Source organism: Haliotis cracherodii, unplaced genomic scaffold (assembly GCF_022045235.1).
Source record: "Haliotis cracherodii isolate W230 unplaced genomic scaffold, xgHalCrac1.p SCAF_21, whole genome shotgun sequence".
In the NCBI taxonomy this organism is placed as follows: Eukaryota; Metazoa; Mollusca; class Gastropoda; order Lepetellida; family Haliotidae; genus Haliotis; species Haliotis cracherodii.
The window spans coordinates 13,908,478-13,978,994 of NW_027266277.1; the positions used below are offsets into that span (position 1 = coordinate 13,908,478).

The following is a 70,517-nucleotide window of genomic DNA, read 5'->3' on the forward strand; positions in this document are numbered from 1 at the left end:
TTTATCAACGGGTATATTAGTGGCCTTTATTATTTTAGGGGGTGCTTTATTAATGCCCATGTGTTTAAAAAACGATTTTAAGCGACGAGGAGATATGGTAACGGCTGCTTGAATATTGCAATAAGACCTTCACCCACTGCCTGCCGAGAACACACCAATGGATTCCATGTATACCGTATTCGACGTAATAACCGCCCCGCTCTAATAAGCGCCCACGGCGATATTTGCCAATATATTGGCTAGTGAACAATCCCAATTAGCACCCTTCCGATTGATCAATGTACACAATTCGTGTACATTTATTCGTGTATAATACGCACTCGTGTGATATATGCACCCTTAATTACGGGCAATTAAGTTCTGGAAAAATATATCTGTCGTGTATAATACGCACAGACTTTTCTTTTGTATCATTTCAGGCAGTCAGCAGAAACCATAAAATGTACGATCTTTCGACTCTGTCACAAATATTATTTTTCTAATAAGAGCCCCTATTTGTAATTTTGAGAGCGTCCTGGGCGCTTATTACGTCGAATACGGTATATATATATATATATATATATATATATATATATATATATATATATATATATATATATATATATATATATATATGAAACTTAAGTTTAAATGCCGCCGTCATAAAGCTGGGATATTTGCGAGTGCGACGTTAACACCAACATAAATCAGTTAGAGTGTCCACAATGTCACCTTATGTATTATTGGTAATAACACTGAAGGTGCCTTCAATTGTTTACGCGGGGGACAGGCATTTATTGTGTGGAATAGGACAGAGGGTAAATACATACTACGAATATCAAGAACCTTTCTCTCTCGGAAATTGACTAAAGTGTTTTATTTCATGATTTTTTTATACTCCCAAAACGAAAAACAAAAAGACGAGTTACTGCTCTAAAATTTGACGCAGCGCATCAATAACCATGAACCAGTAAGAAGTGTGGACCAATCAACATTAAGAAACAGAGCGTGCCCGGTGCTGTTGTTAACATCACATGGACTTCCTGGTTTGTCGTGGTGGAAAGTGATCGGAGAAATAGTATTGGTATTTCCTGTTATATATTGTTCACATATTTGCCATATTCGCTACTACAATGAAAAGTTTGATCATATTAGTAATTTCAATTGTGCACATATTGTCATTTCTTGAACCCATTGGAGGAGACATTGCAGCCGCAGGATGTTCGTTTCCACACTACGCTGGATCTAAGAAGGATTATCCCAAACTAAAACCATTCATTGGAAAAAGGTGCCTTTTTCAATTAATATGAATGTTGTTTATTTTTAACTGGGAAATGTCGCAGTTTACTGGGCACCTAACGTTACTGACCCCATTCGCTGATACCGTTTGCTATCTTGCCATTCTTGGCTTCAGATGTCTGTCCTTGCTGGGAGTCTGACTCTCAGGGTTGTGCATCTTTTGGGGGAGTGGTGCCCAGACCTTAGGATCGTGAAAGGGTGTTTGATGGAGAAGAGGTACTTAACCCTAATGAACGTAGAGAGGTGCTTGATCGGAAAGGGATACTAGGGTTAAGGACAGAGTTGGGGGTAACCTACCTTAACCCTAACATTACTAACCTTAAGGGGCGGTCGGGTAGCCTAGTGGTTAAAGCGTTCGCTCGTCACGCCGAAGACCTGGGTTCGATTCCCGACATGGGTACAATATGTGAAGCCCATTTCTGGTGTCCCCTGCCATTATATATTGCTGGAATATCATTAAAAGTGGCGTAAAACCATACTCACTCACTAACCTTAAGGATCGAAGATATTGCAAGATCTGTGAAGCAAGAGCAAGTGGGCAGCCTGAGGCAGTTTGCAATATAGTAAGCTGTGCCCCGCTTTATCCTTTACCAGCCACACTTTTTTTCGGATTTCAGTTAGCACTTCATGGAGGATCAAACTCACTTTGCCAGCTTGAAGCGGAGATAATGATATAATCTGGCCTACCTTTAGAATACAGTACCACAAACTTTTCAAACACGTGACAATACCCTATGACGTAATTTGTAGTATTTTGTTGCCAGTCACGCTGGCGAAACAATGCCCTGTGACTTCAGGGCATAAGCTCCTCCCAGTGATCTATCATCTCTACACGCAATGTCATTGAATATGCCCAGTGGTGTTGAGAGTTTTGATTATGTGTTTACTAAATATAGCCGGCGGCAGCACATTTTAGAGCAAGCGCTAATTTATGAAAGTATTTTTATTTTTTATTTATTTTTTATTTCGTTTTTCTCGCAATTCAAGTGGCTAAAATGGTTAAAAATGGGAACTAATATACATTTATTATTTTTTTCGGTTCTTTAATTTTCATTATTATACACAAGAATGCAGTTTATTAGGGATATTATATTGGCGCTGAACACATCCAAATGTCGCCAGTGTTAATGTAGGTTACCCCGAACTCTATACTTAGCCCTTGGAACCCCTTTACGATCAATCACCCCTTTACGATCATTAGGGTTAGGTACCTGTTTAGTGGCTATTATAGATTCTATGGCGGCTCCTAATAATCTCCACACAAAAACATCGAGTAAAAAGTATGAAATGGTTTTGTGTCAAATATTTTGGCTACTGGAAACTGTCATGGAACATTCACACAAGCCACTTTCACCCGCTACATTTTTTCAGAACTGATTCAAAAGCGAATTCACCGTTGAGTCGTCACTATCCTTGCTCATGCCTCCCTCTTTCCTTACTATTATCCACATCATCCTTACAGTGTTCCCTACCACACTTTTCTGACACAAAAATCACCTGACGAATTGTTAAATACCACGTCATTCATGCCTACTCGCGAGTTTGACGTCTGACACCTGAAGCCGTTTTTAGTTTGTGCCATGTCGGCACATTCCTCGCCACTCGGTATCTTGTAGATTACGGAATGGGACGAGTGTGCCAAATGGCATCAGGATCATTCGTAAGTGTCCTTAGACTAAAGTCACGAGACACCATGCCTACCCGTAACCTTCGTAAGTGTCCATCACGTATTCGACCCTTTTCATTCAGTTCCGTAACGTCATGACTAGGTAAATTTGCACTTAGTACCACAGTGTGGACATAGCTCAGTCGGTTAGCTGTCGGGCTAACAATCCAAAGGTCGCGAGTTTGAGTCCGACGGATTCTCACAAAAACTGGTGGCTTGTCTTTGAGACCTGTGACCTACGGGAGAGATCGTCCTGTATTCTAAAGGTGCTCTGTTAATCTAATTTGCCAGTGCTATACCGCAAAACCACAGGTGCTATAAAATAATTAATGTTTGTTTTCCAAGTGATCAGAACCTGAATGTTTACCTTTAGGCACAGTTGCCTTGTTCTCTGTAAAACTTATTGCATTGGATTGTTTTGTTGAAGAGATAGCTAACCCATATACTACCTTACCCTATCCTGTGTGATTCATAATAGATCATGAATTCTAATCAATATTAGTAGTCTGTTTCAAAAAGTTTTGAGTCTGTAAGTTCTTAGCATTGTTTTCAATAGATTTGGGTATTACTATTTAGACGGTTATAAGCTGAGGTTACTAGACCAAACAGAAATTAACTAGACTTGGCCTTTGGACTTGTGTCTGTAGCTGCAGACTTTATTGGGATGATTTGTGCATATAACCGGGCTCCAGATAACTTTCTGAGCAATTGAGTTTTTACTCTAGAGTTTCTATTTTTATAGGTTTATTACATTTTTCATCCAATATTTTTTCACTCATTTATTCATCACTCTATTGGGTTTTCCCCAAATGAGTGAACATTTTAAGGTTGAACAAAATGAAATTATGTTTTAGATGTATGTACCTGTTCTAAATATATAGGCTCGACTCGGAAAGTAAATTATCTCGTAATTTTGTTTTGGAAATTAGCTCCTTTGTGCGCATGCTGAAAAATCTTCATTGGGTATTTACGCCAGCTGTTTTTATACATTTGAGTTTTTCATTTAATGCACGTGTTTCTGTATTGAAGTTAATTGAAAGTAATTGGGTTTGAATATTTTGGGGGAGTATTTTACGCAAATACACTGCTTATCTGTAGTTCTGATAACCGTAACTCACATTCTCATCCAAAGCACATACATGAAGACTTTCATATCACATTGTTAACACTATTAACACACAAGTTTGTAGGACCGCCTCCGTGGTCTAGTAGTAGACCGTCCCCCGGGAGAGCGGAAAGTCTGGGGTTTCGATCCCCGGCCTCGTCATACCAAAAGACGTTAAAAGATGGTACTTGTTGTTACCCTGTCTGGTGCTCGGCATTAAGGGGCTAAAACAAGGACTGGTCGGCTAGGAGTCAGTATACTGTGTCTGAATGGGGTATTCATGTTAAACTGCGGCATGGTATCTCAGTGAGCTAGCACTATAAATCAGCTTCAGTCCGGACTAGTACAAGCATCCACACAAACACACTCTCATACATGCACGTCACTATATAAGTGCATTAATCTTGTATGCGACGTTAAACCCCATTTCGGGGGCATGGGTGGCCCAGTCATTTAAGGCGCCGCGATTCGCTGTGCACAGTTGCGTCCCTTGGGCACGCCAGAAACCTATGATTGTGGGTTCGAATCCCGGTTCGCCCCGATTATGTTTCTAGGTTTGTCAGCACCATACCCGTGCTCGTGGGTTTCACCGAAGTGATAAACGTCTGAGACCTGCATCACTTTGGGCTTGCCTCCCACATTAAGCTGACATGCCGCGATATAACCGTAGTACTGTAAAAAGCAGCATTAAACACAACTCACTTACTCACTCCTGTGTTTCCAGCTACAAAGTAAATGATCCCAATGGAGAGTATAGGTATACTGTTGCCATCTGTGCTCCTGCTGGCGGGGTGGATAAGGCAGGTGCAGTGCAGGTCGATTTGAAGAATGGCAACAATGAGCCTGTTGTCCTGGGACTCTACAACAATGCAGACATTATATCTGGAAGTAAGTTGATTGAACAGGTCCCCAACATTTGGGCTTAACAATATTCATTGAAAACAAGATATACTGCAAAACATGAGAATACTATAAGGGTAATGCTATTTTTCAGGGCATTATCATTTCGAGGTCTTCCATTAACTGCTCGACGACGGAGTGCAGTTGAAAAGACGGGGGTCTTCTGCAAATGATAATGCCCTGAAAAATAGCGTTACTGTTATTATAGCTAAAATGGATGGAATTTGTTATCAAATAAAAAGAAACAACGATATCGGTTTTGAAACATTTACCGCAATCAACACGAATGTCACTGACCCACTTTTACAAATATGGAAACATCATAGAACTAACCAGATGAGGTCACGATTGAATGTGACGTCACCGATCCCTACCCTATGACGTCACCTAAAAAGGGGCGTGATAATAGCCCGTTGTTAAGCAATATGAGGGCATTATCGAGTTACAGTGGCCCGCTCATTTATGATAACATAAGGGTGGTTTAATTATAATTCTATCCATTTTGGCTGTAATGTTTTTTAATGGATTTTCATGATGTAGCAACAATGGAATTATTACCGTATACGACGTAATAAGCGCCCTGCTCTAATAAGCATCCACGGCGACATTTGCTAAGATATTGGCTGGTGAAAAATCCCAATAAGCACCCCTTCCGATTGATCAATGTACACAAGACTTATTTAATCCTGTATAATACGCACTCGTGTGTTATATGCACCCTTGATTTTGGGCAAATTCAGGAAAATTATATCTGTCGTACATAAACATTTCAGGCTGTCAGCATAAACCACGAAATTTATCTTTCAACTCTGTCTTTTTCACCCAAATAATATTCTTATACCAGCCCCCTATTTTTAATTTTGAGAGCGCCCTGGGCGCTTATTACGTCGAATAAGGTATATGCATTGTTTAGACAGAATTTGCATCAATGAATGTGTTTGTTCAAATTTAAGTACTGTTGCCAAATTAGTTTGCCAGGGTGCAAACTTGTTTCGACTTGTGCAACTAGGGTTACTTGTCAACAAGCACCTGGTGCAAGTTGAATCAAGTCCTGCCAGGGAATGCTCCTAACATACGACTCCCTCTGCTGTGAATTTGCTGGAATATCGCTAAAAGCAGTGTAAAACCCAACTCACTCATTCACTCTTACATAGGCCTGGGAAAGGGGCCCAGGTGGCCCAGTGGACTAAGGTACCCAATTGGCTGTGATTAGTTGTGTCTCCCAGGCGTGCCAGAATCATGGTTCGAATCTGATTGCCCTGATTATGTTTCTAGGTTTGTCAGAACTATACCCATTCTTGTGGGTTTCCCCAATGTGGACAGCCTCCGTGGTCTAGTGGTAGAGCGTCCGCCCGGAGAGCGGAAGGTCTGGGGTACGATCCCCGGCCGCATCATACCCAAAGGCGTTAAAAGATGGTACTTGTTGTTACCCTGTCTGGTGCTCGACATTAAGGAGCTAAAACAAGGACTGGTCAGCTCGGAGTCAGTACACTGTGCCTGAGTGGGGTATACATGTTAAACTGCGGCATGGTATCTCAGTGTGCTAGCACTATAAATCAGCATCAGTCCGGGCTAGTAAAAGCAGCCACACACATACATGCACCTCGCTATATAAGTGCAATAATCTTAGACGCAACATTAAGCCCCATTTCACCTCACCTCACCTCACCTCACCTCACCTCACCTCACCTCACCTCACCTCACCTCACCTTCTCCAAAGTGACAAACATTAAGGATCTTCCCACATCAATCTGACACACTGTGATATTGAGTGAAACTCTGTTTCAAGTGGCGTTGACCGCCTCTGTTGTCTAGTGGTAGAGCGTCTGCCCGGAGATCCGAAGGTCCGCGGTTCGAGCCACGGCCACGTCATACCAGACGTTAAAAGATGGTACTTGTTGTTACCCTGTCTAGAGCTCGGCATTAAGGGGCTGAACAAGGACTGGTCCCTAGGAGTCCGTATACTGTGTCTGATTGGGGTATTCATGTTAAACTGTGGCATGGTACCTCAGTGGGCTAGCAATACAAAATTGGCATTAATCAAGGCTAGAACAAGTAGTCACACACACACGCACACACACAGACACACACACACACACACACACACACACACACACACACTTTGTTAGTCAAAATCTCTTGATGTGAACTGACAGTAAAGATGCTTGTGCACACATCAAACACTGGAACCAAAAGAAGAAATGAAATTGGTGAAGATGACCCATAAATGGACAAATTCTTTTTTCTTAATGAACAACATTGTGTTTTCTGTTCTTGGGAATATTTTGTTTAAATGATAAAAAAATGAAATTGATGAAGATGAATATATAATGGACAAATATGTATTTCTTTCAACAACATTGCATATTCTGTCAGCTGATTGGCTGTACTTGGAGTACCTGGGAGGAAAAACCTACAACAGGCACTGCAGTGGGGAAGGGCGCCGCGCAGTCATCATGCTCACCTGTGATGAGTCCATTTCAGATGTAAGGCCAGTTTGGAATATACTGTTGTAACTGCTTGTCAATTCACATATACTATTGTACCCGTGAAGATCCGGTTTAGAATAGGTCTTCAGCAACCCATGCTTGCTGTAAAAGGCGACTTTGCTTGTCGTAAGAGGCGACTAACGGGATCAGGTTGTCAGGCTCGCTGACTTGGTTGATGCATGTCATCGAATCCAATTGCGTGGATCGATGCTCATGATGTCAATCACTGGAATGTCTGATCCAAACTCGATTATTTACAGATCGCCGTCACATAGTTGGAATATTGTCAAGTGCGATGTTAAACAACAAACCAACAAACAAACACTAATGAATATTGAGAGTAAGAAAAACTCCCGAGCTTGTCTCCATGGAATCTTCTGTGGGTAGAGTAGGTCTTCAGTACCCCAAGCTTGTCTCCATGGAATCTTCTGTGGGTAGAGTAGGTCTTCAGTACCCCAAGCTTGTCTCCATGGAATCTTCTGTGAGTAGAGTAGGTCTCCAGTACCCCGAGCTTGTCCCCATGGAATCTTCTGTGAGTAGAGTAGGTCTTCAGTACCCCAAGCTTGTCTCCATGGAATCTTCTGTGGGTAGAGTAGGTCTTCAGTACCCCAAGCCTGTCCCCATGGAATCTTCTGGTGTAGAATAGGTCTTCAGTACCCCATGCTTGTCTCCATGGAATCTTCTGGTGTAGAGTAGGTCTCCAGTACCCCAAGCTTGTCCACATGGAATCTTCTGGGGTAGAATAGGTCTCCAGTACCCCAAGCTTGTCTCCATGGAATCTTCTGGGGTAGAGTAGGTCTCCAGTACCCCAAGCTTGTCCCCATGGAATCTTCTGGGGTAGAGTAGGTCCCCAGTATCCCAAGCTTGTCTCCATGGAATCTTCTGGGGTAGAGTAGGTCTCCAGTACCCCAAGCTTGTCTCCATGGAATCTTCTGTGGGTAGAGTAGGTCTCCAGTACCCCAAGCTTGTCCCCATGGACTCTTTTGTGGGTAGAGTAGGTCTCCAGTACCCCAAGCTTGTCTCCATGGAATCTTCTGTGGGTAGAGTAGGTCTCCAGTACCCCAAGCTTATCTCCATGGAATCTTCTGGTTTAGAGTAGGTCTCCAGTACCCCAAGCTTGTCCCCATGGACTCTTCTGTGGGTAGAGTAGGTCTCCAGTACCCCAAGCTTATCTCCATGGAATCTTCTGGTGTAGAGTAGGTCTCCAGTACCCCATGCTTGTCCCCATGGAATCCTCTGGGGTAGAGTAGGTCTTAAGTACCTCAAGCTTGTCCCCACAAGGGAAGCCAGGGAAGAATAGGTGTACAATTTCAGACCTCTAACACCCTAATATTTTGTTTGAAGTGAAACAGATATAATATTCCAAATCTTCCGGAATAATTCATAGGCAATACTCACATGACTAGTAGGGATTAGTCATGCTTCCTGTGAATGTCCAAACATTTTGTTTGAGATTGACACTTGCGTTGTTTATTGTTTTTGAAGTTGCAAGCCCAGATGGTCATATTGGAAGAAAACAAAAACAAGTCTGCCGACTGCTACTATCTGTTTGAGCTGAGTCATCAGGATATCTGTCCAAATAAGCCAACCAGTAACCTCAGTCTGGGCTCCATCTTCATCATAGTGTGAGTTACACAGCAGTATATTGGGTTCCATGTACCTCGATACTATAGGGGGGTGGTTGGGTAGCCTAGTGGTTCGCTCGTCACGCCGAAGACCCGGGTTCGATTCCCGACATGGGTACAATTTCTGGTGTCCCCCGCCGTGATATTGCTGGAATATTGCTAAAAGCGGCGTAAAACCATACTCACTCACTCACTCGATACTATAGATGCACTTTGAGTGCGATACCATTTGTATCTCGATACTATGGGTTCGATACGATTCATATCTTGATACTATGGCTGCAATATGAATTGTATCCCGATCCTATGGGTGTGATACAATTTGTATCCCGATGCTATCGATGCAGTACAAATCGTATCCTGAAACTAAGGGGGCAGGACGAATTATATCCCGATAGTATAGGTGTGATACAATTTGTATCTGGATAATATGGTGATACAATTCATATCCCATTACTGTTGCAGTACAAATAGTATCCCAATACTGTGGGTGCAGTACGAATTGTATCCTGATAGATTGGGTGTGAGAAAATTTGTATCCCGATACTATTGCTGCAGTACGAATTGTTTCCAGATACTAAGGGTGCGATACAATTTGTATCCTGATACTATAGGTGCAATATGATTCAGTACTTTCATGTCATAAGTTGATATTCTTTCTTTTTGAGGTGAATTACACACTCCGAAGCATTTGTTTTTGAATTTCAGCAATCTCATTTAAATCGGATCTTAGTTCTCGCTATCACTGAACAAAGATCTGAGGACATCCCAATAAGGGTCACGTCAGAACGACCTTTCATCCAACCAATCAGAGCGTCGCTTACCAGATCATGAAAGTGACAGTCGGAATGTGTTTTCTAATCATGCAACCACTAAATATTTTACACGGGGTATTCCGAACGACAGTTACAGGTTTTATGATTATATCCATACAATCTAGGCCATCTATAAGGCATACCGGAATGTTATCAGTTTTAATTTTTTTTAATCGAGAATACGTCAAAATATGTTTCGAAGCGTACCCGCCAGTTTGAAACTAGTGTCGTAAAGCTCGAGAAAGCTGCCTTCTGATTGGCTAATGTCAATTTCTTGTCAGTCATTTCATTGGTTGGTCAAAATTCGCGAAAGGTCGTTCTGACGTGACCCTTAATGGGATGTCCTCAGATATATGTTTAGCGGTAGCGAAAACTAAGATCTGATTTTAATGAGATTGGAATATCAGAGATCGAAGATGGGAAATTGTAAGGAAGAAACATTAGTTAGAGGGCCCTGTGAATGTTATGCCATGTATAGCCAACCGCGAAATACTAGAGATTCAATATGTGCTGGTTATTGAACAGTTTAAGTTTTTGTTCACATGTTTTTACACCAATACAACTTGTAATGTCCTCTATGGTGTGTATTGGGATACAGGGGTTGTAAAATGCTGTATTGTTACAGGTCTATTGTAAAGTGACTCATCATCATGTATATTTCTTCCCTATTCTGTCTTTGCTGTCTTAGAATGGCCAAGTTGTCAAAGGCGCAAGAAGTCACTGTACAGAGTTGTGGCCCTTACGCATGCCCGGATCCTATGATGATTAGTTTGAATCCTAATTTGCCCTGATGATGTCTGAGTTTGTCAGCACCATACCTGTGCTCTTGGGTTTAACCAAAGTGGTAACCGTCTAAAATAAGGATCACTTTGGGCTTTCGTACCATACCAAACTGTCCCACCATTATACTCTGTCCAAAGTGAGGGGGCACGGGTGGCCCAGTCGTCTAAGGCGCCGCGATTTGCTGTGCAGAGTTGCGTCCCTTGGGCATGCCAGAAACCTGTGATTGTGGGTTCGAATCCCGGTTGGCCCCAATTAGGTTTCTAGGTTTGTCAGTACCATACCCGTGCTTGACGGTTTCACTGAAGTGGTAAACGTCTTAGACCTGCATCACTTCGGGCTTTTCTCCCACATTAAGCTGACATGCTGTGATATAACTGGAATAATGTTAAAAGCAGCGTTAAAACCAGCTCACTCATCAAATCATCTCAAATGCTCACTCGCTTACCCTGCAATCTAAGGGTAAGTTGTGCATGGGAATCTATTTCACGATTTTCCCAAAATACTGACTTTGGCCTTGGACCCCTTTTACCACACGTTCGCTATGTTAGAGTTATGACTGTTTTGGTGTTAATTGGGGGATGATTGCAATGCAGTGTCTGCAGGGAGCGCCTCGGTACTCCAGGGTGTTATCAGACACATGGGGATTCCAGGTTATGAGTGACCCCTAGCAACCTGTGCTGGTTATAACAGGCAACTTAATGGATTGGGTGGTCAGGCTTGGTGACTAGGTTGATGGATCGTTTGCTCATAATATCAATCACTGGATTGTCTGGTTCAGGCTCGATTGTTTACCGGCCGCCATCCTATTGCTGATTAAGGCATTAAACAATAAACACGTTTCTGTTACAGCATGTTCAGTTTGATAGCCGTGTACCTCTTCTTCGGCTTCCTGTATCAGCGGTTTGTTCTCGGCGCCAAGGGAATGGAACAAGTACCAAATTACGGTTTCTGGCTGGACTTTGGCAACTTACAAGCAGTGAGTAGCTCAGTTGGACATGTGAGCATGGTGAGACAGAATGAATCCCCTGAACCCCATGTTGGAGTTCCTCTGATGAATATATCCCCTGTACCCCATGTGGGAGTTCCTGGGAACAAATAGATCCCCTCTACCCCATGTGAGAATTCCTGTGATGAATAAATCCCCTGTACCCCATGTGGGAGTTCCTGGGAACAAATATATCCCCTGTACTTCATGTGGGAATTCCCCTAATCAGTAAAACCCCCTGTACCCCATGTGGGAATTCCTGTGATGAATATATCCCCAGTACTTCATGTGGGAATTCCCCGAATCAGTAAATCCCCTGTACTCCATGTGGGAATTCCTGTGATGAATATATCCCCTGTACCCCATGTGGGAATTCCTGTGATGAATATATCCCCTGTACCCCTTGTGAGTTGGTTGGTTGGTTGGTTTGTTGTTTAACGCCGCACTCAGCAATATTCCAGCTATATGACGGCGGTCTGTAAATAATCGAGTCTGGACCAGACAATCCAGTGATTAACATCATGTACCCCATGTGAGAATTCCGGAAGAGAATAGATTCCCAATATGCCAAGTAGGGATTACAAGGATGAATAAATCCTCACTGCCCCATGTGGGAATTTCTGTGATGAATATATTCCGTGGTAATTCGTATGATGAATATAACCCGAGTACCCCATATGAGAATTCCTGAGGAGCATAGATTGCTAGTATGCCAAGTAGGAGTTCCTGGGATGAGTAAGTCCACGAGACCCCATGTAGGAATTCCAGAGAAGAAATCTTCATTCCTTGCTCATGCTATTACATTCCTTCAGTCTTCTTGTACGAGTGTCCATTTGGTTAGGTAGTTGTGCACTGGTGTGACTCCATTAGGATCCACTGGTCATGGGCGTGGCTTCACAAACCACCTTGATTAGGAGTGGTTGTCAGCAGTATAGGCTCAGTTCAGGTTCCTTACCACGTGAGACCAAGATTGCAGGACCGCCTCCGTGGTCTAGTGGTAGAGCATCCGCCCGGAGAGCCGAAGGTCCGGGGTTCGATCCCCGGCCGCGTCATACCAAAAGACGTTGAAAGATGGTACTTGTTGTTACCCTGTCTGGTGCTCTGCATTAAGGGGCTAAAACAAGGACTGGTCAGCTCGGAGTCAGTATACTGTGTCTGAGTGGGGTATTCATGTTAAATTGCGGCATGGTATCGCAGTGTGCTAGCACTATAAATCGGCATCAGTCCAGACTAGTACAAGCAGCCACACACACACACATACACGTGCATGCATGTCGCTATATAAGTGCAATAATCTTGGACGCGACGTTAAACCCCATTTCACCTCACCTCACCTTACCACGTGAGGGGCAGTCAGGTAGCCTGGTGGTTAAAGCGTTCGCTCGTCTCGCCGAAGACCCAGGTTCGATTCCCAACATGGGTACAAAATGCGAAGCCCATTTCTGGTGTCCCCCGCCGTGATATTGCTGGAATATTGCTAAAAGCGGCGTAAAACCATACTCACTCACTCACTTACCGCCTGAAACTGACGTGAAACTGATGCAGCTGACAGCAGAGATGAACCCGACTCACTCACTCACTCTTTGTTGTAGGATGGCTGTAACTTTGTGTGCCGGACTGGAGAAAATCGTGGACCGCGCACGTACAAGGGGGTTGGGGATGATCAGTTGGACGATATGGAGGAGAGGGACGACCACCTGCTGCCCATGTAGAGGGGTCGGACGGGGAGTGGGGGTGGGGGGGGGGGGGCTGGGATGGGTGGGATGGGGGGGGGCTGGGATGGGTGGGATGGGGGGGTGTTTGGAGAAGCTAACATATTTGCCTTATCACATGGTCAGAAGAACCTTATGTTGGGGGGGCGGGGCAACATGGGGGAGGGAACAGTGTAGCTTATATAGACTTATTTGTCTTGTAGGTTGGGATTGTTTTTTTTATATTTTTCTACAGGTTAGAAATTAAGTGTGTTAGACCGAGAGTAGTTGAATAAAGGAAGAACTAATAACTTTTGTACCAGTACCAGAGTAGTGGGGTTGCCTCGTGGTTCAAGCGTTTGCTCGTCGCACCTAAGGCCAGGGTTGTTCCCGACATGGATACAATGTGTGAACTTCACACTGTGAAGCCATGACTGGTGTTCCCGGCCATGACTGGTGTTCCCGGCCATGACTGGTGTTCCCGGCCATGACACTGTTGGACTCACTGTATCACTCCACCAGGACCACTTTACAATAACATACATGGAAACTCTGTTACAGAACCAATTTGCCTACTAATGAAAATAGTGATACTTTCTGACCATGAAGATGTAGACAACCATTGAGGGGTGCAGTGGGGGGCTAGATGTTGGGGATGAAGACAACCAGCTGATATAGACTGGGGGTAGGGATATACAGGGGTGTGGGGGTAAAGACAGCCAGCTGATGAAGAATGGGGGGTAGGGATATTTTATATACAGGGATGGGAAGGCTGTGTGTTAGTGTTAGATGTATATTGAACAAGGTGATTCAAATATGAGAAAACTAAATGAGTTGTCTATATACTTTGTCACATTCAAAAATGTTTTACTTTTATGAGAGAGAATATAACCTATTGTCAGCCAAGTGATTACTTCATTACTTGTATTGAATGAAAGTGTTCTTTTTTGCTTGATTTTAGTATAGGCTCACTTGAAATGATGTGAGATGCTTGATACATCAATCAAACACGATGTGCTTTAAAAGCGGCTATAAATATGTTGTCGACAATGCGGTACAGGATACGAAGGTTTAGTGTACATTCCAGGAGTCAGCATGACATGTGACTGTTTTGTTTTCATTGATGAGTGAAAGTATATTATATGTGCATTTATACAATTGGTGTATATAAGTGTTAATTCACCTCTGTGTCCGTGTATCGCATACATTTGTACAGACAGGGTTCAGCATGCGGAGATCAGTACCGGAAACCACGGCATAAAAGAGTCTCAAAGATATTGCTAGCCAGGTGGACTAGCAGGCCTTAAAACTTACAAGCCAGTTTCAAATTTCACTAGCTTAAATATGCCACAGATTATTTTTCCAGAATAGGATTATACAAAGTTATCAATGATCCTACAAAGGTATCAATAAAGAAGACCGAAATGGCAAATAGGGGGGGATAACTCTGATCTCGCAACCTTCATTACAGATACATGTATTAGGCTTACAAAAAATAAAAGAATTGGTTCTCAGGCAATGGCTTTTGAAAACATGGGGGGTGGGGGCGGGGGCGGGGTTCGGGATGGGTGAAGTAACTGTCCACTATATTGGATTTCATTGTTTTTAAGTACAGTAGCATTTCACTACCGGGGTCATGTGTTCAACATGTGGAAAATGTAAGGATATATTTTTGGGGAAAATGGAAATATTAAAAACATACGACGGAGAACCAAGACTATTATTTTTTTAGCCTTAGGTTGATTTTGGATGGTCGTATTGTTCTACAGTTAAGGGAGAACTGTTTTTACATTTTGACCAACTGAGTTGTGCTTTGACATTTTGTTTTGAATTTGTTACAGGAAATTTATGGGCCATGAAATTCTGGAAAAAATATACCTGTCACATATTTACATTTCAGGCTGTCAGCATATACCACGAAATTTATGATCTTTCAACTCTGTTGTTTTTCACCAAAATAATATCCTGATAAGAGCCCCCCTATTTCTAACTGTGAGAGGGCCCTGGGCGCTTATTATGTCGAATACGGTATCCCTAATGACTCGTTCTAGGCTTGTTCTAATTGTATTGTGCTGATTAAGCCTTTTGTTTTGTGCTGAGGTAAGTCTGAGTATTATCAGACAGGGTATTCCCAATGTTCTAAGTATTACTTTTTGAATTATGATATGAAATGATACTTTGGTATAATGTATCATGTGATACGTCGGTGTAGGGTTGAGTCAATGAATCGTGACGCAGCACTCTGGTCAAATTTTGGTATATAATTGTCAAGGAACTATTATCAAAATGTTTTTGTTTCATCAACATTTGAACTTTCTGTTCTCTTCTTCTCAATCTCGGAAATAAACCTTTTTTTTTCATGGCTTTTATGTCAATTTTCTAAGAGCTCAGGGCAAGAAATTCTTTTGGGAAGGGAATATCATGTACTTTATTATATTCTTGTTCAATTGAAAATTGCCTTACTTTCATTGATTGGATTGATGGATTGATTGATTGACATGCTGATTGACTTGCATAATGAACAAAGATAGCAGTCCCAAGTGGTGTGATATGTGTAGTTATGGCCTCTGTAATGCCTCCAAGAAAAGCGTTCCTGGTTGGGTTTTTTCTAGTTTTAAGTAATACTTTCTATGTTTAGAAATTATTTTTTGGCAGTGCATACTTGGAGTGGAGTCCCTGATGCAAGAATACTGTAAACTATGGTTATAACGTAGTTAAAGGAGCACTAATTTTACTTTGTTATAGCGGTTGTTCGTTATAAGCATATATATACAACAAATGGACGGCAAAATAACCAGTTTGTTATATCTATCTGTTTAGTTATAAGTGTTATAACATAGTTTACTGTATTAGAAACATAACAATGCAAAACTATCTTCATTCCTGAGATTGTATTCATGTGTTCCTGAATGTTGGTTGCGTAGTGCTAAACCTGCTGTTTATATAATATAGATGTCATTGTTCCACTGATGCTGTGACCAATTATCAAGGAAACTCCTCAATAAACAGAGTAGGGGTATCTGCAGCAGGTTCGACCCGATGAAGGCAGACTGGGAGCGAAGTGGACACATTGACTTGTTGAGGCCACCAGCTGTTGTCGCTCCAGGTGTTCTCCATAGACCGTGACAGTCCCATACATCAGTCTCCGATTTGCATTTTAATAGAAATGTATACTAACATCTCTGCTTGTTAGTCATGGTAAGGGCTGATTAGTAACAAATGGGGCCCTGATGATGGATATGGTGTGAAATGTATAGTGTGTATACCATTTGAAATGTAAATTTGATAGATAAGTTCATGTTGGGAATATAATTCAGGAAATATTAATATATTTGATTTTTTTCTAAAAGCCTACAGGACTTATTTTGCAGAGTTTAAATTAATCAATAAAATTTATACTGTCTCTTTAATGATTATTTGATATTTGATGGAAGTTTAGTTAAAATTGAGCACGAGCTATTTTTTTTTAAATATATGAGCCATAGTATCATCAATATTTATTTCTACCACCTGACTTCTCCAGAGCTTTTTCTCTCATATCAAGGCCAGACTATTTCCTAAACTTGGTTTACAAATACTCAAACTCCCAAAAATTAAATTATGGCTTTTTTATTCTGGTTATTCAGAAATAAGTAAAACATTCTGAAAAAAACACATTTAATGTCACTTCCAATCTTAATAAATTATTTGAAATAGTTTAATTAAGACCTGTTTAAAATTTATCTTTAAAAAAACAGTCCCTGCATTTTTTTTCCTACCTATATTTTGAAGAAATAAACAAAATAAGACCTGTTTAAAAATAAAAAAATATATAAAAATTGTATTATTTAATTGAGTTACTTCTCTTTTTTTCGACCTTCCAACCTGAATAATTTTAGCCCCTAAGAAGTAAACCGAAAAAAGTCAGGCCTAATCCGTACATGCTTGTTCTTCACCTTAGCTTAGAAATTGGCCAATCAGGAGATAGTTAATGGTATTTGACACACAACAGTAAATTGGTCTTCGTGTCTACATAGTCCCATAGCTTCATCGTCTATACTTCAGGGCCTGTATGCACTACATCCTTCTATTATGCTATAACCTGGGTAGTTGGTTGATGTCCAGTGTGTAGGTGTGATGTTGTTTTATGCGTGCAAAGGGAATTGAATAATATTTTATGGACTACGTGGTAATGAGGTGATAAAGTTTTTTTAATTGTTCTTATTTTGGTGTTAATCATCCAGATTTGGTATCTCTGTACAAGGTAAAATAAGCTGTGTAATACTGACTGATTTAGAGCACAATGTTCTATTACATGACAGTAATCTCATTAAAATCAGATCTTAGTTCTCGCTACCGCTAAACAAAGATCTGAGGACATTCCATTAGGGGTCACGTCAGAACGACCTTTCATCCGACCAATCAGAGCGTCACTTACCCGATCATGAAAGAGACCGTCGGAATGTGATTTCTAATCATGCAGCCTCGAAACCTTAAAACGGGGTAATCCATACGATAGTTACGGGCGTAACGACTGAATCTATATCTAGACCATATATTAGCCATTCGAGAATGTTCTTTTATTCAGGTTTCAAATATTATATCGAGAATTTGTCAAAATATGTTTCGAAGCGTAGTCGCCAATTGTGAAATTAGTCCCGTAAAGCATGAGAAAGCTGCATTCTGATTGGCTAATGTCGACTTCTTGTCAGTAATTTAATTGGTCAGTCAGAGTTTGTGAAAGGTCGGTTTGACGTGACCCGTAATGGGATGTCCTCAGATCTATGTTTAGCGGCAGCGAGAACTAAGATCTGATTTTAATGAGATTGGTCCTAAAAGGAATTTTGGGAACTTATTATTGTTAAAGCTTGATAATTTTGTGTTGGTTAAGTATGTATATATGATTAGGCTACAGCAAAACGAATTATTTCCTTCTTGTAATAGAATAGTTATGGTATCTGCTGGTGTGTATGTGTTTGTGGTAGTTTGTAGGCTAAAGCTAAGTATGTTATTTGTATTTGTATATTAAAGGGTTATATTTATGTAGTGGAATAACATTTTTGTATGTTTATTTATTTGGAAGTTTGCACAATATTAGATATTTGTCTGTTATAGGCAGATTCTGCTAGAAAAATACTACTTGCCATTCCAAAAGTCATGTCCTGATAAAATATCCAATTCAATCTTGATGTTTCTATAAAAGACAAAATCTCTTAATTCTGAGGAGCGGTTGGTTAGCACAGAGGTTAAAGCTTTTGCTTGTCATGTCATAGACCAGGGTTTGAATCCCCACATGGGTACAGTGTGTGAAGCCCATTTCTGGTGTCCCCTGCTATAATTTTAAAACAGTGTAAAACTGACTTATTCAAATCTGTGGACATTTGGCTGTATGATGATGCTGATCTGAGCTCATCTGTGTAGTGTAATTTAGAATTTAGTGTCATACAATGCATGAAGCATCATCTTCTTGTGTTGATACAAACTCAGAACCATCGTACTTGTTTTTCTTTGTATAACACGTCATTGTTCCATTGCAAGGAAACGTGATGTAGACTGGTAGTAAAAGCGTTGCTTGTCATGTCGAAGGCCTGGGATCTATTCCTAACATGGTTATTACAGTGAAGTGCCTGGCGTCCTCTGCCGTGATATTGGTGGAATATTGCAAAAAGTGTAAACCATACTCACTCTTGTTAAAAGAAACATAGGATTGTGGGTTTGAATCCCGGTTCGCCCCGATTATGTTTCTAGGTTCGTCAGCACCATACCCATGCTCGTGGGTTTCACCGAAATGGTAAACGTCTGAGACCTGCATCACTTCGGGCATTCCTCCCACATTAAGCTGACAAGCCGTGATATAACTGGAATAATGTTAAAAGCGGCATTAAACCCAACTCATTCATGTTAAACCCACATTGTACTTGTTTTGCTATGTTTAGCACACCTTTCTTTGTCATTGTTCCACTGCCAGGTAAGGCAGGTCGTCTACTGGATCAAGTGTTAGCTTGTGATGGGTTCTATTCTGCAAATGGAACTGGAAGTGTGATGCTGGAATATTGATCACAGCTGTGTAAATATTGCTTATTTTCCGTGTTATTTCCGTGTTACAAATTTGTCACTGAAGAAACAATTCAAATCATAGTATGACTGTCTTAGCAGCAGAGTTTAGTCAAGGATATATGGTTTTGTATGAGAACAGCTTAAAGAAGATCCGGTGTACAATAGGTCTTCAGCAACCCATACTTGCCGTAAAAGGCGACTATATTTGTCGTAAGAGGAGACTAATGGGATTGGGAGGTCAGGGTAGATGCATGTCATTGATCCCAATTGCGTGGCTCAATGCTCATGATCTCAATCAGTCTGGTCCAGACTTGATTTATTTACAGACCACTGTCATATAGCTGGAATATTGCTGATTAAGGCGTCAAACAACAAACAAACATTTCTGCTCAGCCAATTGGCATCAAGGCTTCTAAATTCTTGATACCAGCCAATCTCATTTTCCGTATCTAGAAAACAAAGGTACTTGGCCTTTTCGAGCGCGGGGTAGCCTAATTTGATTCACATCTTGACAAGCCAGGTATACATTTGTATGGTTATAGAGAATGGTCAGTTTCATCAGTTGATGGTGGATTGCTGTCACACCTGACTGTATTTTAGCAATTTCATCATCTGTACTTTAGGATGATGGTTGTTGTGTTGTTTAACGCAGAACTCGGCAAAATTCCACATATATGATGTTGGTCTGTAAATAATCAAGTCTGGACCAGACAATCCAGTTATTGGTATTATGAGCATCAATCCACGCAATTGGGATTGATGACATGCATCAACCAAGTCAGCCTGTACTTAAGGACAGTAAAACAGTGAGGGGGTGCGTTGGAATAAAAATGTTACAGTTACTTTATTATGGCCTTATTGTGGGTTCTGTGGCATCAAGGAATTGAAGCACATGGGTTTCCTTCTGCAGATGTACTCGTAGTTCACCTTAAGAACTTTTAAAGCCATGCCGATTGATATTCCTCCTGTTTGAACTTGTGCTTTCATTCATTTGTTTGAGAAAATGTGCATTTCGTTGTGTTCATGTTTTACTCTCAGCAACTAGTGCATTCAATCATTTTCTAGTCGACTGAACAGAATTTGCCAGATAACTGGAATATGTCATGAATGTGGGGCTTAGACCCTGATACAAAAATATCAGAAAAACTCCCCATGTTGTCATTTCTTTGGTGTATATTTCTTAAGGTTTGAAAATGAAAAGATTTGTGGACTACTTGGTATTTAATATCAAAATATATAAATATTTAGAAGCTGCCTTCAAGGACAAATAGTATACCTATTCACGTTTAAGGTTCATTGTTCACAAATAAACATCGTGTACATGGATTTCAGTGTTTTAGATCCACAAAAAAGAAACCAATTATTTTCCCATCAGCCTTTCTGTTCAGACATAAAATTACCAAGAGATCATTAAATTTGTCATTACCATGGTTACATAGTGTTTTTGTGGGAATAAAAATGACTTCTCATAATTATACTACTTAAAAAAAGGATAAACATGAATAAGGACCGAGATTCTTTCGTATTTCTGTAGTTTGTCACTACATGTATTTAGTAGTACGAAAGAATTGGATGGTCCCTTACTTCTTATTTTTTGAGTAGTATATATTGAACTTTTGTGAACTTTCAGACATTACCTGCTGATCATGTCAGCACTTTTGCTGTGTGTGTTTTACATCCAGCTGACAATGATCACTTGATTGCCTTGGTCGTCACTGTACATACTTACATAGGTTGTCAAAAGCTTGTGAGCAAAACACATTCTCATGATTTTAGTCAAAGTTGGTATGTCCTTAACACGCTAGAGGGAGTTCTATCAAAAATTGGTAAAATCATGAACGAATATGATACTGCCTCACTTTCGAATTGATGTTTAAAATAATTAATAAATTATTAATTTTCATAATTAAACTATAAAGTTACTTTTAACCTTATTTATCATTCAATTACTAGTAGTAATTGGGTATTGGAATTTGCATGCGCAGTTCATACGTTCATTGTCTGCATTACTTCAGTGTGGGTTCTTCTGGTAAGCATACTTAGAAATTAATTACTTTATTTCAGATATCTGTTTTGCTGTTAATCCAAATGTAACATGTCTGAAACAATGTCTACATTTAACGATACTACTCAAAATAAGCTGAGGATCACCTGATTCTTTGATATCACTGTAGTGAGTTGGGTTTAATGCCGTTTTTAACAGTATTCTGCTATATCGCGGCGTGTCTAGTTAATGTTTGAGGAAAGCCCGAAGTGATGCAGGTCTCAGACCTTTACCACTTTAGTGAAACCCATGAGCATGGGTATGGCTGACAAACCTAGAAACATAATCGGGGCGAACCCACAATCATAGGTTTCTGGCGTGCCTAAGGGATTGAAGTCTGCACAGCAAATCGCAACGACTGGGCCACCCGTGCCCCTCTAAAGTAATATGAAAGGAACAGGTGGTGTTTAACTTCTTTACAGTAGTATCATTACGTTTGTGTCACTTGTATATAATGTCCTGAAATCATTAAGTGATATGGATGTATTTCTCCCTGTATTATGGACTCAATGAATTATGTGGTTGGAATAAAAGTATTCATTTCTCACAGTTGAAAGTTGTTTGTTTTACTTACATTGTGCAGTTATCAGCCTAATGTAACTGTAACAAGTACTTAAGTCATTGAGCTGTGTTTGATACGACCTCAAACAGTCGTTGTCATGGTTACCATCAGCTTACCGGTAGTATGGAGCGAAAGCACACAGTGTTTGTTGTTTAACGCCACACTCAGCAATATTCCAGCTGTAAATAATCAAATCTGGACCTGAAAATCAGGTGATTGACACCATGAGCATCGACCTATGCAATTAGGATATGATGACATGCACCAAGTCAGCGAACGTACCTATCGATTCCCAATATTTGTCTATTGGGGCATGCATGGGTTGAATACCGATGCAATTGGGAAAAGTAGTTTTCAAGTTATAGGTTGCACAAATGTTGAAGTAAAAAAATATATTCTAGGATCACAATATGAAAAACATATTTTTTTAACAGAAATTACACATATCAAAACCAAACTTTGCAGCAGTTCCCTAAATTTGAAAAGAATCCATGAAGCAGTTTTCAAGTTATAGGTCATGCAAAAAATATCCTCGGAAGGACGGACGGATGGAATTCCTTGGCATAACTATATATCCCCATCCTAAAAGGGTGGGGGTATAATTATGTCATCAAAAACAAACTCCCCACATTAAATGTTTAATATATATACAGAATGGCACTTCCTGAAAGAAAGCAATATCTACCACTTTCACACAAAATGATTCCTCCCTCTGTAACGGTGGAAACTACACGCAAACAATTCGGCCATGGACCAATTCATCCGATTGAAAATATGTGTATTGTTCAGATAAGTAGGAGATCCTTCACATTTAGAAGTATCTAAATGTTTAAATCCTACCAGACTTGACCTGTTTTCTTTAACCACTATCAGGGTTATCAAATGAAGGTGGAATCCTCAACAATGACCTTATGGAAACAATTGGAAACGGTGCCAAGACTCAAGTGTCATTGCCTAGCATCACTTGAGTTATCTTGTTCCTTGTAGTTTGATGTCGTATTCTGTCGCCTCCTTAGCACGGTCGATACGGGATTTATCCATGGGTACATAGTACCAGCCCTTGTAGTCCTGGCGAGAACTCATGAGATCCTTAACTTTCTTGTCAAGTTGCCTGAAAGAACAAAGTCTTGATGTACATTTTGTTTGTTTGTTGTTTAATGCCGCACTCAGCAATATTCCAGCTATATGATGGCGGTCTGTAAATAATCGAGTCTGGACCAGACAATCCAGTGATTGATATCATGAGCATTGATCCACGCAATTGGAATACGATGACATGCATCAACCAAGTCATCAAGCCTGATCCCCGATCCTGTTAGTCGCCTCTTACGACAAGCAAAGTCATCTTTTCTGGACCAGACAACGCAAGATTGATATTGTGAGCAACAGGTGTATGACAGTGTATGGTGACTGACGGTCAACTAATTCTTCGAACATGACCACCAGACCCATTTAGTCACTTGTATGACAAGCATAGGTTGCTGGGGACCTATTCTAACCTGGAATCACCATTGAGGCCATCTTATTAAACATAAAAAAAACATACTTAACTCCTCCCTCCAATTTTTAATGATTTTTCAGGCTCTTATATCTTACAGGTGTGTTAATAAACAGTTTGGGTAAATACATTATTTCAGTGAGAGTATGTATAGTTTTACGCCACTTTCAGCAAGATTCCAGCAATGACACAATGGGGGCATCAGAAATGGTCGTCACACATAGTATCCATGTGGGAATCGAACCCAGGCCTTCAGCAAGATGAATGAACGCTTTAACCACTAGGCTACCCCATTGCCCCTCAATATGTCAGTAATATCATGCATGACATGTTGAATAATGTTGAAACACCAAAGGGAAGCAGATTTAAGCATTGACTACTACGGCGAAATCCACATGGATAAGAGCTAACAGAACAAGGTTATAAACCCATAATTAGCAGACCAGTCATGGCTAATTGACGCAATAGTGCAAATAAGTGAATTAGTGAGTATGGTTTAACGCCGCTTTTAGCAATATTCCAGCAATATCACGGCGGGGGGACACCAGAAATGGGCTTCACACATTGTACCCATGTCCGGAACCGAACCCGCGTCTTCGGCGTGACGAGCGAACGCTTTAACCACTAGGCTACCCAACCGCTCCTACTGCAAATAAACTGGTGCCCTCTGTGTCCAAACATTAAAAACATGGCTTTGTGTTGCTGCAGTATAGTCACTGCTTCTAAACATACAAATAAAAATCTCACTTGAATTTTCTTTTCTCATTCTGTTCATGTAGGATATGAAGTGTCCTTTCGTATCTCTTCTCTGGCGATTCATAGACGTGCTTAGCCAAGAAGCGTACTATAGGACCCTGAAATGAGATATTTCATGACAATGTACACCAGTGCAGTGTTTAAGAATAAAAGTCAAGGTGGTAGGATCCGGGTAGCCACAGGATTCCCCAGACCCGTGGTTAGTCATGTGATATATTTTCTAATGACCAAAATTTTATTTTAAAGTCATTGATGTTCGCTTTTCTTTCTGACTATGCACCCATTACTTCTGATTTTTCCTATGGTTGAATAAAGATATAACTTTAGTCATCTTCAGTGTATGCATGACCAGATTGTTAAATACATGTCTCTAAATACGTTTGCCAGGGCTATGCTAAAAAAGTTCCCAATCGGACATTTTGAGACATCTCCTGAGGCCGACAGTGGGTACCCAGGTAGGGTAGGGTAATAGGGGGGGGGGGGGGCAGGTACCCGGGTAGTAAATTTTCTCAACTGACAACAGTGCTGACTACAAACCAAAGACTACAAGACTGTAGAGTGAAGAGTATTCTGAACAGATATTAGTTCTATCAGCATGTACACAACCTCCCTCCTCTTTCTTGGACGCTGATTTCACAACAGGCATCTAAGTTTGTTTTTTTTGTTGGGGAGCCAAGTGGCTCCTAACATTAATATTTTAGGAGCAAACAGATATCTTAAAAAGATATTGTCACCAGTTATGTTGATTTTTAGGTAGCCAAGTGGCGAGCAGTAGATAAATTTAGGAAGCCAATCATAGATTTAAATTGCATTTGACAATTGAAATTCTATTTTTGAAAAGATTGAAGTAACCAGGCTTTGCACCCTTTGACAAACTCAAAGTCTGTTTGTACAGCAATGACGTGATATGGAGCATTGAAATACCAGCTTGAGGGTTACCTTATGGTAGGGGTGTTATTGATTGGAAATTTTAGCATCGACATACAGACTCAAAACTATCGCGTTATTTATCGATTAACAATAAAATTAATTATCTGTATGTGCATAGATTTAAAATAACCTGAAATAGACTTGGAAATAATAAATTTAATGCCAAATATGAACTAAAGTACTCACGGAAATGAAAAAAAAACTGTTTTTTTCGGCCTCAGATCTTAAAAAAATGCAGTTGATATACAAAATATGTAAATATTCAAACAACTTAATTAGTACTAATTGGGCAGTGGCACAAATACAGCGTATCAAATGTTTTTATGCCTTTTTACACGTAAAAGTGTGTAAAAATGTGAATAAAACAGACTATTGTGAAACAGGGCATAACCAGGTGTAAGAAGATCAAGGTGACCTATGACACCTTGACGACAGGTGAGAACAGGTGCATAAAGCCCATAGTCTGTTTCTGCTATGTCAATTTGGACTTAGTTTTATTTTTGAATGTTGAAAGTGCCGACAAATTACCTCCTGTAAAGTACATTTTGTATTGTTCACTGAGATCAATCTAGCAAATCCAGACTACTACTTTTCGAGTTGTTTTGTTATTTCGTATTTACATCTACGTAACACTTTGTGTCGATTTTTAAATTGAGAAAAACATTGAGTACTTTAGGCCAGTAACGGTCTAAGAAGTGAAGTGAACACCACAGTGAAGTGACACCAATACAAAGGATGTTCAAAGTCCTTTTACACACACTTCAGTGACTTTGCCACGCACGCAAAAAACCGGGTCCTGCAGCAGGAATTGAAAATCCACATCCCAAAGAGGCCACCCTGACTGTAGGTTGAACCATAAAATGTTGAAAATTGAATTTTCTCCTGAATGTTTCACGTTAATCATGGTAATGTTATAAAAATAAATGTTTCTGTGGAAGTGAATTAGTAATTTAGTATTGATGTTTATATATTGGTATCAATACAGAATCAATATTACAAACATATTGATACATCAACATCGCGCTATGCGACTACATCCCCACCTTATGGTATTCCCAGTGTTTGGGTTCATAGTCTTCAGGGATGTCCGACAGCTCAGCAGGACCTGCAACGCAAACAAAACCATGAAAACTGTGACCCAATCTCATTAAAATAAGATCATAGTTCGCGCTACCGCTAAACAAAGATCTGAGGACATCTCATTATAGGTCACGTCAGAACAACCTTTCATCCGACCAAACAGAGCATCGCTCACCAGATGGGGAAAGTGAGAGTCGGTATGTGTTTTCTTATCATGCAACCTCAAAAACGTTTACGTAGGGCATTCCGAAAAACAGTTGCGTGCTGTACTACTGATTCTGTCAAAATCACCAACAATCTCTCGCTTCAATGGGATAAACATTTGAAATGGAAGAGACTTTCCAAATATTACATAGTCCGTGGGAAATACTGCCATACAATATCAGCCATCAATTAGACATTTCAGAATGTTCTATGGTGTTCAGTTATAAAATTTTGAACCCAGCGTAGTCTTGAATGGAAGTAGCCAGTTTGAAACTAGCACCGTAAACCTCAAGAAAATTGCTTTCAAATTGGCCCTTTTTAGTCATTTCATTGGTCGGTCAAAGTTTGCAAAAGGTCATTCTGATGTGATCTGTCACCATAAAGACATTGCGTAGTACTTAGGACTAGCCTGGACTCAAGCTGTTTTCATAGCAAGCCCACTGAGATACCATGCCGCAGTTCAACATAGATATCCCACTCAGACACAGCATACAGACTCTTGATCCTATCAGTCCTTGATAAATGCCCATATGCTGAGTGCCAGGCAGGGTAACAACAAGTACCATCTTTTAACGCCTTTTGGTATGACCTAGGTAGGGATCAAACCGCTGACCAGTTGCCCTCCGGGGAGATACTCTCTCACTAGCAGGAGAAGATTTAACAGAAAATTTGTATGTACGAAGCCAGCAGGGCTTGCTCCTTTTAAAAGTTACTGGCCCTTCTCCAAACTGGCCTACAAGTAAATGGTCGAGGATGCGAAGTGGCCGAACCGTGGTTGCGTAACCACCTACCGAGGCTCTGAAAATAATAAAACTCCTCACCCCAAAACATTTTTTTCCCATTTACCTCATTTCATGGCGATTTATAAGCAAATAAATAAGTTGTTGTACTCGATTATTTACAGATGGCGGACATATAGCTGGAATATTGGTGAGTGTAGCATTAAACAACTAAAAAACAAACAAATAATTGAGAAAGTAGGTGGATGGATGACAGGAATCTGACAACTTGACTACTGAAGGTAACTCGGGTTTCAGAGCTTACAAGATATGTGGCATCATTTTCAGTCAGAGACTGTGTGATTGTGTTGGTTCCAAGGCTGCCCTCAACATGTGGGATACATTTTCAGTTATTGTATATTATTGCACGTCGGCATAAGCTTCTAGTTCTAGCAACTAACAAGCAGCTTGGGCCGAATACTCCCCAGGGACATGACAATGCAATTGGAGGTGAAGTGAAATGGGGTTTAACGTCGCGTCCAAGATTATTGCACTTATATAGCGACGTGCATGCATGTGTATGTGTGTGTGTGGCTGCTTGTACTAGTCCGGAATGATGCCGATTTACAGTGCTAGCACACTGAGATACCATGCCGCAGTTTAACATGAATACCCCACTCAGACACTGTATACTGACTCCGAGCCGACCAGTCCTTGTTTTAGCCCCTTAATGCCGAGTGCCAGACAGGGTAACAACAAGTACCATCTTTTAACGTCTTTTGGTATGACGCGGCCAGGGATCGAACCCTGGACCTTCCGCTCTCTGGGCGGACGCTCTACCATTAGACCACGGAGGCGGTCGACAATGCAATTGGAATACAGAGTGATCTGCTGACGGGCCATAATGTCATGTACTTTTAGCATGGTGAAGTTTTGTCGTCTTTTTAAAGTGGCCTATTATCAATAGTGGATGGGTACCCGGTAGGATGAGATGGCAATGTGCCTGTTAACCTTATAGCACCTCACAGACCGCCTTGGCTGTATACTCCCCAGGGAGCAGAGAATGAAATTTAAGCGCACACAGATCCGTTGAATGGGGTAATAGTACACTTTGAGAATGATATTCAGCATGGACAAAAGCACCATACAAATGGACTATTATTATTACATTTACTAAATGCTTCAAAGTTGAATAGTCTGAGACGTTAACTCACCTATGAAGACATTGGCATAGAAGATCAGTGCCAGCATTGGTACCATACCGATAATGATGAAGAAATGCTGAAAGTGAAAGAACTCTGTGAATTAGACATCGGACGTACTTAGGGCCTATCATGGGTAATGTTTCACAAAAGTCATCATGGCGCTACGACTGTCGTAACTCCCATACTTCATACTGACATTAGGGGAGCGTTGGATGACAATATCAAGTGGGGGCCATGGGTAGATTTAAAGGGGCACTGATCTAACGCAATTCCCCGGACTGGTTGTTGCCTTTGTTATTGTTTTTTTCCCCGTGAGTACGCAACGCAACTGAGCGTGACCAGAGACTGGGCTACCGTCTGCAAGGACAGCTAAATAAACTTGGAGGCTTGAGGCAATATTTGTTTTACGCATTTTTGCATAAACACTGATTGGTTAACTGTGATCTATAAAGATTTCGGCAAAGGGCGCATGTTAATTAATTTCAACAGACAAAAAGAACGGCGGAGCTCATCGGATGTCGTCATTTGGAAATACCCCAGATGGTTATAGTTTAATACTAAAAAAGTATCCATGCAGTGGAAGCATTTTTGGATTTCGGATTGCGTCGATAATACAATTTCTACTCCCTTGTTGTCATACACGTTTTCTCGTATAACCCTACACTTGTGTATTTGTCGTCATTCACTTGATGCTCAGTTAATGAATTTATTACAGGTACAATTAATGGTAGCACCACATAGATTACCTGACAAAGGTTCCCATTTGGCATTTATTGTGTCTGGGGTAATTATTCAATCTAAATCCAGGTTTGAAGTGAGGTGAAATATGTGTTATGTAATATGCACGTGGCAGCCTAGCAAGAGATGAATGATCAGTTGATTTACTTTTTATGTAAATCAACGGATCATTCCTAGTCATCAAAGGATTAACAGAAAATATGTTGATTGATTAATCACTGTTATCTTGCACAGTGGATATGTCAAAAGGGAGTGTTTACATGTCTAGGTTTACTAAAACAAAGGGAATACACTCATATCATGGCGTGAAGTGCCGATGTAAAAACAACATACTTTGTTCAAGGGGTTAACTCATAATACGTTGATTGATTGATCATTGTTATCTATCACTCAATGGATTTTTTAGGAACCGTGGACGTTATGAAAATAGTTGTCACGTGGGCTTTCTCAGCCGACCCTTGAGGCTTGACACCTATGTGAAACACCTCAAACAATCCAAGTGATCAGTTGAGAAACAAACACGGGTTATAATATCCCGAAACGATATATATCTTTTAGAATATTTGATTGTTACAGAGACACGTGACATCGAATACGTTTCTTTGTATAGCTTCAGACGAGTTGGATATTGTTCCTTTGTGTGGATATTCACGGATACATTCCTCGAAAAAGGAAGCTGCCTAAAATTTATACACATAAATTTGGTAGGTTGTAATTATGGTATTTGCATTTTGTTTTCCTTCATTTGAACCAATTCGTTCTTGTTTCTCTACGTCTTGGTTGGAAATTCTTCAATGCGCGATAGACGTTGTTTTCACAGGTCTTTTCCTTTGTAAGCGTGTATATATTACCGTCAATTTGTAAAATGTGATTCTCTCAGGCAATTTATAAAATGTGTAAATATTTCAGTCATTTTGACTAAAAAATCGGTCCAGATTGATTTAGACGATCAAAAGGGCCTACAAACATCACAACAGATTATTATCTAGGATTAGAAGCCAAACAACATAGAAATGTACTTTTCAACGTAATATTTTCAGTCTCTTGGTGATGACATTAAACATCAAAATGTTTGGAATTCGTTATCATAATAATACAGATGGAAATGTTTTTCAATCACTTTGTAAAATAACTGAATATTTATATGTTTTATAAATATGTTACACATTTTGACAGTAAAAAATATATACACACTATAAAAAAAACCAATGCTCAGGTGAAATATTTACTTTGTGTTGCAAGTCAAAATAGTGTAAACGAAAATCGCAAAATTACCAAGCAAGTGACTTATCAAAACTTCGTCACAATTACCGATGCTACCAACAAAGATATCTACATTTCCTTATTATCTCGAAAACTGTATTTCATTTTGTTGATCAATGTGACCATACGCCCTTATTACTACCCATAAAAGTGACTAATGCGCTTACGAATGGCGCAGCAGAGGTCGTGAAGTAGTCTAGATTTCTGCTATACATCCGGGTACTCACTGGGAAAAAACAATATCAAAGGCAACAACCAGTCCTGGGGAATTGCATTAGATCAGTGCCCCTTTAACAACAAATTTGTTTGTAGCCAGCAGGGCTTGCTCCTTTCAAAAGACACTGATCCTTCTCCAAACTGGACTACAAGTAAATGGTGGAGGCCGCGAAGTGGCTGAGCCTGTGGTCATGAAAACCACCTAGCAGGGCTCTGAAAATATTACAACTCCTCACCCCTGAAAATCCTTTTCCTCCACTCAGAGATTAAATCTTGGCTTCCATTTGCCTCATTTCGTGGTGATTTATGAGCAAAGAAAGATGTTTTACACAACATTACAAAATGGCGGCTGGATGTCATTCAAAAGAGACGATCGTCATATATCTTTCTTTGAATTTACCTTCACAAGACCTCATCCCCGCTAAATATTTTCTCATAAAAATTACATGATTCATGAGCAGTGTCCAATCAAAAAGGGGTGAAATTTTGACCAGCCAGATGGGCCATCTACTTTACTTTTCAGCAAGCCCTTTATAATGTTAACTGGCCACGGGCCAGCAGTTAAATCAATCCCTGTGAGGGTGTTATTTGTTTAGGAACATTTTAGCATAAATTACAACGGGCATGAGGCAAATGTTTCCGAGGCAATCATTTCCTCAATATCTATGAAAGTAAAATTACTACATATCCAATCCTTCTGTCAACAGTTGTCGATAGCGTTAGTCATAAGTGTAGTCAAATAAGCTTGAGGAAAACAAGAACTACCAACCATGTCATCCTTCCATCGCTCCCACTCAAAGCGGGAAGGCACAACTTCCAAGGTCTTCTTATGGTCTCCCATCTGCCGGACTACAACTAAAGAAGAAAGCACATGTTGTCATGAAGATACTCTCTTGCTTAATCTCTATATAGCAAGTACAGTATGTATCAGTGATCATACTCCAGTTCATGTCTACAGTTTGCTATGATGCTGATTTGCAGGATTCGATATACATTTGAGAAAAAAACAGATAAATAAACAGTGAGTGAGTGAGTGAGTGAGTGAGTGAGTGAGTTGGGTTTAACGCTGCTTTTAACAGTATTCCAGTTTTATCACGGCGTGTCAGCTTAATGTGGGAGGAAAGCCCGAAGTGATGCAGGTTTCAGACGTTAACCAATTTGGTGAAACCCACAAACACGGGTTGGGTGCTGACAAACCTAGAAACATAATCGGGGCGAACTGGGATTCAACCCACAATCATTGGTTTCTGGCATGTCAAAGGGATGCAACTCTGCACAGCGAATCGCAGCGCCTTAGACGACTGGGCCACCGGTGCCCCCGATAAATAAACAGATGTACTCTACAAGTCATTCAATAAAAAGTGGACTAGTCCAATTTTACTACCCAGGTACCCAACCCCACAGACCAGACCCACGTACCAACTGGACTCCAGCCTTCACAATTAATTACATTCGTCCACTACATTATTCACATACAGATCATAAATATATACCATATTTTTTGTGTGTATATCATGTATAATGCACACATTTTTTCCAAGAAAATACAGCTGTGTAGAGGGGGTGTAACCATAACAATTTTGTTATTGTTACAGCCAATATCTAATTTCTCATGTGAAAAACCACAGGTCTGGAGAGTCCTGGAGCTCTGCTCAAGATCCAACCGACCCAGGTACCAGAGTTACCCATCAGAGAGTATGTAACCATTGCTAACCAATGCATGGAATGCAGCCAGAAGAAAGTCAACTCTCAACACAGATCTAAAGCCCCTGTTACACTATCAAAACCTTTGATCCAAAAACTTGGTCAAAGTCCATTTTGACCAAGTTTTTGATGGAGAAACATGCTGTCAAAAACTTTGACAAAAATTTTGACAGACTTTGATGGAATAGAAACCAATCCTATTTCTCGTCAAACTTTGATCCAAGTTTGATGATGCTAGTTCAATTTAGCCAATCATACAGCAAGGAACATTCTCATACCCCTTTTCAACCAGAAGTCCATTGAGTCAAGTCAAAATGAGCTAACTATTTTGGACTGACGAGATGTTGGAAGAATTAATTGATTTGGTTCAACAACGAGCAGCTATTCTTGGGACCAAATATGCCTTTGTCTTCCCCTGACTCCGTCTTTTCAACATGGCAATACACAAAATACACCAGGGTTTGACAAATGTCTAATCTACACACTAGCCCACTGTTCCAGTAAGAAATAAAAACTACTGGCCCAGATATTAAGATACAAGTCCAGAGCTACACATAAGCTGCGTATTTGCATAAAATACCCACCAAATACCCACTTTCAATTAACTTGCATACAGAAACGCATTCATTAAATGGAAACTCATTTGTTTGAAAACAGCACGCGTAAATACCCAATGAAGCTTTTTCAGCACAAGTACAGCAGAGCTAATTTCCGAAACAATTACGATCTAATTTACTTTCCGAGTCAAGCCTATAATACTCTTAAATGTTATATACATCTAAAATATTATTTCAGTTTTAATTAAATCTCAAAATGCTTAGTTATTTTGGGAAAAACCCAATAGAAAGATGAATAGATGAGTGAAAAAATATTGGTTACCCAAAGAAAAATGTAATAACCAAATTAAAATAGAAACATTTCAGTAAAAACTCAATTGCTCAGAAAGTTATCTGGAGCTCTGCAAGTCCAAAGGATATTTAAGAGAGCAAACACTTGTCAATATAGTTAAAGTCATTTTATTCATGACTCTACTGACTTTGTTTGTTTCATGCACTTCTAACCATAGAAATTTGAGCTTCCACGACTGTTGGAATGTCCTTCCCCTCTTTCTTGCACTTTGTGTTGGTTCGCAGGGCTTTTCATTTTGCCGCAGAGGCTTTAAAAAATTCCACGAAGCGGTTCCAGCCGTGACGACCATTACAGAATACTGGTATGTGAAGCGTAGAAAGTAGCATTAATTTAATTGGTCACATTAATCACTTCCTGTTTGCTACGATGGAATTTATTGGTTATTAAGAACTGGTCTCTCACTTTGCTAGGTAGAGTTGTTATCATAGCATGTGCATGCCACACGGACATAAATAGCCAGTTTACCAGTTTACAGATATTTTATACAGCGTGTTACGGTCTCGATAAGGTAGGTAACTAAGATTGGTAGTTGGCAGAGACAAGTTGATGTACAGCTTTTGTTGACTGAATAAAAGATCGAGTGAGTTTTAACCTGACTTAAAGCGATTGGTACACCATATTATTTCAAAAGCCAGCTGGTCCAGTATAAATATAAAATTACTGGCCCAGATAAAGTTTCACTAGCATTTGTCTAGTTGGCCAGCATATTTGCCGAACCCTGTACATATGACAACAGCAATACATTCATCAGTAGCATCCATCTTAGCATGATAATTCCCGCCAAAACTCTGATGGCGTGTCCAAAACTTAGATAAGTATAAACACACAAGTTGGACCAAGTATTTTATCAAAGTTTTTGATAGTGTAATGGGGGCTTAATGCAAGGTAAATGTACCAGAGTTACCCATCAAAGAGTATCTTACCAATGCATGGAATGCAGTCAGAACAAAGTCAACTCTCCACAATCTAATGCAAAGTAAAGGAACGCTAACTCTGTCTGGTGACTAGATGACCTGATTTGTCAAGTGTTGGCACTTTTTTTTGTAAGTGAGTGAGTTTCGTTGGGTTTAACGCCGCTTTTAACAGTTTTCCAGTTATATCACGGCGTGTCAGCTTAATGTGGGACGAAAGCCCGAAGTGATGCAGGTCTTAGACGTTTACCACTTCGGTGAAACCCACGAGCACGGGTATGGTGCTGACAAACCTAGAAACATAATCGGGGCGAACCGGGATTCGAACCCACAATCATAGGTTTCTGGCGTGCCCAAGGGACGCAACTCTGCACAGCGAATCGCGGCGCCTTAGACGACTGGGCCACCCGTGCCCCCTTTTTTGTAAGTACTGAATGTAATGGAATTGATTTTTTCTCAAACTGTCGTTTTCTTATTGTGGTATTGGATATTCTCAGAAATGTTAAATCTGGCCAGCATCAATTGCTTGTTTATCAGTGTTCAAAATGAAGCATGTAAATCAAGGTATCCTAACTTTCAGGACTATACATAAAAGGGGTTGCTCGACTCAAACGTATATCAGCAATACCATGTAGTCATTGTCAATACTTAACAGGTTATACAAAGACTGTGATACTGAACATGTTGATGATGCAAGTACCCTCCTATTGCTCTTACTTCATAACAGCAAACCTTGTTAACTTGATTGAGTTGGGTTTTATGCTGCTGTAAGCAATATTCCAGCAATATCATAGTGAGGGACACCAGAAATGGGCTTCACACATTGTAGCCTGCAACCTCGGGGTATCGCGGTACTTGTCATGTATGCTAAACGGAACAAAATGCACTCACTAACCTTTATGATTTTTTGTGTTCTCTATATCAGATATCATTTATTTTATCAAACAATGCATATTTTACTGATAAAAGTTCACTATTTACATCAGTAGCTCCGAGTAAAAGCCGGGCCTCGCACTCTGTTTGACAAGGGAGAGAACTCCATCGTATCGCGGTACAGAGAAAAGTTGTATTTGGAGGTCCGAATTGGACAAAAAGAGGACATAATTCTACCAACAACTTGGTATGATCATGCCAGACATCAGTGATTTGTCCAGACAAGTGCAAAGACGGCACAAGAAAAATTCAAAATGTGTTATCAGTAATGGGTATTCAATGCATGCTTACCAAAAAATGTTTTATAAGTCAACAACAAAATATCAGAAATGACATTCTAAGATTATTTATAAAAAAATTGGATGACAATAATTTGTCACAAAATGGAAAAATGTTAAAAGTCAACAATAAATATATAAAAAGCACTCGTTGTATGCCCAAAGTATGTATTTATCTTTTGGCTACTAGTGAAGAACTTATTTCTAAGTTTGGCATTATGGCCCTTATGATCTCCTAATAGATTCTGGGCACAGAGCAGGGACAAATGTGCGGACTACGTAACTACAGTTACCTTATTAGTCGCCATGAATATGCAGATGATCTAGTTCAGGTCCATAGAGAAAGTTTATTTTGGGAACTGCGGGTTATATCGTTGGCCACTGATAGATGGGCGTAAGGCAATATTAAAAATGATGCCGGAGGTAAGTATCAATGCATTAATAACTCCTTACTTACAGCAGACAGAACATTCCGAGGAAATTGAAATTGTTTATGAAGTGGTCACTTCTTGGTAACTGATTTGCATTAATAGACAGCCACTAAGACGTGTGTCCCGCGTGAACTATCGGAAATCACAAATGCCGCGATACAATGAATACCGCGGTACTACGGGGTCCGAGTATACACATGTGGAGAATCAAACCCTGTCTTTGATGTGATGAGCAAATACTTTAACCACTAGGGAACCCTTTTGACCCTTGTTAACCTAAAGTACCCGGGGATGGTTATACTTAGTTAACAGCTGTTAACCTCATACTTTAACTAGAAACAAAACAATGTGAATGACTCAAATATGCAGTTCTAGAACTTCTACCAAAATTTTAGCCAAACTGAAGAATTGTTGGCAATGACATGTGCATAGGAATTGATGGTTGTAGTGTGTAGCAAGGTCATTTCTGTCATGTTGAGTGTATTAGCACTGGAACATAGCCGGGGAAATCGGAATTCGTCCTATTTTGTGATTATTTTCGAAAATATTTCGAAACAAACTATGCATGTATGCTGAATACTGAAACTCAAACAGTGCTCTAAGTCAGTAGTGAATACTCTCGTCTTTCCATGGCTTATTCCAATAACATTACGGTTGTACCTGTAGTGGGTGTCTTTGATGTTTTTGCAAGCAGTTGTGCCCGCGCACAGGCCCTCAATAGAAGCGAACGGCCCCCCTGAATGGAGGGCCTAAGGACACTCAAGACCACCATCTTGAACGTGAAGGGCACGGCAGGTGCGCACCGAATTTGTGTACATGATGCTCCAGCAATACATTTTGATTTTCGCAAAGAATAAATAGTATTCTATGATTTTCTCAGAGACAGTTATCACTGATGTCTTTGTAAAAAATGTGGAACAAAAAATATGATCGTTTCGAATTTTACGAAAATAAAAATAAACATATATGCTTGTTGTACATCACGTTGGCAACAACAACAGAAGAGCATGGACTTGTTAGGATCAATCTTAGGTTCTATGCAAAAACCGCCGTCAGTCGGCGATGCAGAGAGAAAGAAAGTTAAAGGTTGTTACTTTTGTGTAGCACAGAATAACCCAACTCAAGTAATCATTTTGATCTTAAATGTATGTCCATGATAAACATAAAACAAGAAAAATCTGACGTGTTTTTGTCTTGGTCCTTGACTGTCACATAGCATGTCGTGAACCAATTTCAAACAGTAAGATTTGTATTCAAACGTGTGACTGTTTTCTTGACTTTGCAAGGAAGGTTACCACCCTGCTTGTCCAGAGGAAGACTATAAGGCATCATCTTAAATAAATGTAGAATTAATCCAATTAAAAAATGTATACATCACAAAATCATAGTGTTATGTTTGGAAACTAGATGAAACTAGATGAAGCTAGCTGATCCAGAACACTAACATGTAGCTGTACTACGCTTGCACTGTACTAGATCATAGGGCTGGGACAAGACCAAATTACTACCTAGGTACCCACAGACCTATTACCTGACCCTACCCGGGTACCCACTGTAGGTCTCAAGAGGTAGATACAAAATGTCCGATGGGGAATAGTTCGAACGTAGCCCGGGACAAAATGTATTTAGATAAAGGTGTAAAACAATCTGGTCATGCATACACTGAAGTTGACTGAAGTTTTATCTTCTTTCAAGCACATTAAAGTCAGAAGGAATTGGTGCATAGTCAGAAAGAAATGCGAACCTTAGTGACTTGTAGTGTAACCATATAGATCTAGATCATTCTTGTCATTAAAACAATGTATCACATGACCAACCATGGGTCCGGATAGTCCTGTGGGTACCCGAGTCCTTTTCAGTACACACCCGACCCGGGTACCCGAGTTACCCGTCCCAGCCCCACTAGAACACTTGCATTTCTGTCTCTAGTCTTTACAAAATGCAGCCCAATCTATTGACATGAGTAAGTTCGGGTTGTACCTGACATTAAAAGGTTCATAGACACACACATTTCAGTAATTTGGGGGCAGAAAAAATATGTTGCACAATAATACGCACTTCGTGACAAATATAAAGGTCCTGAAATTAAAGTACTTATCAAAGCTTACAGTTTACTCCTTTATTTTTATTACTTTACAGGACACTCACATTTCCTGTGGACCCTTGAAATTAATATTTGGGGGTCCCGTGGACCCCTAGTTAGGTGGGTCAAGGTAAAACCCTGGTAGGTTATGTCAGAATGCAAACCAAGATGGACTGTTGAACGGACTAGTCTGCTTATTGTACATTGTAAAGTAAGACAAGATAATGCTTTGTAGCCCATAAGGGAAATCATATCACATAATACTAAATGGGGATTAAACGAATACAAATACACATTTAAAACATAGATGTAACATGGAACATACAATATTAAGAGCATTAATAGTTTTAAAGATAAATGATGTGCTGTAGATATTTCGTTAAAAGGCTTAAAAACACTAGCATGTAACATTTGTTTAAAAAAGATGTGATAAGTGGAATAAAAGAGGTCCTGGATTGTTTAGATTTAACTTTCAGAATGAGATATCTTCATCAAGGTGGTAAAACAGAATAACGAGTTCAAGTATCTTTTTTTTTTCAGAGCAAAAGGAGCTGTTTGAGAAGCAGCAAGAAAAAGAAAAACAGAAATTAAACAGCTTTCGTGAGAAGGTGAGAAGTATAGATTTGTTGGTCACCTGGAGTTTATAGTAGATTCTTGCATTATAACAATCTTCGTAGATCAGGGGCAACCAGTCAGTTTGTGTATAGATATTACCTCAAAGTTTATTTTTGCTTTCCTTACACAGTTACAGACGATAGCCCAGTCTCTTGTCATGCTCAGTTGCGTTAGCTATCAAGACAAATCAAGGCAGATAATGAGCCCTAGCCGGCAATGTCGGACAGCGGATACAACCAGAGCCTACTGCTCCTTTAACTGACAGCTCCTTTAACTGACAGCTCCTTTAACAGACAGCTCCTTTAACAGACAGCTCCTTTAACTGACAGCTCCTTTAACAGACAGCTCCTTTAACTGACTGCTCCTTTAACTGACAGCTCCTCTAACTGACTGCTCCTTTAACTGACAGCTCCTTTAACTGACAGCTCCTTTAACTGACAGCTCCTTTAACAGACAGCTCCTTAAACTGACAGCTCCTTAAACTGACAGCTTCTTTAACATGTTTAATCCAGTGACACTGCTGACTCTTATGCAAAACAACACTCACCCTCGCTTACTCTCCCCCAATGCTGGAATACTCTCTGGCATAGTGTTTTGTTACTATGGTTACCTTACCATGTCAAGGGTCATCAAATATCAGTTAATGCTATGTGGATACTGAAGTCAGAGAATAAAGAAGTTCTGTAACCATGGTAACCATTTTTACTTTCATTTGATATTTTGTTTGTTTCCTTCTGATCTAGATGCAGAAACAGATCCATGAATTCATCAAAGACAGTTCTAGACAAAAGTACCAGTTTAAACCTATGGACAAAGTTCTACGAGCTATTGTGTAAGTAGATGACACAGTTACCCTGAAGTTCATGGGTGTTCATTCCACATTGATCAACACACACGATTTATACTCATATTCTGATTATTGTAATTTTACCCCCCAAAATGACTAAATTTTATTCATATTAATCATGTTAATATTATTTCTGTAAATTTCAATTTGATTAACAATAACTGTTGCAGACATGAAGTAGCGGACGTTGCAGGACTGACATCCTTCTCATTCGGGCATGAGGAAGAAGATCGATATGTCATGTTGTGGAAGAAGGTTTGTATGCCTAGTCTGACAGTTAAAACACAGAGAATTTCACCCGTTATCAAACAATCTCATTAAAATAAGACCTTAGTTCTTGCTACGGCTAGAGAAAGATCTGAAGACATCCCATTAGGGGTTACATCGGAACGACCTTTCATCTGACCAATCAGAGCATCAGTTACCAGATTATGAAAGTGACAGTCAGAATGTGATTTCTATTCATGCAATTTCGAAAACTTTAACATGGGGTATTCCAAATGATAGTTACAGGGTTAACGACTGAATCCATACAAGCTAGACCATCTATTAGCCATTCCAGAATGTTCTTTTGTTTAGGTTTCAAAGTTGTAATAGAGAATTTGTCAAAATGTGTTTCGAAGCGTAGTCGCCAATTTGAAATTAATGCCGTAAAGCACGAGAAAGCTTCCTTCTTATTGGTCATTCCATTGGTTGATCAAAGTTTGCGAGGTCGGTCTAACGTGACCCCTAATGGGATGTTCTCAGATATTTGTTTAGTGGTAGCGAGAACTAAGATCTGATTATAATGAGAATGGTTATCAAATATATCAACACAAGTTGATAAAAGTGACTCTGAGTGAAAATATATTTGATATCAAGAGACAGGAGGGTGAGATTTCATTTATATTCCAACATCATTCTTCCAACTTTTTCAGTTTGTAGACAGTAATAAGTACTGCTAACAGCTTCAGTAGCAGAGCCATTAGTGATGTCATTTGATTGTGACGTCATGGTAACCAATGATGTCACAATGGCCTGCAAACCATTGTGATGCAATTTCATTGCAGCGATATCTACACACTCCGGTGCAGTGGTGACTCAGCATAACACCACTGGCACAGGCTAATTTGAATATCACGTAGCCGAACTTTTCTCTTGTTTGTAAACAAACAAGCTTTTTCAGAAATCAGTATAGAACGGACTGATGCAAGTGTTTGGGGGCGCTTAACATATTGTTTTGCATAATTATATAGATACGCTACTACAACTGCGACAGTGAGTTGCATGACAAGATATATTTATACATCAAAGTGATGGTATCGCTAGCTCTCTGTTTGGCCTCCATGATAGCACGTGGAGCCGTACAACCAATGTAAGCAATGGAAAACTACGCAAAAACAAGTAGATAGGATACTTTCTTAATGAACCGTAACCATTCTTTGACATTTGTTTATGAAAATGTGTAGACTTGTCAAACATGAAACGGATGAAAAGCATATTCAATATCTTGAATGGACTGTGAAAGATGTGACAAATCGTCACATGGCGCTGGCCTGTGGCAGAGGTACTATGCTGGCTGGCTGCCGGCCACATGGAACTCTGGGTAGGAGAGTGCGATATCTACAGTGTATTTATCGCTTGATCTCATCAAGCAGTATCTCCTGTGAGAGCCAGTTTTGATGATAAAAATAGTTCTCCAGCAGTGACCTTTGAAAGGTCAAGGTGACGGGTTACCTTTTTTCTGCAACTGTTTTATCCAATAGTTGTAATATACGCATTAGTTTTATTTCAATAGCATATTTATGTTTTTTGTTGCGTATTTGATAAGCTAGGATTAGATTTGTCTGCATATTTCAATTTATTTAATGCATATTTTACACAGCTTATCTCGAGCTCTACTCTCATTCATTTTAGAGTGTGGGGTAGCCTAGTGGTTACAGCTTTTACTTGTCCTGCTGAAGGCCCAGGTTTGATTCTCCACATGAGTACAATGTGTTGTCCATTTCTGGTGTCTCCTGCTATGATATTGCTGGACGACTGCTGAAAAGTGGCCTAAAACAATATTCAGTCTCTTTTTTCCCTGTTTGCAGGAGTTTGCTCCAACTGATGACGAGCTGTTGGCGTACAGGCGCGGGGAGGTGTGGGACCCAGAGAAGGCAAAAGAACTAGCCAAACAGAAGGTATCCCATTGAACAATAATGCCACTAGTTTACAAGACCTGGCTACTGTTTGTTTGTATTTTCTGTGCAGTTAAGTTATGGAACCATCTCAATCTAAAATAATTGAATTTAAGAAATTTGACATCCAAGACCAAATGTATAGTGGACAAGATGTTGGTAGGGTACTTGAGTATCAGAGAACAGGTCAGGTTGAGATGGACGTGGGTAACTGACCAGGGGAGATAACTCACATGTTCACTTCTCTAACACATGTTGCAGACATGGAAGAGAAGCGGTTTTGACTTATAGAGTGAGTGAGTGAGTTGGGTTTAACGCCGCTATTAACATTATTCCAGTAATATCACAGCGTGTCAGCTTAATGTAGGAGGAAAGCCAGAAGTGATGTCTCAGACGTTTACCACTTCGCTGAAACCCACGAGCATGGGTATGATGCTAATAAACCCAGAAACATAATTGGGGCAAATCGGGATTCGAACCCACAATCATAGGTTTCTGGTTTGACATAGATGATGCTTCAGAAATGAAGTGTGAATGGTGTGGCATTTCACACTTTAAAAATTGTTTTCTCAAGTCCAGGTTGGGTTTTCAGAAACAGGTATTTGAGTTGTTAGCTTAACTTTTACAATTTTAAATGTTAATGGCAACGCTATTATGTCTTGATATCATGGACAAATGTCGAAGAGGTAAAAACTATCTCTTGTTCCTGTAGGCATCTTCTTAGATCAGTGATAAGCAAATAGCTCTTGTCACGTATCTGCATATATTTTGTATATTCACTCCATGAATCCAGTCTTGGTACTCAGTATCATATTGTTCATACAGAGCTCCAGATAACATTTTGAGCAATTGAGTTTTTACTTGAAGGTTTTTATTTTAATTTGTTTATTACATTTTTCACTGGATAACCAATATTTTTTCACTCATCTAATCATCACTCTATTGGGTTTTTCCAAAAATGAGTAAGCATTTTGAGATATAAAAAAAAATGAAATAATGTTTTAGATGTATATACTGGTTCTAAATATAGGCTTGACCCGGAAAGCAGATTAGGTCGTAGTTGTGTTTTGGAAATTAGCTCCATTGTACGCATGCTGAAGAAGCTTCATTTGGAATTTACACATGCTGTTTTCAAACAATTGACTTTTCCATTTATGCATGCATTTCTGTTCGCAAGTTAATTGAAAGTTATTGGGTTTTGAATATTTGGGGGGGTATTTTATGCAAATATCTCATCTATAGCCTTGTGAATCACTAGATATTCTTCCCTTTGAAGATCCGGGTTAGAATGTTGGACATTGTATCCCAGTTGCGTGGATTGATGCTCATGTTGTCAATCCCTGGATAATTTACAGACTGCCTTCTTATAACTGGAATATTGATGAGTGCAGCATTTAACAACAAACAGACAAACAAACATAACTTAATATTATAGGGTAGGGGACTGTGATTTTATCAAAGATATTTGTTTGGTCAGTACTTCACGACAAACATTTTTGTCTGTGAAACATAAAGCCGAACAATTTATTATTTTAAACAATCACTATTGAGGTAAAACATGAGGCAAAATATGTTTTCATTATTTTTTGGAACAATTTAAAAAAATATATCATGGGTGCCTCCAATATATCAAATGGTAAGTGGATAAGCTTAAGTCAGTGTGACAAACTGACATGATGGTTTTTTTGGCAGGAACTTGATGCCCAGTCTGAAGCCAGCCACTTGAAGCGTAAACACGAGGAGGTGGCCCCCTCCAGCAACTACCGAGAGAAATACAAACATCTAATCGGGGAAGAAGCAGCCAAGGATGCTGCCAAGTCCACCATTGCCAACAAATCTTACGGTTTTGGTCAGTGAACTATTGCCTTTTCTTCATGTTTTAACTTATCCTTCGTTTTTCTGTCAAAAGAAAGCAGTAATTGCATTGAGGGCAGGAAAAGTATACAAATGTATAAAATATTTAGACTTTACTAATATTTTTCATTTATTTGATTTTTTAATAGAAAATTATTTGTCTTCACATTAAATTTTTTCTTCAGTGAAAAGCACACCCCCCTTCATTCAGCTGCCTTGTGTGATGGTTTTGTCAGAACTGCCAAAAACCTTAATGCAATGTTTGTTGGTTGAAATTCAAGTTATCATCCTCAGTCTGTGAGAATTCCATCTGCAGGGTTGTGTCCCTTTGGTGTGCCAGAAACATATCATTGTGTGTTCAAATCCCATATTAACTCTGATTTTGTTTCTAGGTTTGTCAGCATCATACCTGATCTCACGGGTCACTAGAGACCTGCATCAATTAGGGCTTCCCCCCAAAATCAAGCTGACACGCTGTCTGCAATACTGTTGAAAGTGGCATTAAACCACTCACTCACTCACTCAAGCTATGAAGATTCCGGGGTAGAATAGGTCTTCAGCAACCCATTCTTGCTGTAAAAGATAACTATGCTTGTCGTAAAAGGCAACTAACGGGATTGGGTGGTCAGGCTCGCTGACTTGGTTGAAGCATGTCATCGATCCCAATTGTGTGGATCGATGATATCCATGATATCAATCACTGGATTGTCTGGTCCAGACTCGATTATTTATTGACCGCCGTCATATAGCTGTAATATTGCGTATAAACAACAAACACTCACTCACTTATACAGATAGAGCATACCGTATTCGACGTAATAAGCGCCCCGCTCTAATAAGCGCCCATGGAGATATTTGCTAATATAATGGCAAGCGAACAATCCCAATTAGCATCCCTTCCGATTGATCAATGTACACAAGACTTATTCATTCGTGTATAATACGCACGCGTGTGTTATATACACCCTAAATTATGGGCAATTAAATTCAGGAAAAAAAATAAATATCTGTCGTATATAAACAGTTCAGGCCGTCAGTATAAACCACGAAATTTATCTTTCAACTTTGTTTTTTCCACCAAAATAATATTCTAATAAGATACCCCTATTTCTATTTTTGAGAGCGCCCTGGGCGCTTATTACGTCGAATACGGTATGTGTAAAAAGAATTTGACATGATGTGATGTATAATGATGTCACAGTGTCACATCACTTACTCACTCACCATGGTAACATTGTGATGCCCTTTTTTCAGTTCCCAGTCACAACAAGCGAGACCAGCGTACAATCGAGCAGGTGCTTGCCGACAGTCGGGCCAAGAAGAAGCTTAAGACGGAGGGGGAGTCTGCTGTTGACCCACCAGAGGGCGCTGCAGCTGACCCCGACACGTCACAATGATGCTGTCGTTAGGTTTTATCGTATACTTGTTGATGTTTGTTTTAATTCACTGATGTAAAACACAGAACCACAGATTGTAAGCCGTGCTGTGTTAATCATGTTGCTATAAACAATGAGAGGCCCATGCTTTTTGTAAGAGGCGACTAACGGGATCTGGTGGTCAGGCTCGCTGACTTGGTTGATGCATGTCATGGTATCCCAATTGCATGGATCGATGCTCATGATATCAACCTCTGGACTGTCTGGTCCAGACTCGATTATTTACAGACCGCTGTCATATAGCTGGAATATTTCTGAGTGCAGCAAAACAAACAAAACAATATTAGAATCTTAAAATCATGAGATTTTGTAGCTGAAATTTAACGGAATAGCAGTCCATTAAATATTGAAGAAATCTTAGAGGGGTATGTTTACACCTAGATTGGAAAAAGGGTTTGCTGTGCGTTCTTTTATGCAACAGGTTCACATTGACTAAAAAAATAAAAGAATTCGTTCTCAGGCAATGACTTTTGAAAATATAGTGCAGGCAGGCAGAGGTTTTTTTTTTGGCTTGTTCAAACTAGTATGTAACCAAATAAACAGTTATGTACCATAAACCTTGGAAAGGGCTTCCCTACATAAATAAGCATACTATCTCCTATTGCCGCCATTACCATAACACAAGAAGTAAAGGGAAGTAACTGCGTGCTAATTAGATCACATTGATATCAAGTATAAAGAATAAAGAATAAAAACGAAACATGCGGCAAACCTGATGATATGGGCAGTGCCTGAGAACCAAGACTATTATTTTTGTTAGCCTTAGATATGTTTCATTAAACCCTGATGTAACAGTACGGTAACAGTGGGCGAGTCTGGTTACCAGAACACTGCTTGAATACTTGTCAGACATGGTATACATGAAAGGGTTTGGATGTTGATGGACAATGGTAGTCATGGTAATGGATGCATGTGTAGGTAATATAAACTGGTTACATGTGTGGTTTTGTGTTAAACACCAGACTTGTTTAAGTCAAGTGATAACAGAGGATATATTGTTTTCTCAGGATTGTGTACAGATTTCTGTATTTAATCTTCCTTCACAACAGAAGGTGTTCATGGGAGAGTTTCTTCAGGGATCTCAGATCATCCTCATGTATCAGGGCTGATTTTTACAGAAGGTTTTAGTGGATGTATACGTTAACACACTTTGATAGTGTTCATTCCCATTTTGTCATTTTGCTGTGCACAATATTTTTAAAGATGTAAATCTTGGTCATTATTTTGAACGAGTACAGTCAATACGTGGCCATGGCCAAATTCAGCAAAGTCATCATAGAGCTGTGTCCAAGCCATCTTCCCGAGGCAAGAGCGTCTCCTAGCCTTTTTATCAAAGGCATGTTTCCACCCTTGCCACATCAAGCCCACTTTCCTGTGCTAAATATGATTGGACTATCGCACATATCGGTAGTCCAATCAGAGAACTTTCACAAAATCAACATCCACGAATGGTTCACCTTCGTATGAAAGCGATTTACAGCTGCCGTTCTTTGTTGACATGACTGTGTTATTTTTATCTTTAAACGCCAAGAAAAGTGGCCTTGATGTGGCAAAGGTAGAAACTAGACTTTGATATGGATTAGTGGACACGCTTGCCTCGGGAAGATGTGTCACAGCATGACAGTTGTAGATTGCCACTCATGGTTTGGAATTGAAGATTTCCTTGGATTATGATGTCAATGTTAGTAGGTTTCAAAAACTGATCAAAGGCACGGGTGGCCCAGTCCTCGAAGACTGCATTTCGCTCTGCATTTTGAGTTTCGTCTCTTGGCAGCCAGAAACCTATGACCGTAGGTTTGAATCCCGGTTCGTCATGATTATGTTTCTACATTTGTCAGCACCATAACCATGCTTGCGGGATTTCACCAAAGGGGTAAATGCCTAAGACATGCATCACTTTTGAATTTCCTCCTACATTGAGCTGACACGCCGTGATATAACTGAAATACTGTATAAAGCCGGATTAAACCAAACACACTCACTCACTCACACATAGAAACTCTTTGTCACGCATATGGCAAAATATCCACTACATGAATGTTAACTTGTTGTCCTGAATATTGCCTTGATATATATGGATGGTTGTACCCTATTGTGTTTTTTGTATGTTTTGAATTAATTTTCCAGTTTTAGCATTAGATTTGTATACAACTATATGACACTGTATCCAACACCTTTGTATTATTCTTGTCAGTTTACAGATAAAACGTTTTCTGCAATGTTTCTTAATTCAATCATAATGTTCTGGCTGATAAAGCTAACAAATGTTATTACTGTAAATGCTCGATTAATTGCCCATCTCTCAAACAAGATTTTCCCTGTGAAAGTTGGGGTCAAAATTGGTCTAATGCAACCCATGCTTGTCGTAAAAGGCAACTAATGGGATCGGGTGGTCAGGCTCGCTGACTTGGTTGGTGCATGTCATCGATCCCAATTGCGTGGATCGATGCTCATGATATCAATCACTGGATTGTCTGGTCCAGACTCGTTTATTTACAGACCGCCGCCATATAGCTGGAATATTGCTGAGTGCGGCGTAACAACAAACCAACCAAACCAACCAACATCACTACCCATGATGTCAATCACTCGATTGTCTGGTCCAGACAACCCTGGAATAATGGACAAATCCACTATCTTGTGCTACATGTTAATCACAGTAACAGCGGGGCAGTCGGGTAGCCTAGTTGCTCAAGCGTCCGCTCGTCACGCCGAAGACCCACGTTTGATTCACGACATGGGTACAATGTCTGAAGCCCATTTCTGGTATCCCCCGCCATGATATTGCTGGAATATTGCTAAATGCAGCATAAAACCATATTCACTCACAGTAACAGCAGATGTTATTTAGTAGACATTTATTTATCGTGATGCCTTTGGATTTTGGTCTTCCTGATCACTTGTTTAACGGGACCTCCTCTGCGGTCTGGTGGATAGAGAGCGGAAGGTTGGGTGTTCGATCCCTGGCCCAAAAGTCCTTAAAAGATGGTACTTGTTGTTACCCTGCTTGGCGCTCAGCATTAAGGGAACAAAACAAAACGGCTCAGTATACTGTGTGGATGAGTGTAAAAATCTTGAATGTGACGTAAGACCTCAGGCCACCTTGTTTAACGCCACACCATAAAATCGATGATGGTGGGGGGTGTAAATAATCAAGTCTGGACCAGACGATCCAGTGACTGGTAATACTAGCTTGACCACATGATCCATTTAGTCGCCATGTATAAGTTGTTGGGGACGTGTAGTCTTGCCCAGGCTCTCCAGGAGTCATTGTATATGCCAGGCTTGCAGAAGTGATTGTCTGCAATAATCACCAATCCCCCCCCCATCAGCTGTTAGGTTTTGATGAATATCACACAGTGATCCACCCATCCTCTCTTTAGTGAACATTGGTTCTCTAATAATCGTCAGTTAGGTAAGGTGATGTGGAGATTAGCGTTCAGATTATTGCACTATAAAGCGACGTGTGTGTGTGTGTCTGCTTGTACTTGTCCCGACTAATGCTGATTTTATATGTGCTAGCCCACTGAGGTACCATGCCACACTTTAACATGAATACCCTACTCAGACACAGTACACTGACTCCGAGCCGACTAGTCCTTGTTTTAGCCCCTTAATGCTGAGTGCCAGGCAGGGTAACAAGAAGTACCATCTTTTAACATCTTTTGGTATGACGTGGCAGGGATCCAACCCCCGACCTTCCTCTTTACCGCCAGACCATGCCGGCGGCCCCAATCTTCAATTAATCGAGCATCTATAGTGAGTGATATTCCTTCATCTTTTTCATCTCAATACCCCAAAATACTTTGTTAACGATTGATCAAACTGTTCATGCTTTGTAATTGTCCATGGACCAATGGTAACATGTTGATTACAAATTAAAATTACAAATTAAAAACTTAATGTCAATACTGAGTTCACTTGTGTTGATCCAAAATACACTTTGCTTGAAGAGACCAATGGCTGTCCCTTCATTTATGTTTTTTTATTTTTTATTTTTGCTATTTAGGAATGTTTCAAAATTTCATTTTTTCGTGTATCCATGGACACAAGTTAGACTTTGCTGAAAAGAGGTAGGTGTCGTTTCTGGAGCAGCACTAAAAAACTTAACCAGTGCTGAATCAAACTTGGAACATGTATTATTCAGGGGTTGAAGTGGTGCCTTTTGCTATTTAGGAATTTAGATATTTCTTTTCCTGTTTCCGTGGCAAGAAGTTTGACTTCGACTATATCTTTAAAACTAATAGGCATTCCTCCTTGAAACTATGCACACATATGACCAGTTTGTCATCTGGTGCCTTTTTCTATTTAGGGATTGTTAGGATTTATATTTTTTCCTGTTTCCCTGGCAACAAGTGTGACTTTGACAGTTCATGTTGGTGTGTACCTGACATAGAACTACAAAGTTCCGAATACCAATTCCATGGTATTGTTTTGATAGCTCAATAACTACTCTTGTATACTGACAGAGTGGACTTCATCAAGTGGACTTAACAGGCAGATCATTTGTTTTTTTTCGAATTTGTAGGGGCCGGGGGGATTTGTCATCTTCTGATGACTCTTGTTTTTGCTCTGAGGTACATTGTATCTCCATCACTCTCCAACAACTTCAGACCCGTGGCTTGGTCAGGCTTGCTGACTTGGTTGATGCATGTCATCGTATCCCAATTGCATGCACACCTTAACTGGACACCAGGCACACCGTAATTGGACACCAGGCACACCGTAACTGGACATCAGGCACACCGTAACTGGACACCAGGCACACCGTAACTGGACACCAGGCACACCGCAACTGGATTCCAGGCAGACTGTAACTGGACACCAGGCACACAGCAACTGGACATCAGGCACACCTTAACTGGACACCAGGCACACCGTAACTGGACTCCAGGCACATGGTAACTGGACACCAGGCACACCGTAACTGGACACCAGGCACACCGGACACCAGGCACACCGTAACTGGACACCAGGCACACCGTAACTGGACACCAGGCACACCGTAACTGGACACCAGGCACACCGTAACTGGACTCCAGGCACACCGTAACTGGACTCCAGGCACACCGTAACTGGACATCAGGCACACCGTAACTGGACTCCAGGCACACGGTAACTGGACTCCAGGCACACCGTAACTGGACACCAGGCACATCGTAACTGGACTCCAGGCACATGGTAACTGGACATCAGGCACATGGTAACTGGACACCAGGCACACCGTAACTGGACATCAGGCACACCGTAACTGAACACCAGGCACACAGTAACTGGACACCAGGCACACCGTAACTGGACACCAGGCACACCGCAACTGGATTCCAGGCAGACCGTAACTGGACACCAGGCACACCGCAACTGGACATCAGGCACACCTTAACTGGACACCAGGCACACCGTAACTGGACACCAGGCACACCGTAATTGGACATCAGGCACACCTTAACTGGACACCAGGCACACCGTAACTGGACACCAGGCACACCGTAACTGGACATCAGGCACACCTTAACTGGATTCCAGGCACACCTTAAATGGACACCAGGCACACCGTAACTGGATTCCAGGCAGACCGTAACTGGACACCAGGCACACCGTAACTGGACACCAGGCACACCGGACACCAGGCACACCGTAACTGGACACCAGGCACACCGTAACTGGACACCAGGCACACCGTAACTGGACACCAGGCACACCGTAACTGGACTCCAGGCACACCGTAACTGGACATCAGGCACACCGTAACTGGACTCCAGGCACACGGTAACTGGACTCCAGGCACACCGTAACTGGACACCAGGCACATCGTAACTGGACTCCAGGCACATGGTAACTGGACATCAGGCACATGGTAACTGGACACCAGGCACACCGTAACTGGACATCAGGCACACCGTAACTGAACACCAGGCACACAGTAACTGGACACCAGGCACACCGTAACTGGACACCAGGCACACCGCAACTGGATTCCAGGCAGACTGTAACTGGACACCAGGCACACCGTAACTGGACACCAGGCACACCGTAACTGGACACCAGGCACACCGTAACTGGACACCAGACACACCGTAACTGGACTCCAGGCACACCGTAACTGGACATCAGGCACACCGTAACTGGACTCCAGGCACACGGTAACTGGACACCAGGCACACCGTAACTGGACACCAGGCACACCGTAACTGGACACCAGGCACACCGTAACTGGACACCAGGCACACCGTAACTGGACTCCAGGCACACCGTAACTGGACATCAGGCACACCGTAACTGGACTCCAGGCACACGGTAACTGGACTCCAGGCACACCGTAACTGGACACCAGGCACATCGTAACTGGACTCCAGGCACATGGTAACTGGACATCAGGCACATGGTAACTGGACACCAGGCACACCGTAACTGGACATCAGGCACACCGTAACTGAACACCAGGCACACAGTAACTGGACACCAGGCACACCGTAACTGGACACCAGGCACACCGTAACTGGACACCAGGCACACCGTAACTGGACACCAGACATACCGTAACTGGACACCAGGCACACCGTATGTGGATGCAAGACGACAAAACTAACACTCGCATCAACAGGGTTTATTTCATGACGTTTAACGTAGAACAGTTTATAGTTAGAGCCATGGCTTTAGGAACAATTGGTGACAGTTGATGACTAGTTGGTGACAAGTTGAAGCGTTGACAAGTTGATGAGGTTCAGAAAACTACAATAAACAATAGCTTTCTGTAAATTCAGAAACATTTACCAATTTTCCTAGTATTTAACACATTCGAAATTACATCCAAATGAAGCAATAAATACATTGACTACATTGAAATTATGCAAACTTACCAACCACACATTTGCAAATATAATGTAACAGTTGTGTGAAATATCTAAACAATTTTGCACTAAATTAATATTTTGGCATATATACAATTTCAGGGTGTTCAGAAATAAACATAAAACCTAACCATGAAAGGGAAAGGTACTCACATGTGTCTTTACATAGTTCAAATATAGCAGGCAGTAAGGTGAGAACCTGGCAGCATGGAGGTCCAATACACACTAGTGAGCATGTGCTTCGAAATGCATGAGCTTTGAAGAGGTCGCGACATGACCTGTGAGCTTTGACACTGCACATGAAGGTTAAGGTCACGAGGTAGTGGAAAGTTACTGAGAACATGTAAACATTGTATACACGTATTTAAGAATTGATAAATATTACGTGGAAATTGAACTTTAGAACATTAGTGCAATAATAAAGTGTCTTAATCATTGGACTACCATGGATAATTAGTTAAACTGGACATCAGGCAGACTGTAACTGGACACCAGGCACACACTGTAACTGGACACCAGGCACACCTTAACTGGACATCAGGCACACCGTAACTGGACATCAGGCACACCGTAACTGGACACCAGGCACACCGTAACTGGACACCAGGCACACCGTAACTGGAAACCAGGCACACCGTAACTGAACACCAGGCACACCGTAACTGGACACCAGGCACATCGTAACTGGACACCAGGCACACCGTAACTGAACACCAGGCACACCGTAACTGGACACCAGGCAGACTGTAACTGGACACCAGGCACACCGTAACTGGACTCCAGGCACACGGTAACTGAACACCAGGCACACCGTAACTGGACTCCAGGCACACGGTAACTGGACTCCAGGCACACGGTAACTGGACACCAGGCACACCGTAACTGGACTCCAGGCACACCGTAACTGGATTCCAGGCACATGGTAACTGGACTCCAGGCACATGGTAACTGGCCACCAGTCAGACTGTAACTGGACATCAGGCACACTGTAACTGGACACCAGGAACACCGTAACTGGACACCAGGTACACCGTAACTGGACACCAGGCAGACCGTAACTGGACACCAGGCACACCGTAACTGGACACCAGGCACTACGTAACTGGACACCAGGCACACCGTAACTGGATACCAAGCACACCGTAACTGGACACCAGGCACACCGTAACTGGACATCAGGCAGACCGTAACTGGACATCAGGCACACCGTAACTGGATACCAGGCACACCGTAACTGGACACCAGGCACACCGTAACTGGACATCAAGCAGACCGTAACTGGATACCAGGCACACACTGTAACAGGACATCAGGCATACTGTAACTGGACATATGGCACACTGTAACTGGACACCAGGCATACCGTAACTGGACACCAGGCATACCGCAACTGGACACCAGGCAGACTGGAACTGGACACCACGCACATCAGATGTCTACATTAGGTTCACTGGAACTGAAGAACAGAGTACACCAGGAATTAATGACATTGCCTACTTCCAGATACCCCTATCAATGTTACCAAATGTCAAGACACATACTAAACGCCCTAATTGGGATCTTATGTGAAACATTTATTTCTATGGAATGGGTCATATATGGATATATCATGTGTTGGAGACACAGGCATATTTATAAATACAATCATACAGAGGCTGATCACAGGTGATAGGTTATACTTTAGCTTCAAATGTGCAGTTAAGTCAGATTTACATTTACACTGTCAATGTAGGAGGGCTTTGAAGCTCATTTTACTCTCTGAGAAGACAATTTTAAGAAATTGTCTGTATGATACTACAGATATCGGGGCAACTTGTTCCTTATATAATGCCATTAAAGATAGACAACATTATTTTCTAATAGTTCATTGAGGGAAAATGGAAATGCTGAAATAATAATGAACACCCTTTATGATTTCATGACGTAATAAGGCCTGTTTGAAATCATTACTTGTAAGTGTAAACATTGATAGATTACCGTATTCGACGTAATAAGCGCCCCGCCCACGTCGATATTTGCTATTATATTGGCAAGAGAACAATCCCAAATAACAACCCTTCCGATTGTTCAATGTACACAAGACTTATTTATTCGTGTATAATACGTGTGTTATATGCATCCTTAATTATGGGAAATGAAATTATGGAAAAATATATCTGTCGTATATAAACATTTCAGGCTGTCAGCATAAACCACGAAATTTACGATCTTTCAACTCTGTTGTTTTTCACCAAAATAATATTCTAATAAGAGCCCCATATTTCTAATTTTGAGAGCGCCCTGGTCGCTTATTATGTCGAATACGGTATTCATGATTATGACTATGGACTAATGGTCAAGAATCAACATTTACTGACTGGATGACTGATTGATGACACATTCTATGATGTATCTAGTTACACTACAAAGTATTTTAACATGGTACAAAGTGGTACTGCAGTTTACCTTGACAAGCACAGATGCACCAATCAGTTGGGGTGATCTGCTTGTCCCAAACACCGTCACTCCTCTCTACACGTGCGGCGTTGAATGTTGATGCCTCGACATTCCAGGTGTAGATTAGGGCTGGGACGGGTCCAAATTTACTACCCGGGTACCCACCCCCCTATTACCCGACCCTACCCAGGTACCCACTGTATAGGTTCTCAGGAGATGTCTCAAAATGTCCGATTGGGAACATTTTTAGCATAGCCCTGGCAACACGTATTTAGATACATGTATTAAACAATCTGGTCATTTAGCTGAAGCTGAATTAAGTTATTTCTTTATTCAACCATATGAAAAATCAGAAGGAATGGGTGCATAGTCAGAAGGAAATGCGAACATTAATGGCTTGTAGTGTAACCATAGAGTTCAAGATACTTTTTGTCACTAAACAATATATCACGTGACTAACCACGGGTCTGGGTAGTCCTGTGGGTACCCGGGTCCTCCTCAGTACCCACCCGACCTGGGTACCCGAGTTACCTGTCCCAGCCCTACAGGTGTAGGTGATCCCAGTTGATGCAGATCGAGACTGTTGGAGCACAGGTGTGAACAGTCCATGGTCTTCGGTAACTGCACGCTCCCATGGCGAATCATGTAGGCCAGTCTGTGAACCAGTACAGTGTGCCAAGTGCTGCTGTTGGGAAACTGAACTGTCATCCTACCATAGGAAATCTGTCCTTACGTCTGTCTGCAGCCACCCCACAGGACGCATTCTCCGTTGGTTGAAAGGGACGACCTTTCCCTCAGCTTCTGGGGGTATTTCTCTTGCCACCTGTCCATTGGCATCCGCCTGTGAATGTGACGTCATTGAGAGTAGTAGACAGGAAAATACTCTCTGAACTCGTTAAATGAAGAGAGTCTCTGGGCTCCATTTTATGATATTTTTATTAAGATAACTGAACAACTGTTTTTTCTGTACAATATGTTCATTTCAGAGACTAGATGTTAGTCTACTTGACAAGCACAGATGCACCAAGCAGTCGGGGTGATCTGCTTGACCCAAACACCGGCCCTCCTCTCTACACGTGCGGCGTTGACTGTTGATGCCTCGACATTCCAGGTGTAGATGATCCCAGTTGATGCAGAGGCTGTTGGAGCACAGGTGTGAACAGTCCATGGTCTTCGGTAACTGCACGCTCCCATGGCGAATCATGTAGGCCAGTCTGTGAACCAGTACAGTGTGCCAAGTGCTGCTGTTGGGAAACTGAACTGTCATCCCACCATAGGTAATCTGTCCTGACGTCTGTCTGCAGCTACCCCACAGGACGCATTCTCCGTTGGTTGAAAGGGACGACCTTTCCCTCAGCTTCTGGGGGTATTTCTCTTGCCACCTATCCATCGGCATCCGCCTGTGAAAACCTTCTATAATGTGACGTCATTGAGAGTAGTAGACAGGAAACTACTCTCTGAACTCGTTAAACCAGACGGTATCGTTTCAGGTTGGAAGATGCGTCCATATTAACGAACATCATGGAAATCAACGTAAAAGCGTACGAACTTTTAAAACGCCTCCAAATTTTACGTTTAGGATAGAAGAGGTTTTCAGACTCACGTGTTTTACGCAGTTGTATTTAAGAGTTTCATATGTTACTGAATATTCTAATGTTCGGCCAAAATTGGAAATGGAGTCAAATTATAAGGACATATCGTAAATGTAAAGACAAATGGTGTCCTATGTAATAGGATCCTTTTCCGTCACTGAAATATTAACAGCAAGTGTTATCCTTATTGTCAGACACCAAATTCTTTGAAATTGGTTATATATCATTCACTACATGGTAAGAGACAGACAGACACAATAAACTAAAGGAGCGTGGCCTTATAACTATATAGAGACGGAGCTCGGTTGTTGTTGAGATAAGTGTAACGTGATCTTATATATATATATATATATATATATATATATATATCCTTGAACCATCACTGTCTTGCAATATTCAATCGGAATAAATCTGGCATCATCCAGATATCAACAAACTTAAATAAACATAAATGCAGGATCAAATATACTGAACTTAGACAGATACGTCCGATTTTTAAAATGACTTAACTGAACCATATATATATTATTGTCTGCACTAACGAAGACAAGCGTGTTGGGAATCAAACCCGCACAGTTAATTGAGCATCATCAAACGTTACAAACACAATCCTAAAAACATGCAAAACGGACGTGCGTTGCACGAGTCACATGCCGTATTCCTGAATGCTAGGGTGACTACTTATCATTGACGGCAATTGTTAGAACACACGTCATGGCTCAGCTCTTGTTCCTATTCATTGAAATCGGTTGTATGCGCGCAGATTGATGCGCAATAAGCTCCTCCCAGTCATACACTAACACGTCACCAATCCCAGCTTAACCTTTTAACTGAAAGAACAGCTATGTGTATGCAAATTTGTAGGACGTTTATATAGCGCTTGGCTGTAGGTCTAACTTCTTTAGCAGAGACAGACGGTATTTATTCCATTTGAGGTAACAAAGAACTTTCATAACAATGACGTCTGTTATTTTCAATATTCATGTTTGGTGTAAAAGGGGGGAAATGTTTCGTAGGCATCAGCGCGTAGCTTTGAATTACAGGGATCAGATTCTTGCTCAGCATGTCCCTCACCTCAAAGCCGACGCCAACATGACGTTTTAACAAGTCACATTACACGCATCACGTGCAACTTTCTGCGGGCTAACCACGTGGATTTATGCCTTGGCCAACCCAAAATCGAACATGTGTGGGACTCTATGACAGACGTGTAAGACGACGTCAGAATCAGCGTCAGAACATGAAACACGACATGAAATCCAGAGTGACGTCAATGAGAGGCCGAGGCAGGGCTCTGATTGATGCAGACGGTGGCCACACCTGGTCTTGATAATTCAACTTTCAGTTGTGATACCACTTCCACAGTAACGTCAGCCACATCGTTCTACGGGTGTTTCTGTGACTGATTTCTGCTGATATCAACTCACAAGGCAGTGCATGTTATGGAATAGTATAGCATAGTTTACATCATGGGGACAATAAAATATTATTTTCATGAAAATAAAGTCCGACGTTTCTTTTTGTTTTGTTCAGTGTACTTGCAGAGCAGTCCAAGTATTATAAGTTATAATAACGTAGTAAATAAAATAAATGCAATAAAAATATTTTAGAATAAGAAAAGCTCTTACTCTAAAAAGCCCTCTCCCAAGTTGATCTTGACGTAATGTGACGTGATTACTGATTAGGAAACATGGCAACTGTAAACATGACTGATGTGAATCAAGTCTGAAATAATTGTTCCACTTGATTCTGTTACAAGGAAAAACACTGCAATGGTTTAGCTGCCAAATGGTAAATGACACCCGGTGACAAACATGACGCATGAAATATCAGGTCTGTCATGGATCTCAAATTTCATGTTAAGGATAAACTAGCTTAACAGATAATAGATTAAAGTCTCTTTAAGAATATATACAAGAATATATAACACATTTACTATCAGAAGTCAGTTTTTGTTTTTTGTTTTCTTTGTTAAAACAATGTCAATATGAGAAAAAATTGTACATTAAATATTGTATACAAGAATTAAGGGCGTGGCCAAGTAGGAGTTCTATGCTACTCATCATTTCTTCTGTTGGGTAAAATATAAAAAAAAGGTTAATGGAATAAAGAGTTTTATTTGATGTTTTGTTGTGTAACAGCCTGCAATTGGACATGTCCGGACCAGGCAGTCCAGTGATCATTGTGTAATAAAGCTGTATGTTTATTAAACGGGTGATCTCTTCACGGGAAAGTAATAAAGCTGGATTATTATGGCAGTTTTAAATATATAAAGCCAAAAAAAATTACTTTCATTCTAATCTAGTTGTGGATAAGGTGCAAATATCATATTTGTATTGCAGTTTTAGAGAGTTTTGAAGAGAACACACTGTTCTCTGTACATCATTTGAGGTGAGGTGAGGTGAAATGGGGTAATGTCATATTCCAGATTATCACACTTATTTAGCGATGTGTTTGTGTGTGTGTGTGTGTGTGTGTGTGGCTGCTTGCTTTAGTCCGGACTACTTCCAGTTTTATAGTGCTAGTGTCGGGGTGTGTACGTGTGTGCGGGGAAGTGCAGTGCATTGCTCTAATGATGTCTTATAAAATTTAACGCCACGGTAAAAGATTCATCCAGCTATGCGTGTTTATTATCTACAAAAGATAATGAAAAAGATTGTTACAGGATTCGTCGAACTCACGATCTCTGTTTTAATCAAATACTACTCACTACCGACTGCGCTACAAACACATAATTATGTCAGATGTAACTTTCCTAGTCATACCTGTACATTTTCCGTGGTTCCCGAAAGGAACTGAACATGCCAGATTTAACATGAATACAGCGGTAGAAACTAACATTTTTGGTCCCCTAGTCCTTATAAATATAATATATAGCAAAACCCTAAAAATGGCAAATTTCTTCTAGTCCTTATGATACCCCATTGGGCAGTTTGGCAAGGACTAAAGGACTAGTGCCAATTTATAACCCTGGAATATGTACAGGAATTTACATATTGTGACTCGATTGCTCATTCGTGATGTTAGAGACGGGACCGAACTTACTCGACACTCGACTACCCAAAGCCGACTTGACACCGCTGTGACGTCAGAACTGGCGATGATGACGTCACACGCTCTGTACCTGAACTCTGTGACCTTGGTCCCGAGACAGCTGACAAAGACGCTTTTTGTGGTCAAATTTCTGTTGATATTCGGCCAGAAAACGGGTCAACTTAAAGATGACGTTTGCTGCCCAATGCTTCAGTGTATGGGGCCAGATTTGGAATTGAAGAAATGCCATAATTTCACTCCTAATTTACATGTATTAAAAAGGCCACGGAATGTTTTTTTACAGGAGTTTCACGAAGAAAAAGACTTATATTACGTTGATAAACTATCTATAAGGTCACGTGACCACCGCCATATTGGTCTGAAGCTAGACCCAGAGGCGAGACGACAGTGACGGAAGTACAAACATAGGATGAGGGTAGTCGGCCCCGTTTTCGCTTCTCTTCCAATTTAGATGATTGGCATGGGGGGAAAAGTACATTGTCATTGCCTTGTCTTTTATTTCAAGCACAATTTAGCAATGAGCAGTGTGTAAATAGGACTTCAGATACACCGACACTGATCCGCCAGTTCTCAGTGATTTCACTGTAAGACAATTATTTATTTTTCCAGAGTATATTGGTTCACCAAATTTAACTAATAATTGACAATAAGTGGAATGAATATGTATAATTTTTATCCTCTCAGGAACCGCCGTCATATAGCTGGAATATTGCGGAATGGCGTAAACAACAAACCAAATCATCTCAGGATTAAAATAAACAGGAAAATTCGTGACCCTAAGCACCACCATTCTTCAATATAATGCCGGGGCGGACTCAGTGTGTTCACAGTGTTCGAAATTTGTAGTCTACATTCACAGCCTGGATACAAGTTTTATCTTTATTGCAAAGGTGGGAATGTAAGGAGAAATTGTTAAGTTTTACTAGCTAAATTCCAACTACCGGGAACGAATGTTTACATATGATGATAAGCGTTCGTTGTGGCCTTGCAGATAAGTCAACAACAAATAATCCAAATGCTTTTATTTCTGAAACAAATTTAATAAATATGTGTTTGTTTGTTTGTTGTTTACGCCGCAATTGGCAATATTCGAGCTATATGGTCTGTAAATAATCGAGTCTGGACCATACAATCCTGTGATTGACATAATGACCATCGATCCAAGCAATTGGGATAAGATGACATGCATCAACCAAGTCGGCGAGTCTGACCACCCTATCCCATTAGTCGCCTCATACGACAAGCATAGTCGCCATTTACGGCAAGCAATAATTTGTGCTTATAAAGCTGTCAAACTACATTGAGTCCACGTTGGGTCATTGGCCTCGATTTTGATCCCTCCTCAAAGTTTAGCTTTCGACACAGGACCACATGTATAATACAATGTCTGTTGGTCAGTCAGTCCACAGGACCATGTAACTAATACTAATAATAAACAAATTCGCAAAAAAACTCGTAGACGAGGCCATCGTCTGCGAGTTTGTTTGTTATCAATATTAGCTACATGGTCCTGTGGTCAGTCAGAGGCAGGTTTGTTTGGTTTTTTAATTTTTTTTTTAACTCCCTGTATAAAGTAATAGTTTGCTTCCTCGGGAACAAATCACCACGAAAATATATTGTCCTTATCCACAGCTAATTCTTACCAAGTGACCCGAGTTACAATAAATTAGTGCTAAGTATAGCGGAGTTATGCCCCCTTGTCTTTATACGTCTGTAACCTCTCTGTCGTCTTTTGACGTCCTAGAGGAAAATCACTAGGAAACGCCCTCATGCATATTCATGACCATCTCCACACGCGAGAAGCCCGAAGGGCTCGCGTGTGGAGATGGTCATGAATATGCATGAGGGCGTTTATTTTTAGATACGGACTTCTGTGGTCCAAGCTACTCAACGCTGAAAAACCTTCCACTGGTGAGTGAGTGAGTAAGTGGTGCTTTAACCCTCTTGGTGCCACGGGACCATATATGGTCCCTCACTTTTCACACCCGCATAGTGCCAGGGGACCATATATGGTCCCGAGAAAATGCCCCTTTTAAACTGTGAATTTTGATATTCAACACTGAGTGCGCTAAGTCAAAACTATAACCATCATCACCCAAATCATCTTAGCTTTAACATCGTGTAACTCGTACTTTATACAGTGCTACGGATTGCGAAATATGGCGAGATTAGTAAAGTGGCTACCGCTCTTCTCGGCCTTTTTCTGCCATGTTTGAACACCAAGCGAATGACGGCGAATTTTGATTATGCACCCATGTCACATACACGTAAATATTTTCAGACAAAATCCTTGTTCATAAGAAAAAATATGACCTGAGTGATCAGAAAGACATATTTTTCCCAACTGTATACTTATTCACGTAAATACAATTCTGTTCACTCCTTATGAACAAGTTTATTTACACGTTTTGTATACTTTTATCGACTATCGGTAATGGCGGAATGGTCGGTACACATGAGAAAACGACAGTGTATATTTCCATTACATTTATGACGTACATTGAATGAATTTATAACCATCATCCCCCTAATCATCTCAACTTTAATATCGTGTAACTCATATTTCATGCAGTGCTACGGATTGCGAAATATGGCGAGATTAGTAATGTGGTTACCGCTCTTCTCGGTCTTTTTCTGCCATGTTTGAACACCAAGCGAAAGAAGGCAATGTTTATTATGCACCCATGTCACATACACGTAACTATTATTATATCAGACAGCCAATTTGAAAAAGAAATCTGATCGTGCTGATCAGAAATGATTTACTTGTCCCCACTGTACAGTTATTGGCGTAAGAGTACTAACGTTTAGTCGACCACGGTAGTTTTTTGTTCCAAGTATTGCATATGTTTATCGACTGTGTGTCATGGCGATTTAGCACGGCGCTACATACCAACCGACAGTGCAGATTGTCTTCTTATTTATGATGCTGAATTACAGAAAATATTCAAATCAAAGATATGGAAAGATAGCTATAATCGTTAATATTAAGTTGGTATTGTGTATATTTATGGGCAGGAGGTTCATGATCAAAACCTAAACATTGAATGGCCAAGCCCGAAGTGATCGACAGGGCACGTTCGCCTCATATCTGTGCCGCGATTTCTTGTTTACAGGTTGTCCTACATACTTGCCCGTTCAGACAAATAACTGCTACTTTTTTCATATGAAATGACTAAGAGTCATGTGTTATTGCTCAAACTACCTGACCGTGTGAGTGACTTGCCCTAACTGTTTCACATTTTGTCGCAAATGGAGATTTCAGAAGTGTGGCCACGACATCTAACGTGAGTCGACGCCATATTGTAAACAAATTGTGTCAAGGTCGGTTCCACATGTGGTAGCTCAGGCCCCGTTTCTGTCGATGGTACACGCGATACAAACATAATGCAACTACTGAAAACATCAACATAACTTCTACAATGATGACATCAATACCTTTTTGTATTGGATTAACCGCTTATGGATACGCTGTGCTTTTAAGTTCAATTTCGATTTGTTTTTCCTCTCATTGAAACTGTGATAATGGCGGTGTGATTGGTTTGCTGAAATAGTATTTTCCATGAGTCTAATGTACATAGTACATGTTGTGATTGTAGAAGATAATTGATAACCAATTGTGTATGCATATATATCATCAAATACACATTACTAATCTCTTCAGAAAATGGAATATATTATAGCTCGTTTTCAAACATTCTGCTATGGATATTAGATCAAAAAATGATATTAGATTTACAAATTATTTATGTACACTGTACTCTCGATTAACGTATGATAATCTATTGGAAGTCTTCAACTCTTATTTGATATGTCATCTGAAATGTCAGCAATGAGTACAATTAATTTTATTTCGTTACAATCTGCAATTTTATTCAAATAGGCTAATAGACTGTCGGTGATTTCCCGCCGCTGTGAATTTGTCGTCTGGACAGGTGCGCGTGATTTGACCTCGCGTGTTGTGACGTGGATGACGTCACTTGAAACAGCTGATCTAATGTTGTGGTAGTATAATGGATACACGTGGTTTCATTTTCCAAATAACAATATTCTCTTTGACTGAACTAGAAAGCATATCTAGTACATCACGATTGGAAAATGTCTACGGCGACCGAATAGAATATTTAGAATATTTGGCGCAGTTTTCTAATTTTGGTATGTTGACATGTGCTTTTCATATATGTTTGAAGGCTTAAATTGATATTCCAAAAAAATAATATGCATTTAGTTGAGTACAGTGAGAAAGCTGTCAAAATGGATCCAATATTAAACCACCTAGATTTTAAAATATATATCTATTGGAATCTCGAATGGTTCAATTTATAACATAAACAGTAAAAGTAATTAGATCTTCTCACAATATATAGATAATCAATTTCTGAAAGACAAAAAGTTTTTAGTGTAAATGTGACTTCGTTTTTATGTTTTATATAGTTATATGTATGTCTTTTTTCACTCTGCATTATCTAAATTACCAAATACTTCGACCAGTGACATATAGTAGTAATTAGATTCTACTTTGTTTTTTATCCTAGGTATGAAATAGATTTTCTTTTTAAATAAATATTTGTCTAAGAGCAAAATCAATACATTCTTGTGGTTTTTTTTCACCATTTTAATTTGTATATCTTCCCTCCAAGCTGTTGTTTAGCTAGGCCAAAATTAAGAAAAAAAAGGAAAGACATAATAAACCATTTTTATGTAAGATTTTGCTGGTTAAATTTTCGGAGTTCAATACCAAGAATATATTTTTCCTTTTATGACAAATAATTCCATTACTTTCATTGACCTACGATCATTATCTATTTCAAACTTTTCCTTCAGTAGAATGGGATGGAATGGGAAACTAGTGGAAATAAACTATCACGTATGTCCTTTAATGTACATGTACATACCTAGCTATAGGTGTAAATACACTTCTAAAGTCGTATTTATAAATCAAATGAATAAATGAAAGAAAAAGTGGTATTTCATGGACTGGCCATACAAGTATATTTTGAGCAAAGGTCTAAGTTAGGCAGCCAAGAGCGAAATACGAGCTGATACGAGGATGTATGTTTTCTGGTGTTCATAGTGAAACAATGACATATGGCGCCCGAGTTGCGAGTGATCGAAAATAGGTTTGTTGAATAGATTTGCTGCCCATGAAAACGTTTCAACAATTTTGATTGAATCTACATGTACTTACTCTTGGGTGGTATTACGTTAGTATAATCTTGTTAATTATTAAGAAATAACAATGATGCCCGATATTGAGCGATGTCAATTTGAGTATTGTCAGGGCTGTTTAGCGATCTTTCACATTTTGTCCTTTGAAAATGTACGATGTCAATTACCCGGAAGTTGATTTTATCACTAATAAAAGAGCACGGTCATTGAAACATACATGGACGTAACTGGGATTTCTTCACGATATACATTCCAAACTGTCATTCGTTTTGTGACATAATCTTTGAAACAGTCTGCGTATGAATTAATCACTACCACTTCCGTCAATTTTGTTTTGACGTCAAAAACACGCACAATTTCATCGGGTTTTTTTATCGGTAAATATAACTCACGGAAAATTCTCAGTGAATGTGTACTACAACATGAATATCATATGTCTATCACTGTTAGGACATGTACTTGCCAATGATATGAATTATTGGTCATTTAGATTTCAAACAAGGGCGCTTACTTGACTTTGCTTGCCATATTCGGGAGCGTTCATATTACGATTAATGTGGAAAAGTAGGAAACTTATAATACCAGCACATTTATCGATGGCTGGGCAGTGCATAGATCTTTTGGATTTGGTGACTTTAGATACTGTTGGAAAGACAATCAACTCGAGTTGCATGTTATACAATTTGGTTACATTGTGTGAAGAAATAAAGACGTTGCAACACTTTTGATACAATGTATACGTTTTTGTAACCGCGACGTCAGCATAGTGCGGCACTGAGCGGTTTGCAGGCTGACTGACGTCCAGGCACCATGAGGGTTAAGCCGCATCAGCACTTCCACTGGTGAACGAGCACTAACTAGTAAAACTATCACTCTTGACTCCCATCAAGTAAGAGAGAGAGACTTGATGACTTGGCTGATTTGATGTCATCACATCTAAGTCGCATGGATTCATGGTCATAATAAATTATCAATTACTAGATTGTCTGGTCTTGACGTGATTATATACATACCCTGTCATATAGCTGGATTATTATGGCAGTTTTAAATATATAAAGCCAAAAAAAATTTACTTTCATTCTAATCTAGTTGTGGATAAGGTGCAAATATCATATTTGTATTGCAGTTTTAGAGAGTTTTGAAGAGAACACGCTGTTCTCTGTACATCATTTGAGGTGAGGTGAGGTGAAATGGGGTAATGTCATATTCCAGATTATCACACTTATTTAGCGATGTGTTTGTGTGTGTGTGTGTGTGTGGCTGCTTGCTTTAGTCCGGACTACTTCCAGTTTCATGGTGCTAGTGTCGGGGTGTGTACGTGTGTGCGGGGAAGTGCAATGCATTGCTCTAATGATGTCTTATAAAATTTAACGCCACGGTAAAAGATTCATCCAGCTATGCGTGTTTATCATCTACAAAAGATAATGAAAAAGATTGTTACAGGATTCGTCGAACTCACGATCTCTGTTTTAATAAAATACAACTCGCTACCGACTGCGCTACAAACACATAATTATATAATGTCAGATGTTATTTTCGTAGTCATACCTGAACATTTTCCGAGGTTCCCGAAAGGAACTGAACATGCCAGATTTAACATGAATACAGCGGTAGAAACTAACATTTTTGGTCCCCTAGTCCTTCTAAATATATTATATAGCAAAACCCTAAAAATGGCAAATTTCTACTAGTCCTTATGATACCCCATTGCGCAGTTTGGCAAAGACTAAAGGACTAGTGCCAATTTCTAACCCTGGAATATGTACAGGAATTTTCATATTGTGACTCGATTGCTCATTCGTGATGTTAGAGACGGGACCGAGCTTACTCCACACCGGGCTACAGACGGCCGACTTGACACCGCTGTGACGTCAGAACTGGCGATGATGACGTCACACTCTCTGTACCTGAACTCTGTGACCTTGGTCCCGAGACAGCTGACAAAGACGCTTTATGTGGTCAAATGTCTGTTGATATTCGGCCAGAAAACGGGTCAACTTAAGATGACGTTTGCTGCCCAATGCTTCAGTGTATGGGGCCAGATTTGGAATTGAAGAAATGCCATAATTACACTCCTAATTTACATGTATTAATAAGGCCACGGAATGTTTATTTAAAGGAGTTTCAGAAAGAAAATGACTTATATTACGTTGATAAATTATCTATAACGTCACGTGACCACCGCCATATTGGTCTGAAGCTAGATCCTGAGGCGAGAGGACAGTGACGGAAGTACAAAATTAGGATGAGGCACCGTTTTCGCATCTCTTCCAATTTAGAAGATTGGCATGGGGAACAAAGCATATTTTCATTGCCTTGTCTTTTATTTCTAGAGGAATATCAGTTTTCGTCATTTACGGCAGGCTATATTTGTATTGAATGTATTACGTTAATCATAAGCATATAACTCCATTTGTTATATATTTATGTCGTTCAGATATAAGGCAGTATTTTGTTCGCTCACAGTTTCTATAAAACAGCTAAATAAAAAAAATCGTCGCACAGTACTTTTATGGGTGTACGATATAAGGCGGTGAAATTTGCTGTTTTTCAACGCAAAACATTAATTCTCGGAAAACACTTTGCAGTGTCTCTTTTTCAAACCTATTTAATATGTGCAGTAACATTTACACCATCAGATAGGAAATTTAATATTCTACATCTCTGCCTAATTTTATAGCCAGAGGTAGATCCAGTGCCGCGTGAGCGCAATTCTCGCACAACCTTCACTTTTCAGATCTTAGGAAAATGTGCGTCAGAAAAAAAAACCTCGGCATCCAGAGAGTTACGCCGCACTCAGCAATATTCCAGCTATATGACGGCGGTCTGTTAGTCCAAATTTACGACCCGGAGTTTCGCTCACTTGCACAGAGGGTACACCCAGCTCTGTGTAGGCTATTTCTTAATTGCTTCACAGATCTCGCTCTCGTGCCTCCACGTCAGGGCTAAATATGTTGGGGTTGGCTGGTTAGAGTACGTTACCCCAAACTCCATCATTTGCCCTTGGATCCCTTTTCCGCCTCTGTGGTCTGGTGGATAGAGCGCCTGCCCGGAGAGTTGAAGGTGGTGTGTTCGATTCCCGGCCGTGTCAAAACTAAAGATGTTAAAAGATGGTACTTGTTGTTACCCTGCCTGACACTCGGCATAAGGGGCTAAAACAAGGACTGGTTGGCTCGGAGTAGGTATACTGTGTCTGAGTGGGGTTTTCCTCTTAAACTGCAGCATGGTATCTCAGTGGGCTAGCACTATAAAAATCGGCATTAGTCCAGACACACACACATGCATGCGCGTCGCTATTATATAAATGCAATAATCTTGAACCCGATTATAAAGCGCATTTCACCTCACCTCACCCTTTCCGATCAAGCATCCTTTACGATCTTTAGGGTTTGTACCCCTACCCTATCAAACACCCCTTTACGATCCTTAGGGTTCAGCATCATTCGGAATCAAACACCCCTTTACGATCCTTAGGGTTCAGTATCATTCGGATTCAAACACCCCTTTACTATCCTTAGGGTTCAGCACCATTCGGAATCAAACACCCCTTTACGATCCTTAGGGTTCAGCATCATTCGGAATCAAACACCCCTTTACGATCCTTAGGGTTCAGCACCATTCGGAATCAAACACCCCTTTACTATCCTTAGGGTTCAGCATCATTCGGAATCAAACACCCCTTTACTATCCTTAGGGTTCAGCACCATTCGGAATCAAACACCCCTTTACTATCCTTAGGGTTCAACACCATTCGGAATCAAACACCCCTTTACGATCCTTAGGGTTCAGCATCATTCGGAATCAAACACCCCTTTACGATCCTTAGGGTTCAGCATCATTCGGAATCAAACACCCCTTTACGATCCTTAGGGTTAGTTGTTGGGTAGGGTATGGGTTAGACATCACTTTTAGCGAATTAATCCAGTTTGAGGTAACTTGGAGAAAATGGGAGCTGAGCATGCGTGTAACGCTAAACAACCGGGTGCTGATGACTTGGGAAACGAGCACTTGTTATTTGTGATAGCGCACCTGGTCCCATGGTAAGGTGTGGCCGAGTTGATCAACCCATTAGCCTGGCTTAGCTACACGCTGACTTCGGAGTTCGATCCTCCACTCGGCTCTAATTGAAATCCCGGTAAGTAAAGTACACCTCTCCCAGTTAAAATACTACTACCTGTACAACATCTACAAGGGAACCTCTAGTATTAAGGGGCCCTCAAGTCTCTTGTCCTTGGTCTGAGAATGAATATATTTATTAGGTGGTCCAACAGTCACGACATGACCTACTTCTACAAGGGAACCTCTAGTATTAAGGAGCCCACAAGTATCTTGACCTTGGTCTGAGAATGAACATATTTATTAGATGGTCTTACAGTCACGACATGACCTATACTTGGCCGATTACCCCTCATATTTTCTTGGTTTTTTAAAGAAATATGTTATTTGGGTTCGTGACTGAAAAGTCGATATCTCTGCACATACTAATTATGTTCCTGATGATAAATCTAATAAATTTAATACTGTAAATGCTCGATTAATTGCCCATACTCAAACAAGCGCCCATCTCTGAATCAAGATTTTCCCTGTGAAGATCAGCGTTAAAATTGGTCTTCTGCAACCCATGCTCGTCCTTAGAGGCGACTAACGGGATCGGGTGGTCAGACTCGCTGACTTGGTTGCCAACTACGTACATCACTACTCATGATGTCAATCACTGCATTGTCTGGTCCAGACTAGATTTTTTAGGAATCACCATCATATGGCTCGATTAATGATAAATACGGGGTTAAACAACAAGCAAAAAAAACCCCAACCAAACAAACAAACACTAAGACCTAAACAATGCGGGAGGGGAGTAAAACCCTTGAATGACGGACAAATCAACTATCTTCTGCTACATGTTAGTCTCAGTAACAGCAGATGTTATTTCGTATACATTTATTTATCGTGATTCCTTTGGATTTTGTTCTTCTGATCACTAGACCATGTTTGTTTGTTGTTTAACGGGACCTCCTCTGCGGTCTAGTGGATAGAGCATCTGCCCAGAGGGCGGAAGGTTGGTGGTTCGATCCCTGGTCAAAAAGTCTTAAAAGATGGTACTTGTTGTTACCCTGTTTGGCGCTCAGTATACTGTGTGGGGCGGGGTATCCTTGTTATCTCAGTGAGCTAGCACTAGAAAACACTAAAACACGTACACACACGCACACGTGCACGCACACAAAGGTGGATGAGTATAAAAATCTTGAATGTGACGTAAGACCTCAGGCCACCTTCCTATTTGACGCTACACTGCAGTATTCCAGATCTATGATGGCGGGGGTGTAAATAATCCAGTCTGGACCAGACGATCCAGTGACTGGTAATACTAGCTTGACCACCTGATCCATTTAGTCTCCATTGTCTGCAATAATCACCAACCCCTCTTAAAGTTGTTAGAATTTAATTTAATATCACACCGTGAGCCACCCATCGCCTCTATAGTGAACGGGGCGGTCGGGTAGCCTAGTGGTTAAAGCGTTCGCTCGTCACGCCGAAGACCCGGGTTCGATTCCCGACATGGGTACAATGTGTGAAGCCCATTTCTGGTGTCCCCCGCCGTGATATTGCTGGAATATTGCTAAAAGCGGCGTAAAACCATACTCACTCACTCACTATAGTCAACATTGGATCTCTTAATAATCGTCAGTTACGTAAGGTGAAATGGACTTTAGCTTTCTAGATTATTGCACTAATATAGTGACTTGTGTGTGGCTGTTTGTACTTGTCTGGACTAATGCTGATTTAATATGTGCTAGCCTTATACCCCACTCAGACACAGTGTACCGACTCCAAGCCGACCAGTCCTGGTTTTAGCCCCTTTACCGAGCACCAGGCAGGGTGACAACAAGTAACATATTTTAACATCTTTTGGTATAACGCGGCAGGGCTCTAACCCCTGACCTTCCGCACTACCATCAGACCATAGAGGCTGTCCCAGTAATAATAATCGTCAGTTATGTAAGATGAAATTGAGTTAAATATTCTATATTATTGCACTTACATAGTGATTTGTGTATGGCTGTTTGTACTAGTCTGGACTAATGCTGATTTTATATGTGCTAGCCCACTGAGGTACCATGCCACACTTTAACATGAATATCTCACTCAGAAACGGTATACTGACTCCAAGCCGACCAGTCCTTGTTTTAGCCTCTTTACCGAGCACCAGGCAGGGTAACAACAAGTAACATATATTTGGTATATCGCAGCAGGGATGTACCATCAGACTATCCGCTCTACCATCAGACCATGGAGATGGTCCTAATTGTCAATTAATTGAGCATCTACAGTAAGTGATATTCCTCCATCTTTTTCATCTCAATACCCCAAAATACTTTGTTAATGATTGATCAAACTGTTCATGCTTTGTAATTGTCCATGGGCTAGTGGTAATATGTTGATTACAAATAAAAATCTCATAACTTAATATCAATACTGAGTTCACTTGTGTTGATCCAAAATGTGCTTGAAAAGACCAATTGCTGTCCCTATATTTATGTTCTTTTTTCTGTCGGAGGCACATTGCATCTCCATCAGTCTCGACCCTTGAGGATCCGGGGTAGAACTGACCTTCTGCAACCCATGCTTGTCGTAAAAGGCGACTAATGGGATCGGGTGGTCAGGCTCG

At 40.5% G+C, this 70,517-nt stretch overlaps 3 protein-coding genes across 3 annotated transcripts; 2 read left to right on the forward strand and 1 right to left on the reverse strand.

The window, feature by feature from the left end:
- The first annotated feature begins 1,008 nt into the window (after positions 1 to 1,008).
- LOC139470916 (cation-dependent mannose-6-phosphate receptor-like) lies at positions 1,009 to 13,358 on the forward strand. Its single transcript, XM_071253243.1, has 6 exons — positions 1,009 to 1,267; positions 4,774 to 4,937; positions 7,326 to 7,435; positions 8,924 to 9,063; positions 11,511 to 11,637; positions 13,239 to 13,358. The coding sequence occupies exons 1-6, from the start codon at positions 1,113 to 1,115 to the stop codon at positions 13,356 to 13,358; spliced, it is 816 nt and encodes a 271-aa protein (XP_071109344.1). The 5' UTR covers positions 1,009 to 1,112.
- Positions 13,359 to 22,604: 9,246 nt separating this feature from the next.
- On the reverse strand, positions 22,605 to 36,546 carry LOC139470815 (NADH dehydrogenase [ubiquinone] 1 beta subcomplex subunit 5, mitochondrial-like). The gene is made up of 6 exons (XM_071253110.1): positions 36,415 to 36,546; positions 31,358 to 31,443; positions 28,381 to 28,447; positions 26,207 to 26,268; positions 24,225 to 24,331; positions 22,605 to 23,090 (listed from the first exon to the last, which is right to left on the reverse strand). Exons 1-6 carry the CDS (start codon positions 36,524 to 36,526, stop codon positions 22,949 to 22,951), a joined length of 576 nt encoding a protein of 191 aa, XP_071109211.1. The 5' UTR covers positions 36,527 to 36,546; the 3' UTR covers positions 22,605 to 22,948.
- Positions 36,547 to 36,752: 206 nt separating this feature from the next.
- On the forward strand, positions 36,753 to 45,418 carry LOC139470920 (sperm-associated antigen 7-like). The gene is made up of 7 exons (XM_071253246.1): positions 36,753 to 36,840; positions 38,378 to 38,445; positions 39,196 to 39,284; positions 39,470 to 39,554; positions 41,372 to 41,461; positions 43,151 to 43,307; positions 44,567 to 45,418. Exons 1-7 carry the CDS (start codon positions 36,762 to 36,764, stop codon positions 44,707 to 44,709), a joined length of 711 nt encoding a protein of 236 aa, XP_071109347.1. The 5' UTR covers positions 36,753 to 36,761; the 3' UTR covers positions 44,710 to 45,418.
- The last annotated feature ends 25,099 nt before the right edge of the window (positions 45,419 to 70,517 follow it).

Excerpts from the sequence above, each read along its gene's own strand:
- LOC139470920 (XM_071253246.1), top strand. The coding sequence starts at position 36,762 with ATGGACTTGTTAGGATCAATCTTAGGTTCTATGCAAAAACCGCCGTCA. Across the intron at positions 38,446-39,195 it reads TAAACAGCTTTCGTGAGAAG|ATGCAGAAACAGATCCATGA; the intron begins GTGAGAAGTATA and ends CTTCTGATCTAG. Across the intron at positions 43,308-44,566 it reads CAACAAATCTTACGGTTTTG|TTCCCAGTCACAACAAGCGA; the intron begins GTCAGTGAACTA and ends CCCTTTTTTCAG.
- LOC139470815 (XM_071253110.1), bottom strand. The coding sequence starts at position 36,526 with ATGGTGGTCTTGAGTGTCCTTAGGCCCTCCATTCAGGGGGGCCGTTCG. Across the intron at positions 26,269-28,380 it reads CTATGCCAATGTCTTCATAG|GTCCTGCTGAGCTGTCGGAC; the intron begins GTGAGTTAACGT and ends TTTGCGTTGCAG. Across the intron at positions 23,091-24,224 it reads AATGAGAAAAGAAAATTCAA|GCAACTTGACAAGAAAGTTA; the intron begins GTGAGATTTTTA and ends TTGTTCTTTCAG.
- LOC139470916 (XM_071253243.1), top strand. The coding sequence starts at position 1,113 with ATGAAAAGTTTGATCATATTAGTAATTTCAATTGTGCACATATTGTCA. Across the intron at positions 7,436-8,923 it reads GTGATGAGTCCATTTCAGAT|TTGCAAGCCCAGATGGTCAT; the intron begins GTAAGGCCAGTT and ends TTGTTTTTGAAG. Across the intron at positions 9,064-11,510 it reads GGCTCCATCTTCATCATAGT|CATGTTCAGTTTGATAGCCG; the intron begins GTGAGTTACACA and ends TTTCTGTTACAG.